The sequence below is a fragment of the Ylistrum balloti genome, unplaced genomic scaffold, assembly GCF_031769215.1.
Source record: "Ylistrum balloti isolate Yb309-2 unplaced genomic scaffold, AGI_CSIRO_Ybal_v1 Utg370058, whole genome shotgun sequence".
NCBI lineage: Eukaryota > Metazoa > Mollusca > Bivalvia > Pectinida > Pectinidae > Ylistrum > Ylistrum balloti.
This window is the reverse complement of record NW_026782107.1, coordinates 1121051-1182569: the sequence shown is the minus strand read 5'-3', so window position 1 is coordinate 1182569 and position 61519 is coordinate 1121051. Positions and strand designations below refer to the sequence as shown.

General features: G+C 34.5%; 1 protein-coding gene across 1 annotated transcript; it reads left to right on the top strand.

The window, feature by feature from the left end:
* The first annotated feature begins 7389 nt into the window (after positions 1 to 7389).
* LOC132549473 (solute carrier family 15 member 1-like) lies at positions 7390 to 37705 on the top strand. The gene is made up of 23 exons (XM_060213412.1): positions 7390 to 7447; positions 13989 to 14053; positions 14908 to 15001; positions 17426 to 17567; positions 17922 to 17999; positions 18466 to 18565; positions 18737 to 18827; positions 20914 to 20991; positions 21843 to 21925; positions 22893 to 22976; positions 23278 to 23367; positions 24551 to 24595; positions 27415 to 27450; positions 27625 to 27713; positions 28460 to 28541; positions 29925 to 30041; positions 32472 to 32633; positions 33150 to 33196; positions 33390 to 33542; positions 34700 to 34829; positions 36247 to 36378; positions 36801 to 36908; positions 37523 to 37705. The coding sequence occupies exons 1-23, from the start codon at positions 7390 to 7392 to the stop codon at positions 37703 to 37705; spliced, it is 2247 nt and encodes a 748-aa protein (XP_060069395.1).
* Positions 37706 to 61519: the final 23814 nt, after the last annotated feature.

The window sequence follows — 61519 nt, the reverse complement described above, 5'->3', positions numbered from 1 at the left end:
AAATTTTTCCTTTTTGATTTTGATATTCAAGTTGACCTCAGTTGTATTGGTTACTGAATAGCTACACTAATTTCAAACTAAACAATTTGACTGAAAGTCACATTATAGCTGTATTGAATCATTCATGCATAATCTGTCATATTTTCTGTTGTTTTTGTTTGTTTTTTAAGGGGTTAATAATATAATTATCAATTATTTTTTTATCTGCATAAATATTATACTTTTAAAAGTACTGTTATTATAACTTGTCTTTAAGACTGCATTGAATTACTGCTGTTACAATATTAAAGTTAAAAGTTTGTTTTGATTTGAACCAGATCAGCATTTCTGAAATCATTGATATAAAATGTGATTCTGTAAATCTAATTTTTGATACAGGAATTTATATAAACAAAAATCACTATTGTCTAATTCAGTATAAAATCTGCTTTTTGTAGTATGCATAATTTTATGAAAGTGATGAAATAACATTAAGACTGAAATCTAATATATTACTGTTTAAAAATATACTAGCACTTTCTTGCTATATTTGTATACCAAAAGTGCTGACAAGCTCAGTAATTAGTGAAAACACGATGGATTTTATTGAAATATAGCATAAAATGAATATAATAACTTATCTCATTATTTCCATGTGGTCTGACACTTGCAAGTAATAGTGCATTCTTTTACGATTTATTTGCAAATATATTGGATTTCTTTTTGCAATGTGCAGATGATGTCCAAATGTTAATTGTAAAATTTTATGTAGTAATTCATTTTGCATGAAAATCAAATTTTATTGGGTCCGATATTTATAAAAGTGCTATACTTGAGTCCAAATTCACATTGTGAAAATATAGGAGTGGCCTTGATTTTGAACTCATACATTGTTATAAAAATAATAATCTATCGTTAATAATTAATATGTTATTAAGGGATTATTAAGAAAGTATTATTTTCTATAAGTATATACTGCGTTATATTAAGTGCCTCAGACTTGAAGTTAACTTGTCAAGGACCATATCGTACATATTTATCCACTTTATTAAGATACATACAATTTTTCTTATCAATCATTTTTTAATGTTATAGAAAACATAAAGCACCAAACCTATGTTACACTTTTTCAGAGTTTATCTATGATGTTTGTTAATGTAGATTTCAGATTAATTTTATGTGATCCAGTCAACATGCATTTTGAGCATATGCAATCTTGCCTGTGATATGGAAGTTCTTGTCTATTGAGAGCTTTATTTAAAACTGCTGTAAAATCATGTGTTTTCATGGGGCTGAAATTTCGTTTTTTCTGTCCGAAATACATTTTTGTTGACATCTAATTATGTGGATAAATGGAACTCACAATAACCAAAACTGTTGAGATAATATTTATTGTTGTTTAATTGAGAAAATAACTTTTCTGTGATTGGTCAGGAGGTCTCCAACGGGTTTCGACAAAATATGTTGTTAACCTGAAACTGGTCAATTCCTGCACGAGAGTTTATCATTGCAAACTCATAACATAGACTAAAAATAGTGACAGGGAATTTCCAGGACACAAATTGTGTCAAGATAAAGTTATAAACTTGTCTTTACTTATAATATCTTAAATACCACACCTTATACCAAAACTGTTATCAAATTTTTAGGATTTGTCAACCTTCGATTGGTGATATTGCCCTCGGCCAATATAACCTTTCAGAGGTTGACAAACCTATGTATTAACCTATAAGAAATGTCAGTAATTGTATGTTATTATCTGTTTATTATTGTTGACATGTGACTTTGTTGGTTAAGAGTATCCATGAAAATGAAACTCTCTGAAAATGAATGATTCTACAGTATATTTTAAGGCTGCCTGAATTTATATTTATATGAACATATCTGGTTAGTTATGTCTGATACCTCCCCTTGCTCACTCTGCTGGAATTCCGTTGTCATCCATCTAATTTATTTAAAATTAATATCCTGCATCTTCAGCTTGTGTACATTTTGTTAAGAACGAGTTGATATTAGCCATCGTTTTAACACAGGTAAAAAAAAATTTTTTTTTTTTTTTTTTTAAAGATGTCCATCATTATTTGAATTTTGAAAGAACATTTGTAAGAATACCAAAAAATAGGTCATGTGACCCTAGAGCATGCTTACATAATGGTTGTATAATTTTTTGGGGGGCTGATCTTTTGCAGTTTTTGAGCTGGTTCACAGGCACAATGCATTTAATTTTGCTTGTGTTTTGACATATCTATATATAAAGACATAACAGACATTTATTTTAGAGATTTTGCTTCACTGTATGTTTGCTGGGTATTTGATTTTGCCCTATCTTTATTAATTGCAAATAGAGCAACATTGAACCTCCCAGGAATATGCAGTAGTGTTTAGTAATGAAACTTATTTTGAACCAATCAGTGAATTTTATAGTCATTTCTTCGCTTATATTGATATAAATTTTGAAGATGTCAGCAGTTTGAGTCTCGCCTTTTATAAATTCCATATCTACGTGTTTGCAATATTGTGGTAAAATATGTATCTAATTCATATCTCCGTGTTTGCAATATTGTGGTAAAAGATGTATCTAATTCATATCTCCGTGTTTGCAACCTTGTGGTAAAACATGGGTCTAATTTCATATCTCCATGTTTGCAACCTTGTGGTAAAACATTTGTCTAATTTCATGTCCCTGTGTTTGCAGCTTTGTGGTAAAACATTTGTCTAATTTCATATCTCCGTGTTTGCAACCTTGTGGTAAAACATGGACCTAATTTCATATCTCCGTGTTTGCAACCTTGTGGTAAAACATGGACCTAATTTCATATCTACGGGTTTGCAACCTTGTGGTAAAACATGGACCTAAATTCATATCCCTGTGTTTGCAACTTTGTGGTAAAACATGGATCTAATTTCATATCTCCGTGTTCACAGCCTTGTGGTAAAATATGTATCTGATTCTTATCTCCGTGTTTGCAATCTTGTGGTAAAACATGGGTCTTATTTCATATCTCCATGTTTCCAGCCTTGTGATAAAACATGAATCTAATTTCATATCTCTGTGTTTGCAGCCTTGTGGTAAATCATGGATCTAATTTCATATTCCCATGTTTGCAACCTTGTGGAAAAATATGTATCTAATTTCATATCTCTGTGTTTGCAGCCTTGTGGTAAATCATGGATCTAATTTCATATCTCCATGTTTGCAACCTTGTGGTAAAACATTTGTCTAATTTCACATTCCTGTGTTTGGCATCATATTGTACACAAACCCTCAATCATACTTCCTTCTTTTTCTGTGATTCTATATCATAAAAGAGTTTTAAATTGACTAAATGCCTTTATTACTCTATCCTCCAAATTTATTAGAAAATTATTTTTGCTTCTAACCTAATCGAAGGTTAAACCCCAGTAAAATGTATGATTGTTCATACTTACAATACCAGTAAGACTTACCATTGGGCGATAGAGAGGCACAATGGTATTGCACTTACCTTCTCAACTAGACATCCAGAATTCAGTATTACTCTTGAAAAGGGATGGGGTTACTTGCTTCAAGACTTACAAGTTTCCCTGGTATTCTCTGGGCTCCTCCCAGAAAGACCTCTGTTGTGCTTTTTGAAATATTTTGTTTCGCAATTATTGTAAAACAAATATGATTTATGTGCAAGTGCAGTAGATATGTCTAGCTCTTCAACCATCTTAAATTACCATAAATTTTACAGGTCCCTGAAACCCGTTTCACCAAGTTCACTTCAGATGGGTAGTTGAGTTTAACTCTGTGTCCGTCCTGTTCAGGTTCTTGGTCATGTTTTAATTACCACCAATATTTGATATTGCTGTTACCTGGGGTATTACTGTAGTGTCTCTAGGAAACATTTTCTGATAGTTTCTTTAAGTTTATGTCCAGTGTTGAGTTCACCTAGTGGTACAATTTGTATTCACCCAATAAATTCAACCAGAATTATAAATGTTGCCCAATGTTAAGGTCGTCCAAAAGTAAATATAAAAAATGATTCTTCCTTATTTGCCATATTGGCAAAAGGGCAAAATTTTACCCCCCCCCTCCCCCCTCTCCCCCCATTCCCCAAATATAAGAATACATTTTTCTTCAGAACTTCTTTCACAGGTAATATTTGTAGAAAGTTCAGAACAGATTTAATATTTCAAAAAACATATATATCATTATATGTATCTTGTTATCTTTTTAAAATAAATAGAGTGAAATTTTGCTGAGAATGCAAAGAACCTTGATTGTAATGGTAAATCATTTGTCAGACACTGTACAGCTGTGATACATGCAATAGATTGCTCATTTGTACTTTACTGCTGTGCCTTCAACTTGATGTTATAATTGTTCGACATATCTAGTTTATCTCTTCCTATTTATCATAGAATGGTAAACATTGCTATTGTTTTATATGTACCGTTTCAAGTTGTTTGTTATACACTAAACATATTTCCAAGTGATTTGTAAAACATCTGATAAATATGTAACCTGTTACTATATTCTTTACAGTTGAATTCTAAAACAACTTATCTTTAAGCATTAACTATTTTCTACATTGTACTTGCATCTAAAATAATGTTTATTTAAGATTTATGAAATTCTTAGACAATTTCAAGCGGGAGTTTCAGAAAATGAATGGCTATCTTTTAAAAAATTCAATTTTAATCTTATGACTGTAATGTTACTAAAAAGTCTTGCACTTTTTCTGACTTGGACACTAGAAATTAGGGTATTTTCTCATTATTTTGATCATAGAACTGTTTATGTTTGTTGGTTTGACAAGTTGTATCAGAGTTGTTTGTTTACAAAATAAGGACAAACCGCAGACTGAGAAGCCAATGTCTGTGGTATATTTTTTCTTTCTGAGGAACATGTACTAACCATTTCAAGGCCTCTAATAGTGTTTGCAGGTCTGCCACAATTTATGACTTAAATGTAACATTTGATGTGCCGATTGAACTGGTTTGTCCGCCAAAATGAGCAGGTTCTATTTGTGCTCTATAAGAAGCTGCAATATTCTAAGGAATATGAGATTATTTGTTTTAGTCACTGTGTTGAGTTATCATTAATTTCAGATAAAATAGTGTTTTTTTTTGTTACACATAAATATTTCAGTATACACCTTAAGTCTTTAAATGTTGTAAGTGTACCCAGTAGCCTGAGTTATCAATGGAAATATCTATCTCGTAAACATGGAGAATGCCTTGAACATTCAAGTAATATGCAAATTTGTGCAATATGTGATATATTATCATAGAGGAAGTGGAGGAAGAATGCATTTATTATGACTAACAGAACAATTTCCATGTCACATTTGTTGATAGTTTTACAGAAAATGTTAGATTCCAGAAACAAAATGTAATTCATGTGTAGTAGTGCCTTGGTGTGGTGGAATAAAAAAAAAAAACTACAACCAAACTCTTGTTTGCAATCTTTTATTCTCTATATATCATTATGAATATAGCAATAACATCAGGTTACAAATCAAAACATTGATGTTATATTTTTTATTCTATATGTTGATCTGTGGAGTAGTTACCTGCTTCAAAATTAAGAATATAAAAATGATTTTCGGCAGTTCAAAATATTTTGGGCCTCTCCTTGAATAAAATTTTGTAAATCTATTCTTACCATGACACAATATAACAAGAATAATAAATAATTTAAATAATATGAAAAATTAGCATCAAACTCGACAGTTATCTATCATATACATCAATGTTGGAGCCTTACTTTCTTCGTACTGATGTTAACACATGTAGAAACATAGGATTATTGTCAAATTTTACTAAGTTCCAGCAGAGACGTATATACGTCTCTGGTTCCAGCTTCAATCGTTTTCTTTCCAACTCGAGCCGCCATCTTGTTTCCGTCCGATCCGGAACCCTCAGTCAAAGCGTGCCAGATTAACCTCTGAAAACGGTCCGGAACGAAAACAAACCGGGTAGTTCGTTTATTGGTTCGAGCGGTTTGTCCGTTACCACTGCCTAGACGAAAGGGCCCCAGTTTCCAAAATCCTTTTATTAGTAAACTCCTTATCCAATTCAATCTCTAAGTCATGCAAATGTTTGAAAGCTAAGGAAAAATTATTGGAGCGTGAAATGAAAGTTAATTTGCCAACACAACTTTCCGTAAGTTGTCATGTAACATACGGTGAATTATAATTTGACACATGTAATGTGAATGTGTCCCATTTGCATACCAACAGAATTTGATGCCATGATTTTAATTTATTTAACTTGAAAAACAGCCGGTGAAACGAGAGAGAGCGAAATTACAGGCTGTTTTTGGGAGGTGTCGGAGTTCTGTTTACATTCTGATTTATCAGTTTTAAACGCGTATTGTTGAAGATGGAGCCTACATATGGATCTGTCGATCCAGCGAATATTAACACATACATAATTGGTGAAGAGGATGGCCAGCCAACAAAGACAACAGTGACAGGTAGGACTATGCTTAGTGTGACATATATTCCACTGTTCAGCACGGACTTCAAGTTAATCTTGATGTACTATATATTTATTATACTTGTCCTACTAACATACGGCGGTTGGGCGACGGGATACACTACGCGTACTATGCATAATTAGATTTGTATACAACATCTGTGTATATGGTTAAGAAGGTCATTTTTCCTTGATATTAAGCCATATGCTTGTTGAAAAGTCCATGTTTTGCCTATCTAGCTGTTACACGAATAAAGTTCCATGTAACACCTGGCAATATTAGCTAGTAATCACTCAACTATTTATGAATATAAAATTGTCAAGATTAAATTAATGTTGACTTGTAAATTTGCTTGTGTGCAGATCTATACAAATATTTTGCTTCAGAAATATTTTAAGTAGGCAAATCTTTCATGTACATATACTTATATGTGATGGTATTTGTGTATCTTGCCATGTTGGGAACTTCCTGGCAATTATCTCACTCTTTTTAAGCTATATAGTGTGTCTATTACATGTATGTAATGGTTTGTTTGCATGAAAAACCGCATATTTAGATAAACGTCTTTGATATGCTACGTTATTTTTTAAAAGACAAATTCTGTTTTTTTGTCATGTAAAAAAAGTGAGAAAGGAAAAAGACATGCTGTATTGCTGACACATATTAACTAAGTTCAGACAAATAGTGTTTCTGCTCTTTCTGGTAAGTAGTGTTTAACAAACATATGTTTAGTGTTTTAGCCAAGTTTTTAAGGAAAAAAAATGCTTTTTAAATGTTAAACTTTTCCAGTGTATTTGTAACAAAATTTGGATTTTGTTCTTCATAGTCTTTGCATTATATGCAAAATGGCTGAAGTAAACAACCAAATACTATGTGTGGGACTTTCTATTTCTTCTATAGGAACATCCTTGGTATATCACTGTGTAGATTAACATCTAGAATTAGTCTGCACTATGAGTCGGATGCTAGTGCCAGAGTCTGAGTCTGAGTCTGAGCTCTATTCTCAGCTCTCTGGGGAAGGTAAGGCTGTCATATTTACATCTGCTTGATAATGGTTGGCTTGTGTTCAGTCCTGTGGTTAGAAACCTTCCTATTTATAGAATGTGATCACTTTGTGTTGTCTGTAGATAGAAAAACAATTAACCTTTGAAAAAACTGTGTTGTCAATGTGACCTCTATACAGAGTTATCAGTTAAGTATGACCACTATGTAGAGTTATCAGTTGAGTTTGACCACTGGACAGTTGAGTTTGACCACTGGACAGAGTTATCAGTTAAGTTTGACCTCTATACAGAGCTATCAGATGAGTTTGACCTCTATGTAGAGTTATCAGTTGAGTTTGACCACTATATAGAGTTATCAGTTAAGTTTGATCACTGGACAGAGTTATCAGTTAAGTTTGACCTCTATACAGAGCTATCAGTTGAGTTTGACCACTGGACAGAGTTATCAGATGAGTTTGACTGCTATACAGAGTTATCAGTTGAGTTTGATCACAAACAGAGTTATCAGTTGAGTTTGACCTCTATACAGAGTTATCAGTTGAGTTTGACTGCTATACAGAGTTATCAGTTAAGTTTGACCACTATATAAAGTTATCAGTTGAGTTTGACCACTATATAGAGTTATCAGTTAAGTTTGACCACTATATAAAGTTATCAGTTGAGTTTGACCTCTATACAGAGCTTTCAGTTGAGTTTGACCACTATACAGAGTTATCAGTTGAGTTTGACCACTATACATAGTTATCAGTTGAGGTCAAAGTTGAGATTGACCACTATACAGAGTTATCAGTTTAGTTTGATCACAAACAGAGTTATCAGTTGAGTTTGACCGCTATACAGAAGTATCAGTTGAGTTTGACCTCAATACAGAGTTATCAGTTGAGTTTGACCTCTATACATAGTTATCAGTTGAATTTGACCACTATATAGAGTTATCAGTTGAGTTTGACTACTATATAGAGTTATCAGTTGAGTTTGACCTCTATACATAGTTATCAGTTGAGTTTGACTGCTATACAGAGTTATCAGTTAAGTTTGACCACTATATAAAGTTATCAGTTGAGTTTGACCTCTATACATAGTTATCAGTTGAGTTTGACCACTATATAGAGTTATCAGTTGAGTTTGACCTCTATACATAGTTATCAGTTGAATTTGACCACTATACAGAGTTATCAGTTGAGTTTGACCACTACACTGTTGGTGTTTGTCTGTAATACTCTTTTAGTATCATAATGTATGTTGTACTCCTGCTTTCCTTCCCTCCCAAAATTATAAAAAAAATATCCTGTTTTCACCCACCATATATATCTCCCTTTTCTAATAATATCATATTCGACACAATCATTAATTCACAGTTTTATTAATCTACAAATTATTTTATGCAACTCTAGTTTGAACTCCATAGTTACTCAAGTTTGGACTTCATATAAAATTAAGCTTAACTTTTAACTTTCAGTTATATTTAACTCAACTTGAATTGACAATGCACATCATCCTTAACTCTTAGTTAAATTTAACTTATTTTAATGCTTTAACTTATTTTAATGCTTTAACTCATTTTAATGCTTTAACTCATTTTAATGCTTTAAATAATTTTAATGCTTTAACTTATAGTGTGATATTTCACTTTAGATTCTGGCACACTCATTTACATTTAATTTCCTTGCAGCTTATAAGTTCTCATGCTTGACGGCTTTCTTTAGATTTTCTGCTTTTGTGTATTAATATGAGGTATTTGTGACCTTGAGTACAAGCAAGGTTATGCTTGGTGAAAATTGTTCATAAATTAAAGTTATCATTGTTTTTATGTTAATAATTTCTTCAGAATATTGAAAAAGCCTGAGGTTATGACACCAAGCCAGTAGTATTTTGGGATCAATTCTTTAGCATGTTCAGACAAAAAATTATCAAGGTAGATGATTTTTATTTTATTTAAAAGAAGTAAAGTAAGATAAATTTCACGGTTATGATAAAGAAAATCTTTAAAATAATAAAATTCGGTAAACTAGACTTATTTTCACCACGTCAATCATATCCTGATTAAAGCTATTACTGAAATGATTGAGATTGAACCAATCAAAGATAAGTAAATTGCGTGTCAAGAGTGATGACAACATGAGCAGCTCCTTTCCAATTCACAATTTATTCGTGCAACAGTTGTTTACATGTTTCGAGTCCAAGCAACCCGTCTTCAGAACAACAGTCCCAGATTGTTACGTCATCATATATTGATAACAACAACATTAGTTGGTTACGTCATAAATAATGGTAGAAATGTGACGTAATGATCTGTTAGATTTGGCGGAAGTCACTGAACTCTCTGGGACGTTGTGCCTCCACCTCCCTGTGTTGAAAGGTAAATAAAGGATACGAATAATTAATGTTATTTTTTGTTTGGTATAAGCTTTCTTGTAATAAAGATGGTCTGAAAGGAATGATAACTTAACTACATTATAGCTTATAAATAAACAAGACGTTGATTACATTGAAGGTCAGAAATAAAATTTGAGTTTTACGACTATTAAGTTTACAATTAGATACAATCTTTATATCACATTCAAGGTAAGAATTAAAAATGACTTTATATAAAAAGTGAATAATAAATGTGCTCATAACCATCCTGAAGGTTACAAATTTAGATATGACTGTCACCATATAGGCCCTTTTTACCTTTTTTGTGAATTCGTGGGTTAAATGTTAAAAGCAGCATCTTTATTTTCATAGAACTTAAATTTTTCATTTTTTTAAAAAAGATATTGTATGGCTGGCATTTGATTTGTGATGAAATAGTACACAGAAAAAGAAAGTTATTTTAACTGATTATCATTGACATGTTGTTATTGGTTTAACATCAAGGAAAACAAATCTCCAGTGAAAGTTAAGGATTTTACGGAACGAGTTTGCTAAATTACAAATAAATTTGTCTCTTTTAAATATTTCTAAACAACACAAGGGAACTATTTTGTAGTAGCTCTGCTTATTAAGCTAACTGTATAGATCTTAATCAGTTGAATTCATTTGTTGTCTTTAGTCATTTCTGACCATGAGTACAAGCAGTCATAATATTGGGAATTATGAAAAATGCTCTCTTAGTTTATTTGTATCAAACATGAGTTTACAGGGAGGTGTAATTCCTTTGTATTAAAAAGAATACATGAGAGTATTTTTATAAGTATGATTGTAAATTGCTATAACCAATATTTTTTTTGTCTTTTCAATAACGTCATCTTAAATCTCTTCAACTGAATTACATTTCACACTGAAGAGATAATTTGTCCTCGATTTCAGATTTACAAGTAGTACAAGACCTCCTTTCCTTTTGTCAATATTCCATAGCCTCCTTATTCAATATCTTAAGAATGAACAGATTTATTCAATTTTGTTATTCAGGGAAATATATATTTTTTTATCAAATAGATGCATGTATAAATTTAATATATTGAAAACTGAATGAAAATTGGTCTACAATATATTTGTAAAGAGTTCACTTAGCAAAACCCTCTTATAAGCCACTTAATTTTGCTACAGATAAAACAATTTTAAGAAGTTACACATGTTGGGTAAAATTAGCATATTGTTAAAAAGATGATAGTTTTTCACTATACATGTACTTTAAAATGCCTTAACATGTATATAGTTTAATGAAAGTGTCACTCCTAGTTTGACAGCATTGTGTATTCAGTGTAAACTGTGCATCAAAGGCCCACACAAAATTCTAAAAAGGGACCCTCAAGTAATTTTTGCCTAAACCATTCTGTGAATTACTTTTCAGGGTTTCAAAGTCTGGTCATGGTCTGTTGATTTCATTATGACTGCATGACAATAAATTGATAAAGTGTGTATCTCGATGTAAATGTTAGTCGGGACCAGTTATACAAATGTTATCGCTTTCCATGCGTACATCTGTATAATGTACATCCATGTATATATATCCATGTTATATTACCAAGATATACTGATAGGATATTGGAACAGCAATATATGTACATACAAATGTACATGTTTAATTTGTTACTGGAATTATTCAAAATGTGAACAGATATGGAACCAAACATTTTAAACCAACAAACTGCTTATGTGAGATCATATAGTGATGAACAGCTGGCTTACTTCATTTTTTACATAATGAATTTTGATCTAATTCCAGTATTTTGATTTGTTACAAAACGTCTCTTCAAGAATTCATGTGGAAATAAAAATATTTTAATGGATTAATAAAATAAATTAACAATTTATACTAAAATATTGAATAGAGAAAAGTTGTACTAAGGCAGGTAATTCAGTCCATGTATATAGTGCTAATCGTCACTAGCCCCTGTACTTCAGAAAACTCTTAGTATTTACACGAGGTCTTAAAAAGAAATGTCACTTCAAAGATTTTGTATGAAAATTAAATATTTTTTTTTGTTATATTTCTTAAATCGATGGAAGTACATTTGTATATCTCTTCTGTCTATCAAGATTCAAGATTTATTGAAAAGTTATAAATGTTTTATCGTGGGGCTCAATTTTCGTAGTTTATTAAAGAATAATTTTTCGTTGACATATGGGGCCCAATTTTCGTAGTTTATCAAAGAACAATTTTTCAATGACATTTGATTTTACGGATAAATGCAGCTCAATACATATACCAATTTATTTAACAGTCTGTGGCCATATGAATTTGTGGAATAAAAGTACACATAAAATTAACAAAAATAAATTACCCACCAAAATGACTGATTTTACAGTACATGAGTTATTTTGACTTACATGTTTATTCTCAGGTATACTTAGTTAGTTTTAGATCCTTAATTATATTTATTCATGCTTCTAATTTTGAGTCTGAATCTTTGAAAGATTTTTTCACAAATTATGGAATATGTGGTCCGAACGTTCCCCTCGTCAGAAATCCATTTTGTGGTCCTGACCATGTGTTATTAGTTAAGAATGAAACAAAATATGGAAAAGCTGCCTTGTGCTCTGATTTGACTTAATTTCATCAAATATCTTTGTAAATAATTCTGTAGTTGCCCTCTCCAAGCGATTGACATTATTGTATGAATTCTTCGGGTTAGTAATTCAGAATCTTAGAAGTCTACTGTAGCCTTAAATATTCACACACATTTTAACTTCTTGTAAAAGCCTGATACAAGCGAAACAGGTAAATGAAGTTTGTTGGGACTTTTGTTAAAGATCGTCAAAAAAATTCATTTTTTTTATATATATATTTTAATCCAAAAAGGAAGTGAGATATCCTTGTCAGACGAGCAACAGAATGTTGATACGATCGCTGAATAGGTGATCTATAAATGAACTACTTATTTTATTAAACAATGGAAATTTTTTTATGTAAATGTCAGTCAAAACATCATGTGATATTTATAAACCAGTTGTCAGTACAGTAAGTTAGACCTTACCTAACAGGAATCAATCTCACTATCATTTCTACTTTCAATTCCTTCTTTTTTTTTTATTTACTTAGATGTAGCGGTAGATTTCTAATGTAGATCTTCAATGAGAATGGATGCAGAACTACACATCAATAATATATATGTACACTGTTCTGCTGTTTTAATTTTCTACCATTTGTAGAAAATATATATATTATGTTGTAAACCCTGGAAGCATGTTTCTAGTCTGATTCTACTACACTAATATCTTTAAATTGTTCTACCTTTCCTGACATGAGGTATAATAGTAAACTTAAAATCTATATCAAGGCCACACAACCTTCCCTTCCTGTCATTTTTCCCTTACCCTAATGATAAGCCATCTACAAAACCTGGTATGTGTGTGAACATTAGCAATCCTATGCTGAGCCGAGCTGAAAAATTTGTGGTAAACTTCATTTGTGCCATAGAGAAAGTGAAAAGTATACAATGAGATAATTCTGAAAAACATCTGTATACATACAGATATTGAAATGACAACTTCTTTCATAAATAAAAGGCAGATATGAAAAAGAAATGGCAATATTTTGATTTAATGCAAGTTTGATCCACCATTAAAATGTGAATCAGCTTACGATTACGGCTGCACAGAGTATGTATTATCATTTCAGGTATGTTTTAATATTTTTCAAATGATGACCTTGTTATTCAGGGAATATACCCTTATAAGATTTCGCATGTTACACATTTATAATATAATCTGTTGTGATGTCAGGTCGTGATAATGACATCATACACTTGTAGATTGCATTTTGACATATATATATATATATTGAGACATTAGCCATCACAACTGATAAATTTTTTATATAAAAATGTTGTTTTTTTCACATAATTTCATTTGATAATTTTGTATCTATTTGCTGAAAAATTCTCCTAATCCTGTTTCAAATAGAAACACATGCAAGGTCCAATATATATCTAATAGATGTTAAAGTACGCATTGCGGGACAGATGTGATTTATGTTGCCTGTTCAGGTCAATAAACCATCAACATTTGTTAAAACTTATCCTAATTTCTGAATTATTCTACCTGACAGATTTTTTGTTTTCTTCCAGATTTCTGCTTGAATGAGTGTTGTTTTCATTTATGATTTTTTTTGTTTCATTCTGGTGAAACAGATGACAGCTTACTGAATGCAAACACAGATCAGAAAATAAGTGGAAAAGCGTGGGGACGAGTGAAGGTAAGGTTGCCGCTTTGTAACAGAATTTTACCAAAAAAACCTGCTGAGTATGTGGATTTAATTCTAGGTTTTTAATAGGTGATATGAACTGCTAGAAATCAAACAAAACCACACATGGAATTTATCACCAATAGCAATGTAACAATTTAACAAATATTATATATAACCTTCAGGAATAAACATCATGGTGATCTTGGTTATCTGCCAAAAATTGAAAATGTTAAAAATAATCATTGTCTGGATTAAAAAATCCACAGACTACTGATAAAATCTCTGTTGATGTTATTTCATAATTTTATCAATTTTGATGATTTTACAGTTATCCTTTAGTTGTGATTGATATTTCAATTTTAGGTCCTCTCAGTTGATTTGTAATTTTCACTGAATGAGGGGCAAAGTTTTAAGCAGAAAGTCCCATGCCAAACGAGTACAATATTTACTATTTTGTGAATTTTTTTAAAAGCTCAGAATAATTTTAAAAAATACATTAGTAGGATAAAAGATTAGTTGTGCATAATTAATTTGCAAATTTTATCAAATGTCTCACTGACAATCATGATAAACTGCCTTCTGTTGTCAGTTATATCAACAAACTTTGGTAAACATAATGTTGCCATATTGTAATAAAAGGTGCAGCTTATATGTGGACCAAATCGTAAAAATCGAATAAAAATTGGCTTTATAGTCTATATACCATTGTGACTTATAACCCAGAAAATATGGTAGGTAACAGACAGCTTGTTGTCGAGGTAAATAGAACATTTGTTGTGTTCGTAATCTGCTGAAAGCATGTGGAGCTGTCTTCTTATAAAACTTGTTACTAATTGTGATATCAATATTTATTATCTTTCCAGAATGTTTTCACGAGAAGACGTAAATATCCCGTCAGTATATTTTTCATCCTTGGAAATGAATTCTGTGAGAGATTTTCCTACTACGGAATGAGAGGTATGGTGTTGTTTTGTGCTGTTTAATATATTTTTTAACTTATCAGGACAACAGTGCAAAGTCTTTTAATTACTTTTTTCTTTAAATAACTTTTTTGAAGAGTCATTTTGAGTAAAGTTATGTGTAACCTGATAAAGTTTGCAAAGAGAAATGACCTTGACCCATATGAAGGTCACAGATGCAAAATTGGTAAAACTCTCCAAAGAATTCTTTTGAATGACCAAAAACTGTGTAATCTTGATATTTTCTCAGCATATTTCTGGGATGAATCCTGGGAACGGTTCAGAAAGCAAACAATGTTGACCAATGTTCAACATCTTTAGGATATAACATCTTAAAGTACTCTACCTACTTCTGATGAACTAAAACACCTAGAATCATGATGTCCTAGAAACGTACTTAATTTGGTGCAAACAAATTTAAACACATGATTAATGTTTTTGCCAATTAGTGCAATGATAAATTTCTGAATATAAACTGCAATTAGTTCACTAATATTTGAGTACAATACTTTCAGTTTGAACAGCTTCTAAAAAAAAGATGACAAAATAGCCGTATTAAAGGGTTCTGAATCATTACAACACCCAAGCAATTTCTTCTGATTAATTGAAAAACCTTGAATCATGTACATTTAGCTGAATTGTTTGGTTGAATCCTAACATTTCTAATTAACTAAAATACCGGAAAAGTTTTTTTAGTTGATCAGCACAGAAGGTAAAATACTTCAAACGTAAGTTTGTTGTATAAAGCAATGACAATCAGGTAAGAGATGCAGGCCCCTTGGACCTCTTGTATTACAGTGTTCAAATTGAGTTGCTAAGATTGGATTTTGTACATGTTCACAAAACTAATTTTTAACAAATTTCAACAAATTATTTGATGGATGTTAATTTTTCTGTGGAGAATATAATCTGCAAGAAGACAGTCATTTAGCTTGTGAAAAGTTTGTGTCTTAAATGTAACTTTCACCATGTGTTTCTATATGGTTATCAATGAAAGCTAAACTGTAGTACATAAGTGACTGGCCTGGAGAGTAAACAAAGACTACATAATCACTGCCTACAGCATAATGATATAATGCTACATTTACACAGTGACACAACAGTAATTACTCGAAATTATACCAAAGTCATATATCAGTTAGTAGAGCTGTGTAGTTGATGTCCTGGCACAGCTTGTCCAGACATCACATATACTGCAAAATCCGTCGTGTCTGACGTTTGTTACTAATATTTATTCTGTTAAAATATAAAAATTAATGAACTATAATTTATGTGTCTCATGAAGAGATAATTTCAGATGGTTTTTAGATGTGCACTTTGTGATATTGATCTGTGTTAAAAGTTAAAGAGAAATGTGCATCATTCATTAACAGAATTCTGCAGGTCTTTGAGGTCTGAAGTACTGATATTTGTATGATATCAAGATGAAGGTCTTTGAACGTTAATTCTGATATATTACTTTAATCTATATTCAGCATCATATCCTCAAAGTTTCTAAAATTTCAAATGACTTCTTTGAAATATTGTATATTTTCTAATACAGTCAATTCTGTCTAGAATTTCCATTTAAGAAAACAGAAGAAAAGTGACCTTTACAGGCAGGTGACCTGTACTGTTTCTTATAATTGTGATTGTGTATAATTTAGAACTAGAACAAGTGGTCTGTATAGATAGGTGACTTTATAAAGAGGTGTAATATCTTAGAATTGTGTTTAATTTGGAACTAGAACAAGTGGCCTGTATAGATAGGTGACCTTTATATGGAGGTTCTGTGTCTTAGAATTGTGTATAATTTGGAACTAGAACAAGTGGCCTGTATAGAAAGGTGACCTTTATATAGAGGTTCAGTATCTTAGAACTGTGTATAATTTGGAACTAGAACAAGTGGCCTGTATAGAAAGGTGACCTTTATATAGAGGTTCAGTACCTTAGAACTGTGTATAATTTGGAACTAGAACAAGTGGCCTGTATAGAAAGGTGACCTTTATATAGAGGTTCAGTACCTTAGAACTGTGTATAATTTGGAACTAGAACAAGTGGCCTGTATAGAAAGGTGACCTTTATATAGAGGTTCAGTATCTTAGAACTGTGTATAATTTGGAACTAGAACAAGTGGCCTGTATAGAAAGGTGACCTTTATATAGAGGTTCAGTACCTTAGAACTGTGTTTAATTTGGAACTAGAACAAGTGGCCTGTATAGAAAGGTGACCTTTATATAGAGGTTCAGTACCTTAGAACTGTGTATAATTTGGAACTAGAACAGGAAAACTATATAGACAGATGGTCTTTATACACTGGGCATACTGTAAAATATATCATATTTTAAGTGGTATTTGACACAAGCCTTTCAAACCTTTTGGTGACACGAATTCTAATGTTAAACAGTGTATGTACAACGTGATTGATCTCTCATGTCTTTAGCCATTCTGGTCCTGTACCTGACACGATGGCTCAAGTTCACAGACGATCATGCTACAGCGACATTCCATACCTTTGTGATGCTCTGCTACTTCAGTCCGCTCTTTGGAGCCATCATTGCTGATGGTTTTCTTGGGAGGCTCAAGTAAGTAAAAAAACCTGAAGTCCAAACTTTTACTTGTAATACCAATGTGTAGGAAGGGCAATATGTTTCTTCCTTATAGAGTAACTCTAGGAAAACAAAATATTTCTGATGAACCTTATATATCAAGCGATTACATGAAGCTGACATATAAATAAATACATCAATATGATAATAATTACCTTACTTAAGGAATGAGTTCAAAAAGTCAAATTCTCCAGCTTCAGTAATTTAGACATGTAGGTGTATCATTGTCTTGGAGTTATGTTCAGGCTGTCACTGGTATATGTCTTAAGTAGTCTGTAATGTATGAACTCGTAATAAAAAATGTCTAAAATTTCTGTTTCCTCTTTTCAGAACCATTTTGTATGTTTCAATAATCTATGCCATTGGAAACCTAGTGATGGCTCTCACTGCGCTTCCTCCACCTGAAATGTAAGTCTTCCTCGACCTGATACAGAATTCTTCCTCGACCTGATACAGAATTCTTCCTTGACCTGATACATCACTTATCCAGTGATATATATCTAATTTACATATTAAGTATCCTTGTCTAGGATTGGTCTGTTTTTGATTTAGATATTTTCTATCCTTGTCTAGGATTGGTCTGTTTTTGATTTAGATATTTTCTATCCTTGTCTAGGATTGGTCTGTTCTTGATTTAGATATTTTCTATCCTTGTCTAGGATTGGTCTGTTCTTGATTAAGATATTTTCTATCCTTGTCTAGGATTGGTCTGTTCATTATTCAGATATTTTCTATCCTTGTCTAGGATTGGTCTATTTTTGAGTTACATATTTTCTATCCTTGTCTAGGATTGGTCTGTTTTTTATTTAAATATTTTCTACCCTTGTCTGGGATTGGTCTGTTTTTGATTTAAATATTTTCTATCCTTGTCTAGTATTGGTCCTATGATAGGGTTGATTCTGATAGGACTTGGTACAGGTGGAATTAAGCCATGTGTGTCAGCATTTGGTGCAGACCAGTTCAGACCTGATCAGGTAAGTTTTGTGTGATCATCAATATATTCACAGGTCAGTATCATTAACATTCCTTATATATGATTTCTTGATTAAGCAGATGACTTTTCTGTTTGCTGCCTCGGAGTCATTCGCAGAGATAGAATTACTGATTCATTTTATTAATTTGAGTTTGTCTTTTCATATCTTCAGGAAAAGGAAAGGAACACCTTTTTCTCTGCTTTCTACTTCATGATTAACCTGGGCAGTATGCTGTCAATCTTCCTTACACCAGTACTACGAGGTGAGATTTCATGGCTCAGTTTGCATATACAACCATACAGTATTGTCAGCAGTTTGCTTCACTACTTCTTCTGAAGAACCATTAAGCCTAAAGCTTCAATATTTGAGTCTGAAGCTTGCTTTAAGAAAGAAAATCTTGTTTTGCATGGTTAGGGATTTAAATGTCTTCAAATTGATACTTTTTGATAATACATTTTTGACACACATTGATTTTGACGGGGTCAAATGTGTTAAGATCTTAACAAAAACACTTCAACAGAACCATCAAGCCTAGAGTCATTTAATTAATCAATAGATTTAGTATATGAATTAGATATGATTGTTTGGGTGTCTGATGAATGTGTGTATTACAAAGATATGCTAATTATACAAATCTGTGCTACATATTCCCTTTATTGTCATTACTTTTGTTACACAATATGTTCATTAACGGCTTTGTATCAATGGTTCTTATAAAACTTAAAGTACAATAGCAGAACATTACAGATTAATCTACCTGTATATAGGTACTATATCACAACATTACAGGTTAATGATCTACCTGTATATAGGTGGTATATCAGAAGTATACAGGTGAATAATCTACCTGTATATAGGTAGTATATGAGAACAGTACAGGTAAATTATCTACCTGTATATAGGTACTATATCAGTACTATATCAGTACTATATCAGAACAGTACAGGTAAATAATCTACCTGTATATAGGTACTATATCAGAACACTACAGGTAAATAATCTACCTGTATATAGGTACTATATCAGAACAGTACAGGTAAATAATCTACCTGTATATAGGTAGTATATCAGAACACTACAGGTAAATAATCTACCTGTATATAGGTACTATATCAGAACAGTACAGGTAAATAATCTACCTGTATGTAGGTAGTATATCAGAACAGTACAGGTAAATAATCTACCTGTATATAGGTACTATATCAGAACAGTACAGGTAAATAATCTACCTGTATATAGGTAGTATATCAGAAGTGTCAGGGTTAATAATTTACCTGTATGTAGGTACTATATCAGAACAGTACAGGTAAATAATCTACCTGTATATAGGTAGTATATGAGAACAGTACAGGTAAATTATCTACCTGTATATAGGTACTATATCAGAACAGTACAGGTAAATAATCTACCTGTATACAGGTACTATATAAGAACAGTACAGGTAAATAATCTACCTGTATATATGTACTATATCAGAACAGTACAGGTAAATAATCTACCTGTATGTAGGTAGTATATCAGAACAGTACAGGTAAATAATCTACCTGTATATAGGTAGTATATCAGAACAGTACAGGTAAATAATCTACCTGTATATAGGTACTATATCAGAACAGTACAGGTAAATAATCTACCTGTATGTAGGTAGTATATCAGAACAGTACAGGTAAATAATCTACCTGTATGTAGGTACTATATCAGAACAGTACAGGTAAATAATCTACCTGTATATAGGTAGTATATGAGAACAGTACAGGTAAATAATCTACCTGTATATAGGTAGTATATCAGAACAGTACAGGTAAATAATCTACCTGTATATAGGTGCTATATCAGAACAGTATAGGTAAATAATCTACCTGTATATAGGTAGTATATCAGAACAGTATAGGTAAATAATCTACCTGTATATAGGTAGTATATCAGAACAGTACAGGTAAATAATCTACCTGTATATAGGTAGTATATCAGAAGTGTCCAGGTGAATAATCTACCTGTATGTAGGTACTATATCAGAACAGTACAATTAAATAATCTACCTGTATATAGGTATTTTATCAGAACAGTACAGGTAAATAATCTACCTGTATATAGGTAGTATATCAGAAGTGTCCAGGTGAATAATCTACCTGTATGTAGGTACTATATCAGAACAGTACAATTAAATAATCTACCTGTACATAGGTATTTTATCAGAACATTACAGGTAAATAATCTACCTGTATATAGGTATTTTATCAGAACAGAGTATAATGACATCTCTGTTGTCTTCTAGTGTTGATAAAACAGACAAACAAAACATTGTGCTAAAAGTGATTGAAATAGATTGCTTATTGACTTGGTTTCAGCTGATGTCCAGTGTTTTGGGGGAGAGTGTTATCCTTTAGCTTTTGGTGTACCAGCAATACTTATGTTTATTGCTACAAGTAAGTAAGAAATTGTTATTGGTGCTTTGTACAAAATGTCTTACGCTGTGGTGAAAATGATTTGAAGATGACGATATTAATCAATAAATCAATTATTCATTTAAACATTTGAAGTCCCTATATATGCATCATTTGGCAAAATTACTTAATTTCTGGAAAAACTTTCACTTGATAAATATGTAAAGATAAAATAAAAAATATGTTGAAATTATTAAGAATCAGAATTGAGAAAAGTGGGTCAATTGAGAATATAAACCAATGTTTTACAAAGTTTCAAAGATCACTACAAGAAAAGTATGTTACTAATGCAGGGGTATTGTCATTTTGCAAAAATTGCAAATAGAGGTCTGTTTACAAAAAGTAAATTTCAACTGCTTTTACATCAACACCAATAGTCAAAATTGTCTTCAGTATTTCTTAGATAAGTTAATTTTTACTGTATCTTTATAACTAAATAAATTCTTCTCTTCAATTTTTTAAAGGAAGTTGGTTCTATTGGAGATCAAATATTAGACCATACTTTACAGTAAATTCTATGTTTTCATCTTCAAGATTCAGTTGCAACTTTTTTGATGAATATATTTCAAAGGCATAATTTTTTATTATGCTTATAATTTATAGAAGAAAAATTATTTGTGAAAAGATCTAAAAACATTGATTTTTTTAATTTGAATATCATATGTATTATGAAAGCCTGTGGGTTCGAGGCTGGCTGACTGGCCACAGGTCGAAGGTTTTCTCCTTGAACTCTGGCTTTTCTCCACCAACCACACCTCACATGCTCTTGAATGACCTTGCTGTTAACAGGATGTTAAGCAAAAATTTATAAAACTTGTTGTTTTTCATTATAGTTATCTTCATTGCTGGGAAAAGTCAGTACAAGATTACACCTCCGGCTGGTAATTTAGTAGGAAGAGTCTACAATTGTATCAAGGTATTACACCGTTCAAATTTTACTATTCAATTTATCAAAACTGTGTTTTTATTTGATTTTTTTTTCAAAATACAAAAATATTGCTTCACTTCACAATTAAGTATACACCTAACTTCAGACATCCACTACCAGTGATATTGTTGTCAGTGATCCTAGGTTTCTCAAACTCAGACTGGTAACTTGTGATGTGCATGTATAGAAGAAACTGGACCATTTTTGTTTATCAAATCGACCACTCGGACCAGGGTAATTGTTTGTGTATCAAATAAGGATGGACCTACTGATGATAGTTTTATCTTTCTGCCATTTTGACAAAATTGGTTTAAAGGTTTTCATGTTTTGAATCAGTATCTGTAGATCTGTCTCGAATTATGCCTGAAAGGTTTTGTAAATGTAAAGGTCTAAGAAGGTATGAAAACAACAAGAAAATACCAACTTGCCAAGATAATCCAAACTCAAATTAAAATAAAAACATGGCAAAATATGAACAAAAGAAAGATTTACAGAGAGACTCCTGAAAAAGTACAACGAGAATAAGGTCAGGTGTTCCGCCATGTAAATGTTGGTCAATCCAAATAAGTAAATAAATGTCATGTTCTCAAAATGAGAACAAGGTATACACAACGGAACCAACAAGAATCAAACATGTCCAGCGTCATATTGCACAAAGAAATAGAATATATATTAATGACATCACTATGACGACCACAAAACTTCCCCATAATTTTCATTAACCTGCGTCTTTTGAAATGCTGTCTTAATAGTTTGTCCATCAAAAACTCATGTGTATAAACAATTATAGCTCAGTCATATATTCAGCAACTAATGTTCTGTCTACATATGTGTGATATTTACTGCCATATATAATCACACTGAATGGCTTGACTTTGGAAAATGGTATTGCTAGCAATATCAGATTGTCATGGTAAGGGAGATCACTCTGTAAATTATCTATTACTTTTTACAGGCAGGAATTGTGGGTAAAGTAAAAAGTAGAAGAACTAAGGTGAAAATGCAACATTGGCTTGACTATGCAGAGGAAAAATTTGAGGTAAGGACAAGTTCAAATTATCTTGGCGATGCTTCACTCTGTCCCTACATGATTTACTATCTGAAATGTCCTAACAAATCCATTTATGCATTAACACTATTTGGCTAGACGACGCAGAGGAGAATTTGGAGGTATGTACACAGACCCTCTCCCCATTATCAAGGGCAAGACAAATAATATGTTAATTCCAAGTGTAGCTTTTAATGCTGGATATTGAGAAAATGCTAAATGTGTATTTAATTTTGAATAATTTTGAAAAAAATACAAGTTGTATAAAGCTGCATACTTTTTTCATTTTCAGCCTGATTTCATTGAAGAGGTGAAGGATCTGCTAAAAGTGCTGACTTTATTTCTACCACTACCTTTGTTCTGGGCTCTGTCAGATCAACAGGTAACACAGAAAATATAAAAATCATTTACTCTTTGTTCTGGACTCTGTCAAATTCGGCCATCTTGAATTTTGACTGTTAAGTTTGTTATGGCTATTTCCTGAGAAGACATCACCTTTTTACTTTATTTGTAGGTTTCCCTTGTAGTTATACGGGTCAAATTTTTAAGACACCTGACTTATCAACTTGGTCAAGTAGTTAAGACACCTGACATATTGCTAGTTTTCCGCCTCTGGGTTGCTGGTTGAAGGCCTATACATAGGTTCTAGCTGCATGTTCATGGTTTTTTCACAGGAAATCCAGCTTTTAATACAACATCTACAACATAACAGAGGATAGAAACAATTGTATGATGCAGTTTAATTAATTGTTTGGCTCCACTGTATCTGACTCTAAATCTGTTTTAATGGTGCTATTCACTTGTGTGTCTTTTGTACAATCTTTAGGATAACAGGTGGTAGACACTGCTGGTGGCATTTAAGTCCCTGAGGTTTACTGCAACCTACATACCACACTTTAATTGATTTGAATAGTGACACTTCTCAGAAAATACATGTACTTGATGCTGTTCTGAAATTGTATGAAATACAAAAATTACAAAATGTATTTAATTATGGGGTTTGTGCACTTCCCTGTCTGGATTTTCAATCACTTTTGATACTTATCAGTCGCCTCTTAGGTTTCAGTATTCAAGCCCTTAGCATGACTTATGTGTCCTAGGAGGACAAAACAGTTGTATGATGTAGCATGATCGATGTGTCCTAGGAGGACAAAACAGGTGTATGGTATAGCATGACCGATGTGTCCTAGGAGGACAAAACAGTTGTATGATGTAGCAAGACTGATGTGTCCAAGGAGGACAAAACAGTTGTATGATGTAGCATGACTGATGTGTCCAAGGAGGACAAAACAGTTGTATGATATAGCAAGACTGATGTGTCCAAGGAGGACAAAACAGTTGTATGATGTAGCATGACTGATGTGTCCAAGGAGGACAAAACAGTTGTATGATGTAGCATGACTGATGTGTCCAAGGAGGACAAAACAGTTGTATGATGCAGTTTAATTCATTGTTTGGTTCTATCATATCTTATCTAAATTTGTATTAAAAGATGTTATTCTATTGTGTGTCTTTTGTATATTTATAGAAGAAAACATGAACGAAAATGTGTAATTTGATTTCAGGGATCAAGATGGACTCTTCAAGCTGCTCAGATGGATGGTGATGTGGTGAGGTTAAACATAATATATTCATGATTAGTATTGATAGAAATAGAACCATTCTATTTCTAGTTTGACTGACCAGTCATAGAGATAGGATCTCCCATAGAGTCCATTTTCATCTAGTTTGACTGAACGATAATTGAAATACAATCATTCATAGTGTCTATTCTGTTTTTAGTTTGACTTACCGATGATAGAAATAGGATCTCCCATAGTGTCTATTCTACTTCTAGTTTGACTGACCGATGATAGAGATAGGATCTCCCATAGTGTCTATTCTACTTCTAGTTTGACTGACCAATGATAGAGATAGGATCTCCCATAGTGTCTATTCTACTTCTAGTTTGACTGACCAATGATAGAGATAGGATCTCCCATAGAGTCCATTCTATTTCTAGTTTGACTGACCAATGATAGAGATAGGATCTCCCATAGTGTCTATTCTACTTCTAGTTTGACTGACCGATGATAGAGATAGGATCTCCCATAGTGTCTATTCTACTTCTAGTTTGACTGACCAATGATAGAGATAGGATCTCCAATAGTGTCTATTCTATTTCTAGTTTGACTGACCAATGATAGAAATAGGATCTCCCATAGTGTCTATTCTATTTCTAGTTTGACTGACCAATGATAGAGATAGGATCTCCCATAGTGTCTATTCTATTTCTAGTTTGACTGACCGATGATAGAGATAGGATCTCCCATAATGTCTATTCTATTTCTAGTTTGACTGACCAATGATAGAGATAGGATCTCCCATAGTGTCTATTCTATTTCTAGTTTGACTGACCAATGATAGAGATAGGATCTCCCATAGTGTCCATTCTACTTCTAGTTTGACTGACCGATGATAGAGATAGGATCTCCGATAGAGTCTATTCTACTTCTAGTTTGACTGACCGATGATAGAGATAGGATCTCCCATAGTGTCCATTCTATTTCTAGTTTGACTGACCGATGATAGAGATAGGATCTCCCATAGTGTCTATTCTACTTCTAGTTTGACTGACCGATGATAGAGATAGGATCTCCCATAGTGTCCATTCTACTTCTAATTTGAAGTATGGTGGAATCATTTAATGATATTTTTGTGGATTATTACACTCTTTAAAAATATTCTGTGCAATTTCTGGGGATAAATTGTTGGGGATGAAAAATTAATTCTTTTACAGTTCAATCAATATTGTATTGTCCAAGACAAATACAATTCAATTTTATCCTCATGCAAGATATCTTCTTCAACAGCATAATCCTTTTTAATTTTTCTTCCTCCTAATTCACTCAGATTATTATGATATGAGAGAGTAAGAGGAATCCTATCAATATTTCAGAGTGTTTTAATTTCAATGTGTTGGGAACTATATAAAAAGACACAAAATTTAGACATAGTAATGAGAAATAGAATCTCTTATCTGGTAGTGTGGCAGGGATACCTCAGTTGATCTAAACATAAGCCTATGTGACCTTAGGTGAAGATCAAAGGTGTTTGGTATGATGCTTCCTACCAATGGCAGTTTGTGTTTCCTAGGAAACTAAGTTATTGACCAGTCTGTTTAGTTATAGTTGTGTCCTTGGGTTAGACACTTTACACAAATTGCTGTAGACAAAATGTAACGGACCTCCCATATTTTGTTCAGTGAGGTTGTCACCAATGATGTAGGGAGACCCCACTTCAAAATGAATCTGGATGATCACAGGATAATAAACCCAGCAAGTAAATGAACTGGTTGTATAAAATATACATCTTGTCAGATGAGACAACTGGTTGTATAAAATGTACATCTTGTCAGATGAGACAACTGGTTGTATAAAATGTACATCTTGTCAGATGGGACAACTGCTTGTATAAAATGTACATCCTGTCAGATGAGACAACTGGCTGTATAAAATGTACATCTTGTCAGATGAGACAACTGGTTGTATAAAATGTACATCTTGTCAGATGAGACAACTGGTTGTATAAAATGTACATCTTGTCAGATGAGACAACTGGCTGTATAAAATGTACATCTTGTCAGATGAGACAACTGGTTGTATAAAATGTACATCTTGTCAGATGGGACAACTGCTTGTATAAAATGTACATCCTGTCAGATGAGACAACTGGCTGTATAAAATGTACATCTTGTCAGATGAGACAACTGGTTGTATAAAATGTACATCTTGTCAGATGAGACAACTGGTTGTATAAAATGTACATCTTGTCAGATGAGACAACTGGCTGTATAAAATGTACATCTTGTCAGATGAGACAACTGGTTGTACAAAGCGTACATCCTGTCAGATGAGACAACTGGTTGTATAAAATGTACATCCTGTCAGATGAGACAACTGGCTGTATAAAATGTACATCTTGTCAGATGAGACAACTGGTTGTATAAAATGTACATCTTGTCAGATGAGACAACTGGCTGTATAAAATGTACATCTTGTCAGATGAGACAACTGGTTGTATAAAATGTACATCCTGTCAGATGAGACAACTGGTTGTATAAAATGTACATCCTGTCAGATGAGACAACTGGTTGTATAAAATGTACATCCTGTCAGATGAGACAACTGGTTGTATAAAATGTAGATCCTGTCAGATGAGACAACTGGTTGTATAAAATGTAGATCCTGTCAGATGAGACAACTGGCTGTATAAAATGTACATCCTGTCAGATGAGACAACTGGTGGTATAAAATGTAGATCCTGTCAGATGAGACAACTGGCTGTATAAAATGTACATCTTGTCAGATGAGACAACTGGTTGTACAAAACGTACATCCTGTCAGATGAGACGACTGGTTGGTTAATGGGTACACATTTCTTGTTTTAGGGCGTACTTGGTAGAGTGAAACCAGACCAGGTGATGGTGAGTACTAATCTTCGTTCAAAACATTAACAAGAAGCTATGAATCATTTTTGAAAGAAATTTTTATAAAAATTCGAGAAGCAAATGTGAACAGATAATTTTGATGAAAATAGAAACAAATAATTATAGATAATTGTTTTTCATTGAGTAAATGAAGTGTCTATTATTTTTCAGGCTTTAAACCCCCTTCTTATCATCATCTTGATTCCTCTGTTTGAACAAGTGGTATATCCACTGTGTGACAAATGCAAAATTCTGCGAAGGTAAGCAAGACATTGGCTGTGGTGTACCTGTTTCAGATGTTGAGCTCTGAACTCAATGTTTGATTTTAAGTCTTGAATATTTCTCTGAAGCGTCATTGTCTTTTTGCGGAATCCTACAGAATTTGACAAATGTATTCATTGTTGGGTGAGATCATTTCCGATAACATTGAGTAATATTTGCACCTGTATTACATCGTCTGTAGATAAACAATTTGTTTATCAATGTTTATACATAGTGATCAGACTTATACACAGAGATGATACAGTCTAGTCATTACTTATGTCTATTTCAAATTTCTGGATGAAAGCAGACATTGCTAAATTTTATATTAACAAGATTTCGATGTCATAATATACATGAGATGTGTATATTTGTAAAATATTAATAAAAGCATCATTTGATCTTGGAATTTTTATGTGGGTTGCATTGTCACTGATACTAAAGTGGCACCCCCTAAGGCTTCCTGTATAAGACTTGTTTAATTGAACTGGTTACAGTTCTAAGTATGTGTGTAAGTTATTGAGTTTTTGTAAAATATTTTATAAAAATGTTTGGTTTTCAAATGAAGATTTAAAGATCAATATCTATTATTGTATGTGCATCATAGGGTAGTGCACTAAGTAATATAATGTGTTGTTACTCCATTGTAATTATACTTCAGGCACATAAAGTAGAAAAAAATTATCACTATGCAAAAACATTGATTAAATAATCCAGAATATTTTTGGTATTTTGTATGTTTCAGTCCCCTGCAAAGGATGGTGTCCGGAATGTTCCTAACAGGTGTGGCTTTCGTGGTAGCTGCACTTGTGCAAATGAAGCTCGACGTAAGATTTTTTTTTATTATTAATCTTTTGATATAAAACCATATTTTCTTATCCCTTTCCTAAATGTCTTCTGTCCATATGTAAACTAAACTTTTTTTCCAAAGATGATGTTTTAGGTTGTTGAGGATGATGAGTTAAAAGCTGCATCTAATTTTCAAATTTTATGAAAGTAGGTTATGTCTTCATACATATTACAGTAACTCCTTCGATTCTAACGTAGTTATTTTGGGGTTTGGATATCTCAGAGACACAGGGAAATCCTATCCATGACCCTGATTTCCTTGTTGTTTGATCTTTCTTGTTCCTTTATGTGACTTTCCATGGTAGGTGATCTTATTATTAAAATAACATCAATTGTTCTCCCAAAGTGTTCTCCTCCCCGAGTATTCTCCTCCCCTCCTTCCCGAGTATTCTCCTCCCCTCCTCCCTGAGCATTCTCCTCCCCGAGTATTCTCCTCCCCTCCTCCCTGAGCATTCTCCTCCCCAAGTGTTCTCCTCCCCTCCTCCCTGAGTATTCTCCTCCCCAAGTGTTCTCCTCCCCTCCTCCCTGAGCATTCTCCTCCCCAAGTATTCTCCTCCCCTCCTCCCTGAGCATTCTCCTCCCCGAGTATTCTCCTCCCCTCCTCCCTGAGTATTCTCCTCCCCAAGTGTTCTCCTCCCCGAGTATTCTCCTCTCCGAGTATTCTCCTCCCCTCCTCCCCGAGTATTCTCCTCCCCTCCTCCCCGAGTATTCTCCTCCCCTCCTCCCGGAGTATTCTCCTCCCCTCCTCCACGAGTTTTCTCCTCCCCTAGTATTCTCCTCCCCGAGTGTTCTCCTCCCCTAGTATTCTCCTCCCCGAGTATTCTCCTCCCCGAGTATTCTCCTCCCCTCCTCCCCGAGTATTCTCCTCCCCGAGTATTCTCCTCCCCTCCTCCCTGAGTATTCTCCTCCCCTCCTTCCCTAGTATTCTCCTCCCCGAGTGTTCTCGAAAAGGGAGATAATTCCAAATAAGCAGAAGCAAAGCACTTAGAAATGATTAATTCAGTTTATAATGCAATTTCAATGCAATAAGGTATGAGAAACAGTTACAGGTATACATATTTGAAATGGATTTTGTCTCAGTCTCTGGCTCATTTTCTGGAATGGCCTCACTCGGGATAAAACAGAATGTTGTCCTTAATTGAGGTTTTGTTACAAACAGTTAGACCATGATTGAGATGAATTGATCTCCGACATAAAGAAATAAAAGATTCTATTAATCGTGTAATTTTGTGTTACATCAAATTAAATTACCTACACCTGTAGAGTCGAATTACTGTATATTTATAAGAAGTAAACAACAATAATTTAACCAGTAGGTACAAGTATGCCTAGATATATAGTGATGGATTTCTACTTTATAGGTGCAGAAAGAAGTTCCACTCTCCTTATCAGAGAGCGGTGTGACATTCATCAACACTTATCCTTGTCCAGTATCATTGTCCTCATCTATCTACTCAGGGCATCTATCATTTACACAGGTAAGTGTGATGTCACCTTCCATCTATCCCAGGGACCTATCATTTACACAGGTAAGTGTGAGGTCACCTTACCATTTACTCAGGGCATCTATCATTTACACAGGTAAGTGTGAGGTCACCTTCCATCTACCCCAGGACCTATCATTTACACAGGTAAGTGTGAGGTCACCTTCCATCTACTCTAGGGATCTATCATTTACACAGGTAAGTGTGAGGTCACCTTCCATCTACCCCAGGGACCTATCATTTACACAGGTAAGTGTGAGGTCACCTTCCATCTACCCCAGGGACCTATCATTTACACAGGTAAGTGTGAGATCATCTTACCATCTACTCAGGGCATCTATCATTTACACAGGTAAGTGTGAGGTCACCTTCCATCTACTCTAGGGATCTATCATTTACACAGTAAGTGTGAGGGCACCTTCCATCTACCCCAGGGACCTGTAATTTACACAGGTAAGTGTGATGTCACCTTCCATCTATCCCAGGGACCTATCATTTACACAGGTAAGTGTGAGGTCACCTTCCATCTACTCCAGGGACCTGTAATTTACACAGGTAAGTGTGAGGTCACCTTCCATCTACTCTAGGGACCTATCATTTACACAGGTAAGTGTGAGGTCACCTTCCATCTACCCCAGGGACCTATCATTTACACAGGTAAGTGTGAGGTCACCTTCCATCTACTCTAGGGACCTATCATTTACACAGGTAAGTGTGAGGTCACCTTCCATCTATCCCAGGGACCTGTAATTTACACAGGTAAGTGTGAGGTCACCTTCCATCAACCCCAGGAACCTGTCATTTACACAGGTAAGTGTGAGGTCACCTTCCATCTACCCCATGGACCTATCATTTACACAGGTAAGTGTGAGGTCACCTTCCATCTACTCTAGGGACCTATCATTTACACAGGTAAGTGTGAGGTCACCTTCCATCTACCCCAGGGACCTGTCATTTACACAGGTAAGTGTGAGGTCACCTTCCATCTACCCCATGGACCTATCATTTACACAGGTAAGTGTGAGGTCACCTTCCATCTACCCCAGGGACCTGTAATTTACACAGGTAAGTGTGATGTCACCTTCCATCTATCCCAGGGACCTATCATTTACACAGGTAAGTGTGAGGTCACCTTCCATCTATCCCAGGGACCTATCATTTACACAGGTAAGTGTGAGGTCACCTTCCATCTACCCCACGGACCTATCATTTACACAGGTAAGTGTGAGGTCACCTTCCATATACCCCAGGGACCTATCATTTACACAGGTAAGTGTGAGGTCACCTTCCATCTACCCCAGGGACCTATCATTTACACAGGTAAGTGTGAGGTCACCTTCCATCTACCCCAGGGACCTATCATTTACACAGGTAAGTGTGAGGTCACCTTACCATCTACTCAGGGCATCTATCATTTACACAGGTAAGTGTGAGGTCACCTTCCATCTACTCTAGGGATCTATCATTTACACAGTAAGTGTGAGGGCACCTTCCATCTACCCCAGGGACCTGTAATTTACACAGGTAAGTGTGATGTCACCTTCCATCTATCCCAGGGACCTATCATTTACACAGGTAAGTGTGAGGTCACCTTCCATCTACTCTAGGGACCTATCATTTACACAGATAAGTGTGAGGTCACCTTCCATCTATCCCAGGGACCTGTAATTTACACAGGTAAGTGTGAGGTCACCTTCCATCAACCCCAGGAACCTGTCATTTACACAGGTAAGTGTGAGGTCACCTTCCATCTACCCCATGGACCTATCATTTACACAGGTAAGTGTGAGGTCACCTTCCATCTACTCTAGGGACCTATCATTTACACAGGTAAGTGTGAGGTCACCTTCCATCTACCCCAGGGACCTGTCATTTACACAGGTAAGTGTGAGGTCACCTTCCATCTACCCCAGGGACCTATCATTTACACAGGTAAGTGTGAGGTCACCTTCCATCTACCCCAGGGACCTGTAATTTACACAGGTAAGTGTGATGTCACCTTCCATCTATCCCAGGGACCTATCATTTACACAGGTAAGTGTGAGGTCACCTTACCATCTACTCTAGGGACCTATCATTTACACAGGTAAGTGTGATGTCACCTTCCATCTACCCCATGAACCTATCATTTACACAGGTAAGTGTGAGGTCACCTTACCATCTACTCTAGGAAATATCATTTACACAGGTAAGTGTGAGGTCACCTTTCATCTAACCCAGGGACCTATCATTTACACAGGTAAGTGTGAGGTCACCTTCCATCTACCCCAGGGACCTATCATTTACACAGGTAAGTGTGAGGTCACCTTCCATCTACTCCAGGGAATATCATTTAGATTTAATATCAGTATTCTTTTTTTTCTGAAAGAATTAAACCTGTTTTAATTAGGACCCCAAGAAAATAACTGTTTTTCTGTATTTCAGGAATCTGACTATTTGAGAGTACCAACAGGGTCCAATGCCATCTCTGTTACTGCCAACTGTACTGGAGAGACGATAAAAAAAGATGTTCAACTTGATACAAGTTCTGCTTATAGAATTTTCATCTTAAAATCTGCAGACAAAAGAAATTTAGATATAAACAGGGTAATTTTTTTAGCGTATTTACTCAGAATTCAACAAAGGTGAATGCAAGATCTTTGTATATTACTAGATGTTCTGTATAGCTTTGTTGGAAATTCATAGAAAGAACAGCTACCCACTTTCACCTACAGTTTTCATATATTTCCCGTAAACAACAAGCTTTGCAGCTCAATTTAAGCTTTTGTGATATCAATCAATTGAAAAATTTGTTTTGTATTGTGAAAGCTTGCATGTGAAATTTCCCGACATCAAATTTCTGCTGAGGATAAATATTTTGAAAAAATTTAAATTTGAATATTCTCGTTCACTTACCTTGTACATTTATGTATCCTGACTTCCAACAGGACAAATATATTCATGTTATGTACCACTGCTTTGGTTTTTTTTAATTTGCAAATATCAAGAAAGCTAGAAATAAAATGGTTCACAAAAGAAAATTAGAAATAAACAAAAGGATGAAATTGTAATTAAATTTTATTTGTTGTTTTAAGAATGATCTGTTGTTGTGTATTTTTGTAGGCAGAAGACCAGAGGAGCAAACCAAGGGAAGGTAACTCTCTTATCAGGTATGATTTTAATTAATGTTTTACAATACATCAGTATTTGAACATGATAACAAATTTACGATATTTTTTTTTTTAAATCTTGAAATGTTTAAATTTAGGATATTTGCGATGTTTTTGTTCAATTTGCTTTGCTTTTTATTTGTTTGTAAGTTCAGGATCTTGTGAATCTTCAGACTAAAATTGTGTTTTGTAGTTTTATAATGTCAATGGACACACGAACAGAGATGACGGTTAAGCTTGTGCAGCATTCCCACTTCAAGGACAATCTTAATCCTGGGTCTCCAGGGATCATTTTTCCTGTCTCCAGCTCTGAACCATCAGTCTATAAGGAGGTGTACCCTGGATTGTAAGTATTACTCTTGCTAACAATTAAATCATTGACAGAAACATCACAAACTATCAAATTTGTTTTCTTCTTTTCAAATTTTAAAATTCTCACAGTTGTACAAAATGTTGGATCAAGAAGGGATGTTTATTTTGTGTGAGTCAGGAAATGGACCATCATTTCTAATTATTGATATCATATTGAAGTATCGATTTTTCACAGATTTATATTCTCCTATAAAATGGTGATAAATCGATCCCTTTCTGTAATGTAATGTTATTTTCAAATTGTTTTGGTTTTATTTCTCAAGAAACCCCACCATATTCAAATCATCCTACGTCCATCCTTCGTCCGTAAACAGTTTTTGTCATCGCTATTTCTTGAGAAGCACTGGATGGTCTTTCTCAAATTACGACGTAGGTTTCCCTTGGTCCCTAGTTGTGCCCATGTGATTTTGGTCTGATTAGAAAAAAAAATGGCCTAAAGGTGGCCATCTTGGATTTTGACTTTGAAAGTTTATTATTGCTCTTTCTTGGGATCTACTGCAAAAATCTTTTTCAGATTCCATGTGTAGGTTCTTCAGGGTTTCTTGTTATGTTTTATACTGATCAGAAAATAGCCTACACGTCTTTGTATTTTTGGTAAAACTGCAGATATTGAAATATCATAAACTACTTTTTTTCAGTTCCTTGCAACAAATACTTACCTAGTAATGAACCCACTCATGTCTGTTGCTGCTATTCAGTAAAATTATAAATGACCTAGAGACTATTTCCATTGACTTGGTGTCAAGGGGTTGTCTACACCCTGTGGGCTTATTTCAGAATAAGTGCTGTTAATTGTCTTGTGTAATTTGATAAATATAAAATGACTTCACACAATTTGTCTAGATTATTAAAAGGTTATTTACCGAGTTGATCACTCCATTAACAGCCAGAGTGGCAGGGTCTCCTTTAAGTAGCTGGTGGCTAACTCATTGATCAACATATGGAAGGCCCATTGCATGCCATCCAAAGCAATTAATGGGAACATGTCTTTCCCAAGGATGCAACTATATCAGTTGATTTCTTAGTTTTCCGAGAAACAAAAATCACCAATAATCAACATGTTAAAATCTTCTTCAGATCATTTACAATAATACTGAAGCTTACCTGGAGAGATTGATGTAAATTTTACAGATACGATATATGGCAGCAGATCCAAGCAGATGTAAACTCCAGTGATTCCTGGCAGCTAACTAATGCTAGTATGAATGTAGGCACAGGAGCCTCATACACAGTTCTATTGTATACCAACAATACTGACACGGTAAGTCTCCTCCCCAGCGACCTGTATACCATACAAGCCCTCATCCCCAGCGACCTGTATACCATACAAGCCCTCGTACACAGTTCTATTGTATACCAACAATACTGACATGGTAAGTCTCCTCCCCAGCGGCCTGTATACCATACAAGCCCTCATCCCCAGCGACCTGTATACCATACAAGCCCTCGTACACAGTTCTATTGTATACCAACATTACTGACATTGTATACCAACAATACTGACATGTCTCCTCCCCAGCGGCCTGTATACCAAGCCCTCGTACACAGTTCTATTGTATACCAACAATACTCATCCCCAGCGGCCTGTATACCATACAAGCCCTCAAGCCCTACACAGTTCTATTGTATACCAACAATACTGACATGGTAAGTCTCTTCCCCAGCGACCTGTATACCATACAAGCCCTCGTACACAGTTCTATTGTATACCAACATTACTGACACGGTAAGTCTCATCCCCAGCGGCCTGTATACCATACAAGCCCTGTATACCTTCGTACACAGTTCTATTGTATACCAACAATACTGACATGGTAAGTCTCCTCCCCAGCGACCTGTATACCATACAAGCCCTCGTACACAGTTCTATTGTATACCAACAATACTGACATGGTAAGTCTCCTCCCCAGCGGCCTGTATACCATACAAGCCCTCGTACACAGTTCTATTGTATACCAACAATACTGACATGGTAAGTCTCCTCCCCAGCGACCTGTATACCATACAAGCCCTCGTACACAGTTCTATTGTATACCAACAATACTGACATGGTAAGTCTCCTCCCCAGTGGCCTGTATACCATACAAGCCCTCGTACACAGTTCTATTATATACCAACAATACTGACATGGTAAGTCTCCTCCCCAGTGGCCTGTATACCATACAAGCCCTCGTACACAGTTCTATTGTATACCAACAATACTGACATGGTAAGTCTCCTCCCCAGCGGCCTGTATACCATACAAACCCTCATCCCCTTAAAACATTGTAACAGACCCAGGTGATTACATGAATTTGTATCATGTACACAGCATATTGATAATGCACTAAGTGTTTGAGGTTCGATTCCCTGAATGGACATGAAGAGGTATACAGACATGGGTTTTCCTAGGGTATTCTGGTTTCCTACCTCAGTTAATTCATTCAGATATTTCTATCCAGGCTCTCAAAAGTAATTGTTATAAATTGGAATAACTTGTTTTGCAATTGTTGTAAAATAAAGTTAAATTTAACAGAAACACAATATTTTATCCACTTCAGCCCAAAGTATTTTCTCAATGCAGTTAATTTGTGATGTGTGATATAGCGATGCTGATGTCTTTTCTTCATGAGCAAATTCTTACTGTGGTATTTTATACTAAACCCAGTTTATAAAGTTGTGTTTTTCTACTTGACCAGATCCACACTGTGGTATATAGCAGTGTTACAGCCAATACAGTGTCTCTCTTGTGGATGGTTCCCCAGTACGTGATTATCACCGTTGGAGAAATCCTTTTTTCTGTTTCTGGACTTGCCTTTGCATACTCAGAGGTAAGATTTCACATTTTAATAAGACTTTAAGGCAAACTTAATATAACCTTCATGATCTGTCACTATGTGTTCACAGGAAAACTCAGTTTGCGATTACAGAGATATCTCGACCAGATTGTAAGAGTTTCGGTGATCAAGACAAAGCTTGAAATATCCCGGTACATGAAACAGATCCACATTTGGTTAATTCTCTCACATACTTTAAACTACTGTAACAAACTGAAAGCTATTTTGAATCCATGCTATTCATTGTGCCATCAATAATGTCCCATGAAATCCCGTCAAAATTTGTGGTGTAATCAATTTCCAACATGGTTACCAACACAAAAATGATGATGATGCAGCGTACCATGCCAGCTGTCTTTCCCTTTGGTTCAGATTTCCAAAACAGTAGAATTATCCCCTAATTGTAAACATTTCAGGCTCCGAAATCCATGAAGTCTGTTGTACAGGCAGCCTGGCTACTTACGACAGCAGTTGGTGATCTCATTGTAGTAATAGTGGCCGAGGCACAGCTCCTACCTAGCCAGGTAAGTATAGAGACAAACAAAATGTATTCTATCTTATATCTACTGCAAATATTGAAAGTCCATAATACACATTTTCGCTAATTTAATTTCTTTTTTGTAAATATCAGATTCACTGATGATTGTTCTTTTGGATAAATTAAGTTTTTCACTGCATTTATACTTTTTTCTTCAAATTCATCAAAGACAACGTTCAGCTTATCCAGGCATATTGTGTTATATTTTTCTCTGCCATCAAGTGGATGGGAAAAAAAATGTACTTTTAAAATTTCTAGGAATTTAACACAAATTTAATATTTAGTGTTTTGATAGACAATGTTTTATTCAGTCTATAAAAAAAATTCCACAATGTGTATATAATTATGGTTTTTAGGGCTTAACATCCATATTCCAATTACAAATAAGACACTTCAGACTATTCATTGTCTTCTGTGTTTCTGTTGATATGATGGAAACTTTCATTTATTGGTTTGACAGGTAGACCTGTATTCTGCTGATTGTGCTGAAAATATCCCATATATTGTTGCGTTGAACAAATTATCTTTCCTGATAGAATTTTTATCGATTTCATAGTAATGAGTTAATAATTTCTAATATGAAGACTGTTTTTGTTTCAGACTGCTGAATTCTTCTTTTTTGCTGCATTAATGACATTTGTGTCCCTCATATTCATGCTTATGTCGTATTTCTACAAATACAGTAATATTGCATCAAATGAAAGTGATAATGATACTGCAGGGCTCATCACCAAGGGAGATCACTCACCAGATATACCCATGGAACATGTACACTCAAGCTAATACTTAAAAGTTCATTGAAAGTTTTTTTTTTTCACTTTTCGTATTCAATGATTTGTTCAAATTTTGAATATTTGAATTCACTTTTGAATATTTATTTCTCGTTCTGTAATACAAAACTTTAAATAACGCAAACCGTACACATTAAATTATTGAATATTGTTTTATTGATTTAGATCCTAAGATGAATTGATCTGTTTTTTGAGCAACCTATTTCGAAGGGAAATTGTTTAGAACACTTCTTTTTTTATCTCATTCTATATCCAAACTTACATATTATAAGAAATATTTTTGCAAGTGTGTAATTTTCTCTATTTTTAATTGAAATCTAATTTTAGCACTTTTTGGAATTTCTGCATTCTCAACATAGAATTGCTGGACAAATAATGAACTGGTAAATTTACAATGAAAAATAGTCTGTTCCTGCTCTTCATTGCCAAAAGGCTAGAAATACATATTTTTTCTTTTGACAAGAATGCAAAAAATTGGTCTAAGTGAAAAAAACAACTATAAGGTAAGTCGATTTTGCAAAGCAAGATCTGAAATATTTTTGAGACGCACAATTTTGGTAATGAAACACATTTTCAAAACTGAAAATTATGTATCTTTTGTATTGGGAAGATAATACAGTTTGACTTTGAAACAGAGATGTAAATATCAGCCATGTGGTTTAGTAAATACTTAATTGGAAACATATTTATAAGTTTAGCAAGCAACTATTTAACAGGATTTGATTAAGTAAACTAATCATTTTGTTTAAATAAATTAGCAGGGATATACCTTAGGGGCAAGTGTATAATACCATTTCATGTTCGGAGCATATAATACATCCTAGGCTGTCATTCTGTCATTATTTCGGCTAATTGGATGTAAGACTGTTAATTGGAGTGTGGCTGTATAATGATAAAAATAGCAGAAAGGGTGCAGAGACAACGCCGTATTGCTAGTAAAGTTCGAGTAGGTTCCGTGGTCCCTTGCTTAGATTCCTCCAGGTATGCAGGGCGATTGTAGAGTAGTAAGGAACTAAGGGGTAAGAGGCAATCGCAACAAGCTCTGGATTCTGAAATTGTTATTTATTATTCTTCGTCTACCGGTTTCGCCTGTAACGTTTGGGTTTCTTCAGGTCCTGATGAAGAATAATAAATAACAATTTCAGAATTCTGAGCTTGTTGCGATTGCCTGTTACCCCTATGATAAAAATAGATTATGTTCTGATTTGCTTGTGGTCAGTTAATTTATTCAGAGTTATGGCCATGGAAGATTTAGAGTTTAATAAAAAAAAAAAATCTCAAAAATGATACTAAAATTGAAGAGCCTTGCCGCATTCCAGTGTTTATCTTAAAACACTAAAATTTTTAAAAATGCATACATCTTGGTTTCCAGTAGTGGGCGTTAACGTGGCTTGGATACATCATATGTACATGTACGTACTTGTTTAGGGGGCTTGGATTACATTGTTGAAAAACGGTTACTTGTTTCTTGTGGTGTTGTTATATGGTCTCGCTGTAAGAACACTTACCGAGCCACAATATTGATGTAAATGCCAACATTAAGTGGTTTATTGGGAACATTTTAATTTGTTAACATTGTTTAATATCCACACAATCTTGCTGTGATGACTTTTATCAGGCTTATCGATATACTTTATATACAAAAAAATTAGCAGAAATCTTATTTAAGTATTTTTTGTTCTTAAACTATTTAGTACTAAAATATGATAATGTAGTGCTATTTGCAATTTATGTACATGTATATTGATTTTATAGCAGTTTTTATATATTTAACACATTCAGGATTTTGCTTTGTTGCCAAATAGTGATAATGTGCTAAAGTTTTTTTTTAATTTTTCGAAATTTAATAATTTTACAGTGTGTGTATAACAGGTGTTGGAAAATGAACATGTCAAATTTCAATTTTTTCATTTTTTTTTTTTTTTTTTTGACTTCACTTTTGCCAAACTCAATACATTTTAATATTTAATACAAACAAACAAACGAACATCAGCCTTCATAACTATATGTACTATAAAATATTTCCTAACTTAGTTAATGATTGTCTTTAAGTCCTGTATGTTTCACTACACTTTCTGAATGGCTGTGTTATAAGGTCCTTTAGGAAGCATGGTGTTTTGAGATTGATGAGTTTTAAAGACATTGGTCCTCCTGATAGAAAATTTTTTTGCACACTTTTGTATCAGGTTAGGTGCAATATTTTTGAGATTTTCTATATGTTCTTTTAAGTGGATTTGTAATGTTGTAAAACCATATAGTTCGCAGGGCTCAATTTTCATGTTTATTTCTTGTTTTACTTTTTGCGAAAACTCGATTTCATGGAGGAAACAGCCCCTGGTAGTAATTTTAACAGTTTGTTGACTTATGAACTTGTGAATTGAAAGTATCCAATGAAAATAACCCCCACTAAAATTACTGATTTTACCAGTATTTGGTACATGTATTGCAATTTTACTATTGATATTATGTCCAAACTCAACTTTATTAATTTGTGTGATTTTTTTTTCTCTTCAGCAAAATTAGAATGAAAAGATTATCATTATGGGCATCAGTTATTCTAATAAAGTGACATCAATGATGCACTAAATGATGGTGGATATGATTAAGAAAGAAGGAGAAAAAAAAAGAAAGAAAAACTGATGGTAATTTTCAGTGTTGTACCTTATTTATTTCAAGAAGAATGTAAGAGATGTTGTATAAGCTTCTTTTGGTTAAGGTTTCATGCTAAACAACTGCTTTTGCATAAGCTATGTGTTAATTTGACATTTTCATGTAATGTTTTTTTTCTATTGTGTTCTGTTTACATTTTCTCTGAAATATTGATAGTTATCATACTAATGATTGTTTGAATATAAGAAATCATCTGTAGTAACTCTGAATACAATTTTTTTAACAAGTAGATGTGATTTTGATTACTTTTTTTATTAAAAGTATTTTTTTAGGTAAACCATGTTGGACTTTCAATAGTTTGGTAAGAATTACATTTTGTATTTTCTTCATTATAATATTCTACCTTCATACCAACATTTTGTTGTGAAGACAAATCAAGATGTTGAAATCCACTGATAATGGTTTTTAGGTCATCTGACCGAAGGGTCTGATGACCTATTGCGATCGCCTTTTGTCCGGCATCGTCCGACGTACGTCATCTGTCGTAAACATTTTCAACTTCTTCTCAAGTTCTACATATCTGATTGAGCTGAAACTTACTAGAAATGATTGTGACATGATCCTGACCAAAGTTTGTAAATTTCGGGTTGGTCCGAAATCCAACATGGCCGCCATCTTGAAAACACATTTTCGACTTCTTCTCAAGTTCAAAATTTGAAATCTTGTATTTTATGTCAGATGACCGTTAAGGCCCATGGGCCTCTTGTTTCAGTTTTTATGTTAAAGATCATATCAGAAAGTTTTAAGTACGGAGGATACAGCCATCTCTGTAGCAGTTGTTGTGATGGATAAATTTATCCTTGGCTCTGCGCCCGGACAACTGAATATAGGGCATTGATAAACAACAGCTGATTCAGGCACGGAATAAAAAAAAACGGTTTGTGGCCTGTTATCTACATTCTATATGCATGTTGACTGGTTTCGCCCTGTGTCATGTCATACAAATAGTTAAAGTACTGTTGAAGGGAAGAATTGGGTTTTTGTTTGGTGAAATCTAGATGAGATTTTTTTGTGTTTATTTGAATTTTTAATACAGATTCTTTTAACTCTACCTCATTCTTTATTTGAAGTCATTATGAAATGGTTCACAAGTAATGTTTTAAGGAAATATTGGTCCAGTTTTTGCACAAAGATACCAAGTACTAGTGAACCTTGTGTTTTCCAGACATTTTGTCCATTTACACTGTGAACTTTTGTGTTACAATCTCGATTCAGTTTTTTACCAACCAGGACTAAAGTCTTGTACACTACTGTAGGAAATAAATATGGTATTTTGAAAACAGAGAAGAATATGTCCACATGTCAACAGAATTTTAATTTCAAACTCAAATTTAATAAAACTAGGCAAAATATGGAAATAAAAATAACATAGAGACCCCTGAAAATTACAAAAAAATAAGATAAGGTGTTATGGAATGGTAAGCACCTTCTGCTTCATTGACAACCCCAGCCAAGCATGTAAAACTTGGTTAGAAATACCATGTTCCCAAAAAGAGAACAATGTAACTAACAAGGAAAGTATCTTGTATTAATTGTATTTACTATCAGTAATATAACTGTTATGTTTACTTATATCTATAATTTTTGGAAAGATGAAAGTTTAGTAGCTTTATCTAATTACAATTGTTATGCTCTTTGTTCTTTGTCCCATCAAAATATATAACAATTTATTGTATAACCTTATATGTGTTTATAAGACTTTTTTACTGCCAAACTTGTTAAACATGTCTCCAGTCTTGTGATATGTATAAATATGTCCATATAATGGATATTTGGTTGTGGGTATAAACTTTTATGAGGAACAATTTTATTCATATATCAACTACTCAAATATTGTTCAAATCCATGCTGGTTGGTTAATATGCTTGTGTGACAGTTGTTTTATGTATGCGTTCTGACTCAGGTCAATCGTAAATATTGTCAAAGGTCAATCGTAAATATTGTCAAATCTTGCTTTTTGACATTATTTTATGCATTATTGTCATAGAAAAAAATGGGAAATTACATTGTATAAGTTATCTAACAAGTGATATCACAGAGTTTGATACAGGAATGCATATAGAAAACAATTTGAAGTTAGAATCTTTAACATTTCTAGTATAGATATGAAGTGTAAGTGTGCACGAAAATTAAAAATCTATTGCAACATTATAAATGCATGCACTTTATTTATTGTTTATGAATAATTTAGACTTTAAATTAAGTCATATTGCCAGTAAACGTTTTTTTTAAATTTTGTGAAATTTGTTAAAATATCAAAGACCGAACTACAAACCCTATATTGATAGCATTTGTGTATTCTCCCATGTAATCTTGTGACATGACTGCACTGTCGAGACCTTTTGGAATTGGTAGTTTCATATTGTTGACTATGCAATTTTCAGAATTTCGAAAGTTTTCGCATGTTTAATTCAAATTGAATTTTCTGTGTTAATAAATGAAATGAACCCAATATCCATTTTCTTGATTTACAGATATATTACCTACTGATATATAAATGTCTTGATTATCATCCAGGGGCTGTGATAGCCCAGTCGGTAAGAGTATTGGCCCACGTAACCTTAGTTGCTTCGGTTTGAGGAGAGTTGCTTGATGCTCACCTCATGTGTTGGGTTTTGTTTCCCAGGAAGCTGGGATGTAGAGTCAAAGCCTTGTTGCTTTTTATGAGTTAATTCTTCAACTATTACAAACCCTTGGTGAGAGGTAAAGAACTACAGATTAACATAAACAACGTTCGTTACACAATTTGCCTATCAAACAGTAAACAAATCATAGGGCCTAACCAGGATGACATGGATAAATACTACACTAGTATCATATTGAAGTCTATAATGCTAGGCTAGACCTAGATATATTGACCTAGTTACTAATTAAACTGATGATACAAAGTTATGTAACATGTCCTTAACCTGATTGTGTTTACATATTACATGTATAGTGTAACCAGAGGGAACTGCCTAAGTGACCAACTAATATGATCAGATCACAGGGGTGTTTGTTTTAATACAAAGTCTTGATATAACCACAGGAGGAAATAGCTAGACCAAGAAAAATACGATTCCTAATACACTAATTGGACGGGCTGGTTCAGACTAGTTATACTGTATTACACATGTCCTTATAATATAATGATACCGACACAAATGACTAGTAACAGCTTATAATTCTGACTACAAAGATAACTAGAGACAGCTAATAATACTGAATACGGATGCCTAGCAACAGCTTATAACTGACTACAAAAATATAAGTAGGAACATCTAATAAAAGTGACTACGAATGACTAGCAATCATGCAAGGATTTCAATCTCTCATGTACTGGACCACGTGTATATAGTCACAACAAAGTGATGTTTTACGCATAAGGTAGAGTTACCAGCGATACCTACAAGTCTTTATGATTCATTCATACAGCTAAACTACATAATATAAAATGTTTTGTTCATATTTCGGACGGGAAATACACCGGGTTAACCTAGCCTAATTGTTTTGTGCTGCAACATTCCGCGCCATTTTACTCTGTAAACACTAAACTGGAGATTCCCCCTCAAGGGAGATAACTCTAACGACACTACCTGTGCGCGTACGCCTAAGCTGGACTACAAGTACACTATGGATAGTAATCCGAAAACACGATATGGGAAATGAACCAGTCAGTGCTGGCATGGTTCTTCGGCTAATTACTCTGGATGACATGATGGGCCTCCCGTATATTGTTCAGTGCAGTAGTTACACCTGAAATGACCCTGGCTGTTTAAGGGGTCATAAATCCAACAATCATAGCAACAATCCGTCACAAATAATGTGTGTAAGGGTTTTCCTTTTCAGTCCGGGTCCTTTTGGCTATCAGTTGCTTTCGAGAGCGCCCCCTGCCGAGTTGGCGTAGCCGCAAATTATTCACAAACAACAGTTGTCGACAAATACAGGTTTTATTTGACACAGTTCACAAAGGACATTTCTACAAATAATACTCTCACAGTAGACATTAAGTAGACAGTATTTGCGTTGATATTGGGAGTACGCCTCTAGGTGTGAAATTATGCGTAAGTTAAGTAATGCGCCGGCAAATTTGGTGTTACTGGCCTAAACAGACTTGGCAGGTGCAATGACGGCGTTACGCCCGCTTTACGCCGGCGTCAGTAACAGCGTGTCTTTAAAAGTACATTGGCAACGCAGTGTGAGGCACCCACATCGCCGTTGACTATCCCTCTTTCGCCCGTCCCGTGATATTCTTAACCGGCGTCCTTGGCAACCTGTCGCCAATCTCCCGGCGCCCGCGTTGCCCCTTACGCCAAACCCTGACGTCTTCGCCAAACTCTATACCTCAGCGATATACCCGGATTTACTGGCGATGTCAGTTTTTCCTCACTGCGTTACCATGTGCACCGTATTCATGCCCTGGTTGCTCACCAAATATCCTTGTGTCCTTTATCAGCTCCAGCGAATGAGAGAGCCTGTGACACTGAAATTCCGGCCTTATATACCCGTAGGTTAACCTCAACAATGAGGACGTACTCCCTTATCGTTACTAAAGGCGTATGCTATATGAATTCAATTCAATTACAAAAGCTTGTGCATGGACAAAAGGTATTACGCTTATATACAGAGCAAGGCTACAATACGTTACGCTCAAATGATTCACAGGTAAATCGATATACAAAAACAAATAAATATTAGCGTGCACTGAAATAACAAATGTTTTTACAATTAACATCAAAATTACGAGGACCATGACATAGTGCAAATTTATATAAAGCACAAAACATTACATGTGGTTAGAATGTATGCGAGTTATAATTCTTTAAATTCCCACAACTACTAAGAAATGTCAGTATTGAAAAAAAACTGTTGGCAAAATACAACAAAAAGTATAGATTAACATCGAGAATCTTATGAAGAACAATCTCAACATTCAAATTAATGACTGACATACGATTTTGTGATTTTTTTTTTCGCATCAGATTTGTCACCCAAAAGTACGTGAGCTCGTGCATAAAACCTATATTTCATGAATATGAACCCAGGCGTTGCAAAAGAGTGTTATCTTTAGGGAGAACACACACCTTATAGATCATGGCCAGTTTACTCGATTATCACGAAACCACTCTGTATACTCAGTGAAATGGACCCTCGTAGTCTATCCATGCAGCATGCTGAAGTTTCGTCTGGGCGACTCGTCTTGTAAATACCCGAGACAACCAAGGGCAAGTCGCGGCCACTGGTACTTGCGCGTGATCCATTGTTAGTCACAACACTGTTTAGCTCGTCATTGTATACAAGGGGCTTTACAGCTCTGATCACTCTGACCATTCAGCGTAACGGAATAATTCAGAACGAGGCCAAAATAAAACGATGACTTCCCATTAGTTATCGAATCCACCGTTAGAGGGAAACACCGTCGCCTGGGAAACTAGTCAGCTACAACAACCAAGAAAAAGAAACGCTTAATACAAAGCGTATGGTAATCTGTTACTATTGGAAATAAAGTTCGACATTAGCGATTCATTCAAGCTCTTGACGGATGTTCATCGCCTGTACAATTAAAACGACATTATATTCGTTTAAAATCTTCAACATTTTAGTCAGTCGAGGAGCACAGTTTCTATGAGTATGCCATTGATATGTGGAAGATCTTGCCACCACTTCCAACCTAAAAAAATTCATATATAATTTGTGCAGACGAAGAACACACTTTTGGATATGTGTTTGAGCGTGTATTGAATTAAGACTTTGACAAAGTCCACTTGCTCTTCGAAAACTAACTCATTGTCGCTGATAGGTTGATTGTCGTTTGAAGCAAAGATTTCATGTACAAACTTTACATTGTCGTCTGAGTCCGTCCCTTCTATTTTCGTTAAACAACCTCTTCAATCTGACTATCCTGCTGTAAAACAAATGGACACAGGTCTCATCAAGTCTGATATATACACCATACTTACTGTAAGCGTCGTTTTCATGCATATAACAGTTTGGTCATATTGATGCAAAACATCTTCACTCTACAGATGCAAAGTTTAAAACTCTTAATTGATTAAAACACTTTAGAACCACTTCGCAATTACCAAAATACCCAAGGTAATGTAATATGCTTGGATAAAGGGCCTTGATTTTTTATCTTTAAGCTTTAATCTTCATCCACTTTTAATGCCACATGGTTTCAAACCATTATATCCAAATGTCATAATGTTCGAATTCATAATTTTCTATTGGGTTCGCCTGTATGACGAGCTTTCAAGAATATTAAACCAACTTTCAGGTCAGAGTATTTTAATGTGTTCAACTCTTTAAGCAACATTTTCTCTATAAGATCGGCATAATTTCGAGGTCGTAAGTATGAAAACATTTCAAAAGACTCGCGTTAAATAAACGCCTCACTGAACTTCATATTTGGTCAATGTCATGCTTGGATAAATGTCTTTAAACACCGACTTTTTCTAAAATCAATGTCGCAGAGCGTAAATTCATTACAAAATAAACTTCTCGACTTGACGGCTCATGGTCATTATACTTTACAAGAACCAGGTTTTAATAAAAAGGCTTTAAGATTTGTTGAAACGGAATACTTTGACCTATTATCAAGGCCTCAAGGGTTCAAAGGTGAAAAAATCTTCTCAATACCCATTAAATGAGTTTTCAAGGTTACTTGAATAAACGGTAGAACTCTAAATGACCAAAATACCAAGTCATCAAGTTTGTTCAAATGAGTAACCTTGACTACGACCCAAGGTTACCGGTGATAAAACCCGTTAACAACTTCTAATCAGTATCCAATGTCATATGATATAAGGCCAAAATTATGTAAAAGGGCTATGCTGTTTGCTAAAATTGATGCTTCCGACTTTAAATTCTTAAGTTGAAGAGAAGGTGAGCACACGTATTGTTAACTTTAGAAAAAAAAATAATAAAAAAAAAAACAGCTGATAACTAAATATATTTCAGGATTTTTTTATATCATTCTCACTTATTTACAAGCAATATATGTAATGTGACAATACCTCATTAAGTTTTATGGATTGCAAACTACATTACGCTTTTGAAAACATCCACACTTTCTCCTTGATTCAAGTTTTTAAAAAAATACGTCTTGTCAAGTTGATGTCAAGCATTTTTTAGGCTGCCTTTCTTTGGTAGTCAATAGTAGGAAAAGGTCAATTGAAATATACAGCTTAGCTATAAAAAATATTTTCCATTTTAAATTATAACTTTGTTTGAACAATCTATATCCGAATCAAAAAATGTATTTACATTTTAGCAATCCAGAATCTACTATGACCCTATAAGAGTGATTGAATACCTAACGTGATATGTAGTCATTCGACTCCATCATACCTACCGTTTTAGTCTTTTCAGATGTATTAAGCTTTTCTCTTTCATCCTCCAACAGTTGACAAAGGCAGCGGTGTGAGTTTACTGCGGTATGCCTTGGATTATCTGTATTTGGGACTTTCCAGTAACATTCACCGTAATGGTGCATGATAGCTTCCTTGAATAGTCCCTCACACTTGTCCTAGCAAAGAAAATAAGTTAATAGTCATTTCATAAAAGAAAATCTCCTTCTTTGAGAACCTGATATTATAAACTAACGCCCAGCATCATATCTCACATAGAAAAGATTATTTCTCAATGAAGTCACTAGGACGAAAATTAAAACTAATAATTTTCATCAACATGCATCGTTTTAAATCCCTTGTAACGGTTTTGTCCGTTAGTTGACAACTTCTTGGATGAACATCCAACTAACGGACAAAGCCGTGATAATTGGAACAGGCCTTTGAATATCGAATTATTTAAGGTTGGGGATGCATGAATATTGCTACCAGGAAAGGAAAAATTCACAATAGGGAAATAGAAACCATTAAGTTTATCATATAGCTTGGTGGAAAGCTGTCCATGCTGGTTTCATTGTAGGAAAAGATCGAGTATTGAGTCTGTCGTATCATTGATTTTAAATCTAGAAATTGAGGGCAAATTATCAACGAAAGGCAGAGTTACATAGGGATCCATTGTAACCTATAAAGTGAAAAAAGAAAACAAACTTATCTGGCCCCTCGACGCCAACATTTGACACGTAAATCGAGGTCAACCGAAGTATTTGTTACTTTCTCAAACGTGAACGAGTTTATTACATCGACACAGCCAGGCATATCACCGATGTTCTTACATCGTATCAACATTGAAAACAAGCCTTTTGATCTAAATTTATCTCTAGGGATATTGGAATCGTTATACATATGATGCAGGTTTGTGGAAAGTTGTCGGTGTTTCATGGTAGGACAAGATCCAAAAAAGTAACTGTGTTACAAATATGTGTATCTACAGATTAATAACGGTACATAGATGCATTCTTGTTAAATTGGTACTACAAGTATTTCTTTAACTGAACTCTAAAATTATAACCGAATACTACATAAAAATATGAAATCCGAAACGAGGCCTATCGAAAAAAACAATAAAAGCAGTAAGGGTGTGAGATTCTGAGATGTGAAATGATGGACTAGGAAGCAAGTATTTTCTTGTTACCTTTTGAGGTGGAACTCTTACGCCGACTCAAACACGGCCGCTGGGTTAACAATATTAATTGAGGGATTTTCGTAACTAGTGATTTCTTTTGAAAAGAACTTTCCTTGTGATTAATAATTGCTGACATTTTTAAACATCGATATAGAACGTCCGTAAAAGAGCCATAATAGACCAAGTGTTATTTACTTACATTGATATATTCTTCAGAAGTATCCGACCACTCCACGTGTTCTTTAAAGAATTCCTTCACAAGAAAGTATAAGATTACAGTAAGTAAGGTTCTACCACAATACGCTGTGTTATTCAACTGTCGGACCTTTAGGATAAACATATGATACATGCGACTAATAGTATATTACATACCAGTTTTGACTGGTCGAGAATTTTTTGACCGAGAGAGCGCGTCGCTAACTCGAGGAAATTAATTATCGCAATAAGTGGTTCAGGATTATTGTGATAATTTTATTATTATATATATTTCCATCAATTTATTGCTCTGAATATGACAAACCCACTTATTGTTGTACATGATTTTTATTTTCCACGTATTTCTGAAATTGTCAATTTGTATATTAATTTCACTATAGGGCATATTATGTAAGTATAATATAGATATATTACACCTCGAAATATCTTGTTGTGGTATAAACAGGTTACAAAAGCATGTGGTTGTTATATATGGTATTGTGGTAAAATCAGGTCAAAAACCCGGGTAGGTTATATATGGTATTGTGGTAAGATCAGGTCAAAAACCCTTGTATGTTATATATAGTATTGTGGTAAAACAGGTCACAAACAAGTGTGTTTTATATATGGTATTGTGGTAAGATCAGGTCACAAACCCGTGGGTGTAATATATGGTATTGTGGTAAGATCAGGTCACAAACCCGTAGGTGTGATATATGGTATTGTGGTAAGATCAGGTCACAAACCCGTAGGTGTGATATATGGTATTGTGGTAAGATCAGGTCACAAACCCGTAGGTGTGATATATGGTATTGTGGTAAGATCAGGTCACAAACCCGTAGGTGTTATATAACATTCCTCTGTAACTAAGTACAAGAAAAAACATATATCAGCAAAAACTGGTTGTGTATCATCACTTCATCGCATTGTAACTAATCATTGCCTAAAACGCAATGTTGTCTTACAACGATCACATACTTTAGCTGTGGCAACATATACACTTACAATTTACTTATAGTACAGAGTAAACGTTTCCCATATAATAACGAACAAAATACGTGAAATAACAATAAGACAAGTGGAAGTCAAAATGACATTTCAAAAAAAAAAAAAAAAAAAAAAATTGGTTAAGCTAGAAAGACATACTCCTTTATAGATGAAATAATTCCGATGACTTTTAAATATCAAATTGTCAAAACCTTCACGGGTTGTTAAGGAACTTCATATATAACATTTATCAATGTAGTATTATATGTACTACCTTAATCTTTGATACAATTCCTTTAATGTTAAAAGTAACAGAAAAATGCTTGTACAAGACACATGTAGAATTAGATAAGTAGATAATAAATCAAACTTAATCAGTACTACTGTGGGACTAGTAATACATGATATCATGGTTGTATGATACAACAGAACACGGTTATAACGAATTACATGGACCAAAACAATTATTCGCATTGAAGTTATCACGAATTATTCACTAAAATATTTGAAAATTCGTAATAAGCAAGATAAAATTAATATTACATAAACATGTGTTTTATAAATTAAAAACTGGAGTTGGTAATGAAGAATGAAGTTTTCAGATTGTCAATAATTATTTGATAAAGTCGCTGAATAATAAAGACTTGACCTCATTCTAAGCGTAAATTCGCTCTATCCTGTGTTCGTTGTACTTGTGTTTTCTTGTAGTTAAAACAGAATAAGAAATCCTTTACCTAAATCATTGTAACCATTAGATAACAACTTTAGACATGGGAATAATTAGATGACGTTGACTTTATGCTACTAATAATTAATAATTTATTCTGGTATGCTTACAAACTAGAGGCGAGAGACTTACCAAACATGCGGCGATATCGTAGTATATGAACGCAAGCTGGTCAATGTGTCAAGGGTCACAGATATGTAAATATATGGAATAGTACATGATATTGTAAGATTCTTTTGAGCAAAATCAAGCATTCTCTTCTTTTAAGAAGAATATCATTCAAACATTTTGTTAAGTCTTGCAAATATGTAATTATCATAGAAAAATGCAACACAAAACAGGGCACACATATACGATAACCATCTCATATATGATTTATATATATATACGAATGTATCATTGTAACACAATTAATATAAATATAATATTACAACGGTGAAAAAACGCAATTTCTGTGAACAATTGTTAATATTAAGTTATTGTCATTAGTGTGATATCCTTATTTGGACAATGACGTTATGTCATGAATTAAAAATGACACACCAAATTGGCTGTCTGCATTTGTGTTCTACAATCCACCTAGTTTTGAATTTGAAACCTATCAAAATTTAATATTTTTGAGTTAAGTGATAAAAAAAGTATATTGACCTTGTTTTCATTTCTTAAGATATATTTTTTAAAATTCCTCTCGAAGATAGATTATTTAGTCGCTAAGACTTGCGAAGATAAAAATGTATAATTTCATAAAACGTCATATGCAAATGAGAAATCGGTTAAGATCATATGTGCTTCTTTCCAGTGTAATTAGTTGAAATGCCTCATTAGACACTACAATTAGGATACATAAAGTCCTGCAGGACCCCGGATGCCATCTTTTATCCTACATAAAATGATGCACTTGCTGCCTTTCAAGTTCATTCTAGTGAAAAGAATTGGCCTCAGACCCGCACGGACCTAAAGGAAGATAAGAACAACAAGAATACAACACAAGTTATCAGTGATTGTAGACAAGTGATATAGTTATTGACCAATACGAAAGTTGTAAGACATTTCTGTCATATTAAACGATAATGTTTGATGAATTAGACCAAGGAATTATACGAGAACTTTGATATAAGCAGAACTCACCGCACGAAATATTGTTGCTTCCCAATTTACAATGATTCCGTATGAAACACAAATCCATAAAAATATTGCTGCCAATGAGCCAAATATCCAGTAATGGCGACTGTTAGGATATCCAAACCCCCAATACATGAAGGCCAGAATGGAAAAAATAAACGTTAGACATCCCACAATTATTCCACATTTTACTGAGATTCCTTTTCTCGTTTTGGGTTCAACCACCAAAGCATAATTGTTGAAAAGCCGGGTCTTGTCGATTTCTTTCTGGATGACTTTGTAGCAGGTTGCTGAATCCTGAATAAAACAAGGCGCTCTTCATTTAAGTGTACAGCTCGTACTATATTCCCGGCGGATTTCATCTGCTATATTCGCGATCAATAAAGATAGCATGAGATTAAAAACCAAGCGGACATTTCTACAGTGAATAAAAATCCCCGAAAAAAGTTATTCCTATATACATTGGCATCAGTTCATAGACAAAATTTAACACTCGTGAACTACCCCTAACCGGTGCGACCGCGAAATATAAGTCCCGTGAAATTAAACATCTACATAGTTAATCATTAGATGACAAAGGTATTAATAAGAACGATTGGTATATGGCATATAATAGTGTCAAACAGAATTCAATTGAGTAAGATTTACAAGGGGTCAGAGATGTTATTATCTTATTTTTGTTAAAACATTTCATGATTTCCCTCTCATTCTATACTAAGATGTCAGCGAAACTACAACATCGACGTATGCTGTGATATTAGGGACAAAATGTTGCTTACAAATAATTGGCAGCAATAACTGTTTGCCTAACAGTTACCTTTAATATCCCAATCTATAAAATTGAATCACTAATATGTACAATTTATTCTTACTGGCATTAATTAGAAAGAACGCGTGCGTCCGACCTGACGCATGAGCACTAATTATATGAACGTACAGTTAAAAAAATTGATACCCTGTGCGTTATATTCCGCACTTCTTTGTATACCCTTCTATAACCATTCTTCCAGTTCCCTTTTCAGAAAGACTCATGGATCATTTTATATTTGCGCATACGCCTTGTATTAGTATTTTATTATTACCAAAATCAGCCAGCTTTATGTAGGTTGTCTGGTGTCTGCTCATGCGCCACTCGCCAAAACGTGAACATATCGAAAAGAGCGCCGCACGAGCCAAGGCAATACAAAAACGTAGTGTAAACTTGATAAACTATCTTGAATGTCTGTCCCGTTCAAATGCGTCTATCGTAACTCAATGCCATACGTCGTACGTCAGGTACTGCAATCCTTACAGGGAATCCTGTACTCTGTCTTGTATCCACTGTTAGGTCTGTACGTTGCCTAAAATCAGCCAAGACCCTCTACTACTCCGTGCGTTTACAGTTGACTTGTATAAGCTCATATGCCACTCGCCAAACATTGCGTAATGAGCCACGCACAGGCAAAGACATCATAAACCGGTCTGATTTTATCATGACCAGTGCTTCATAGTGCTTGAAACAGTAGTGTAGAATAAACGCTTTCATTCCAGCTCGAAATCTACAGTGACAACTCGGAAATAAATCTCTTTAGGCACAAGTGTACAGACGAACTGCCGAACTATTTACAGGCAAGACTGTTTGCCTTAATAATAAAACAATATCTTATTCCACTACATTAGCCAGGCCTCCGATGCAAATCGACTCGAGTTTGACAATATAAATTAACAGCAAAGTGAATTTTATAAAAATGATTTGATGTACCCTGAATGGTATTTGACTGTGGAGTGTGTTTGTCTAAATAATCCTGTAAAGTGATATCAGTGTCAGAACTCGACTAGTCACTGAACTCGACATAGTGATCCTTGATACTTCCAGGAGAATTTCGCACCCTTGCCAGTCTAACTTTACCTTTTTGCCGCATCCTTTCACCGTACATCTAGCATTTCCTGATCAAAGATTGCTTCGTTTTCTGGTATCTCTTCTTCATTTGCTTCTCCGCCAACAGCTTGGTTTCTCTCCGTGTGCTGACCAAGTTGAGCTCCTCACCCTGCAATATCTGTCGTTCATCGGGGCGCATGCGCATCCTGGTGTTTTTCTTCGGACTCCGCATTCAACTTCATACAGTGCTTCCGTGAGCTTTCGTAGCACCTTGCAGGACACTTTCCAAACTGAAGTGAACTTTTTGCACAAACACCTCATCAACAGCTTTTAAAATTTCTCTATGATCATGGTTTGTCGCTGCATTTCCCTATCAATATGTTGCCTCTTTATGTTATGCTTCTTGAAGTTCCAAAGTGGCGCTAGTCTGCTTTTTTAGGGGATTTGGGAACTCATACACGATATCTAGCGATGTTTTGTTTCCCTTTCCAGCATCATCAAATTGTGAGAACAGCCTGTCGTTTCGTTAATTGAGGCACGATATGCCATCATCACGTATGGTAAGAGTTGGTATTTGGACATTATGGACAGCCGGCGATGTACAATTAAAAGTATATTTGAAGACCTGACCAAAGTATCTCTGTCGTACTTTTGCTATCTTCTTGCTAACGACCATATGCGCAACAGAACGATGGCCATGTAGACCGTTTAGACCACTTCAAAGTTCTATATATTGTATAAGTTATGTCGAATGTTACCACACACACATAAGTTCTTAGTCATCGAGGAAACACTGTCACCTTCAGCTCTGACTTCAATAGTATTGCATAGGCGGTACAACGACAATATGATGATACAAAGGCCGGTATGCGAAGTTCCGTGTGGCTAACTGGGACGAGTATTGGTGTAGCGCAGATCGGACTGAAGAAAGTCATGGTCCTCTGTCATATGTGCTTATCTACACACCATCCCATGTTGTTCCACATCAATGTACCATATCTACATCTCTACTGGAAGCCTAGCCAATGACTGACGGTGCACATTTTTCGCTACAAAATCCTCTCAACACGCAGCCTTCTATCTAATAGTCGCTACCTGCGTTCTAGGTGCAGCTAACTGTACGACACGTGAGATGCCTTGTCTGATATATTTATGGCGAGAAAAAGTGCAAGGTAAATTCAAACACTAATAAGTACCTATACATCATCATAGAAAAATTACCCTTACTGTCATATAAAAAATATGAAATGAGGACAGTATTATGACATCAGCATAAAGCATATCGATATTTACCTCTAAATTAGAAAGTCGCAGCTGTTCCATATCGGATTCAGATAAGTCTGGAAAGACATATTTCATTCCTCCGAAGAGATTTGGGGACAGTTCCACAGGAAATTTGTTAAGTACTGTTTTTCCATTTTTGTAATTCTCAACGGCAGCAACTATATCTAAAAATTAACATTATATGTCAACTCCAAAGTAATCACCTCAGTATGGATTGGCATAAATATGATTCAAAATTTATTATTTTTCTTCCAATGAAAACACTGGTAAGTGACGACTGTTGTCTTACTAGCATTTGAATTGTAGTATGCTTATTTTTTGTCTGCAAAAAACACATGCGAGTGAATAACTTTTTAAAATACAAATTGAGATTGAGATACAGTAAAGCCAAACAACTAAACTATTGAAAGAAAACATGCCACAGATCTCGGTGACCACAATCACAGTAATTTCAAAAGTTATTTTTTACAAAAGACACGCTAATAAATAGCACCTTTCACTGCATAATTCGACTGACATTATCTGATGTACGAAGTTTAGTTTAAGGCTAGTGCAGCTTGTCCCCTCCCCCTTCCCATCTTGAATGTTTTTTCTATTACTTTGAACTTTGCGCAATTGCCTCCCGGGCTTCAAATCAAGGCCCATAGTATCATTGATGAGTCTAAGATGGACGAAACAACTGTATGATGCAGTTAGATTATACATCATAAATATAGACATGTTGTTAGTTACTTGAGGACAGAAGCGAAATATCAGTTAATTGAAAGATAACGTTGGTAAAGTGCGTTTCCAATGCTTACAATTGATTTCTGCATCTTGTTATATAATCAAGATGGTTGAATAAATTATCTCAGGACAAAACATCAGTAAAAATGTACTATAGAACTGTATTATAACAGTGAGACAATTCGTATGGAAATGCTAATTTGATGACATTGAGGGACCAAACATCATATTGTCCACAACATATAGAATCTGACCTTGAATATCATCATTTCTGTTGTAGTTTCTTGAAAATTTTCATTTAGTAAATAGTCGGTCAAAAGGCAAACAATTTTTAGACATTATGATAAAGGAAGCGCATGATGACACACGAAACACGCCGACTGCGTCATGAACAGTTAAAGACATTTGTTTTATTTCAAAATCAATCATCTTACCTGGACTGCTAAATGCTTCTTTGAACTTGTTACCGATTGCGTTGATGTTTCGGTCAGTACCATCGATGTATGAATATATTAGCTGTTTTCTGGCTAATTGGATGTCGTCTATTTTGAGAAAAATAGTGAAGTTCCTCAGATTTTTCTCCATTGCATATGAAAATGCGATATTCATCTCTGTGTCACAGAATCCGCTCTCCATGAAATTTTTTGAAACGACAAACAAAGCCTTTTCACAGATATCGAACGATCCAGCCATATTTTCTATGACGTGCTTTCCTGGTGTGAAGTCTTTTTTGTCAAACATGCATCTGATAAATGAAACCAAACAAAATCAGTACAACGGAAATTCAATTCTGTTTGAAATGATACAGTTGGTGAACAAATATTTTTCCTCGTTTAAATCTCTACGCCAACATTATGTCTTGTGAGATCTATTCAATACAGCTACATAGCCGCAAGAAAGAGAAAACTATGAATACCAAATTTCATCGCTGATTAGATGTTTTTGAAAAAATATATAGTAGTAAGTAGATTGACTGCAGACACAATGCTGTTATCCGTGTGACGTTTTGTTGTTTCCTTTGATGAAGTAAAAGTTCTCAGAGAAAATTTATGCGTCAAGAAGTAATGATGGAATTATCCAGTGTCCAGCCAGTACACTAAAGGGGGATACCGTGCAGGATTACATCATGGATAGAGCTATCGTGAACATGCATTTCTACCAAGGGGTAGAGTACTTTGAGAAACTGCAATAGAAAAATTCAATCATATCCTTGATTTATGAATATAATGACAGAATGTTTTAGTATGGTCTTTGTATTCCTTCAATGAGTTTGTTTGCCCACCACACCCAATAACATACAGATGAGGAAAGTACTGAAATATACCTTTTCCATTACAATATTCACTCCAGACGCTCGGTATGAATCGATTGTTTTTGTGGGAGTAAAAGTGAAAACAGAAAACGAACGTAAAGTTACTTCAGTTCAACACAAACGATGTAGTATAATATCATTGTTCACTATTGTCTAGTACGTTATTAGTAACAGTAAATACCAGAACATGTTTCAAAAGATAAATTTAAAGATTCACAATATCTCACACAAAGATATACGTTTTTACAGCCGTTACCCTTGAATCTCGACCAAAAAGCAGCCCTGTCTTTAAATAATGATGAATGGAAATAATATTTTATACTAAAAATTCTATTTAGTTCACCTTGTTTTGTTACTGCTAAAAACAAATTAACTACAAATGAAATGATTATTATTCATTTAGGTCACATTGTGTAGTTTTCTAAATTGCTATCTTCATTTGGAAGCAAAACAAATTCGCAATGCTAGTTTCATTTAGAAGCAAAACAAATTCGCAAGATTACTATAATTTGTCAATGCCCAAACAGCGCAGAAAGAAATTAGCTTGTTCGAAATCTTACTTGAAATTCAATTCGACTTCAAGATGATTTCTCAATTCATCGACGAATTCTTCATCTTTTGAGCTGTATGGTATAAACACATGAAACGTTTTGTTAGCTGCCAGGGGTCTGAAATAAGGTCCAGTGTTTGAATCAGCTGTCTCAGTGGACATGGAATCATTCAAAAGAATTGTCACCGAATCTTCAGCCATCATTCTGCAAGAAGATTATAAGACAAGGATAACCATGTCATATCTATGCATATCTGTGTACTATATCTAGGAGCGTTTTTCATTGGTTGCGATTGTGATAACATAACATGGAAAATGAAGGTACGTCACGGTTGAAAATGTTGCAAAAATGGCTGCCTCTGTTTGATTTTGTCATCCACATTTTCTCTTTAAACCCTATCAAATGTCATCCTTTTTATAATATGACAACAGTTAATAGTTTTCTTAAATTCTGAAACTCGTCTCAATGTTTAAATTGCTGCTCGGCAAGGTCCTTAAAGCTAAAAAGAAGTAACTAATAAGAACTAACAAAACTCTCTACAAAAACACCTATATAACTATAGACAACATATGTCCTCAACGTCAGTTTCACTATGTAACATTACAAATGAACCATGTTAGTCCTCTTAATCACAAATCAATATTGCACGTAGAATTATAGCCTATGTATAGCAACACAAGTTGCGACTTATTTATCCAGTAATGTTGGTCAAGTACTGGATATAAATAATATGTTTAATTTACCCAATAATGGTAAGGAATCGACCGAATTTTTCGGCTGTGTATTACTGTAGTACGCTTCATACTGGTCATTTGTCTGACGAAGATGTAGTCATTGCAACGCTACACATTGATCTTCTGGTGGTTGTATATTAAGAAGTTCTATTATATGACAATCCCATACAGTATTCCGCATGCGTATTTAAATAAGCTCTCGAAACTCTGATTTCTTATTACCTCCCTTGGAAAGTATTAATAGAGTACCTACAAACCCGCTGGCTCGTTAAAGTACATGTACTTCGTTTTGTTTCTACGTAAGCAAAAGTGTCTTCATTCATGTCCGATCGGAAAAAGCAAGAACTAGTTGAACACAGAGAAACGTTTTTATGAACACTGTCATAACAATTGTGACGAACAACAAACACCATGGATACACGTCACCTCCACCTGTTTATTGCAATGGCAGTATTAATACCTACACGGGTAAGTCTTAATAGCAACTTTGGTCAATATAAAATCGGTGATATCGTATTATTCTATACATATATTCGTGATATTACTCATGATTTGTGAGGTTCTCGATCGAAATACATCTTTTTGATAATCATGAATATTAAGTATACATATATTTTCTTACCTGTGTTATGGAATGTCTTCACAAACGAGTGCACCCTATTCAATTACATGCACAGCCTTGCAGTGTGCCAAAGTGGGTATGTGTACCACTTACCTGTATTATATGACAACCATGCCCATTGACGCGGTACAATGTTAAAGGCCTTTAATCAAATCTCACATACATATTCAATTGTAAAATATGCGTTTATGTATGGTTATATGTAGTGCATACTCGTATTTGCTATTGATCAAGTATCGATCTATTTCTTGTTCCTATTATTTGACATCAGAACTTGACCCACATTCAAGGTCAAATGTATCAAATATGTCAAATGTTTTAAAGACTTCTTCTCAATAACCAACAGATCCAGGGTGCAGATTTGGCCAGTAGTATGCTGGGATGAACGTATATTAGGTTTGTTCAAATGAATTATTTGAACTTTATTCAAGGTCGCATTGGTCAAATATGCTAGACTACAACAACAGAGAATGCTAAGTATGCATATATCAGTTCTGTTCTGCCCAAATACTGGGGCATATGGACAGGTTCTAAAAGTGTCCAAAGAAGACCCAGGTGACCGTTCAGGCCAAATGGCCTCCTGTTTCCATTCGTGTCATAAGTTTGGTATTGTGGATGGTTTTCATTTAATTTAATTTCATTGATAATTACTGTTACAATCTTTATTTTTGTTTGTGTGTGATGATTTTGCATCATAATTGTATTTCATTAATTTATTTAATTAAGGAGAAACAAAGTTAAACTAAACAAAAAAGCAAACTGACATCATATATTTCATTTTTGCAGCAACATTCAACGGAATTGAGAGGCCATATGCTCTTCCATTATAACAATCAAACACTAGCAGAATGTCCGAAGAACACGTATCAAGTTGAGTTTTCATCCAATTGCACAACGGCGTGCCCAGGATTTACACCATATCTATTTCAATCTGTTTGTCTGTCATTTTGTCCGATTGGCTATGTTGCAAAAGATGGACACTGTATTTTGCAATTTCAAAAAACTCCTGTCCGATTGGACACAAAATTAAATTTTGTGTGCCAAACCGGATTTTGTCCTGAGGAAAGGCCATTTTGCTTTGAATACAAATGTCGTACTACATGTCCAGAAGGCATGTTCAGTGAAGATTTTTCTTGTGTTTACACGTGCTCGAAATTGAGACCATTCATCTCCAACAACAGCTGTGTTAGTAGTTGCCCTAAAACCTTCCCTTACTCAGAAGATTACCACTGTGTTGTCAACTGCTCTTTAGAACGTGTTATTTCAGAAAGCACGTGTGTTAAAGTGTGCCCTCAAGGCAAGCATAGAACGGTTTCGAATTGTGTTAATTCCTGTCTGCCAGAAAATAGATATGAAATGAAAATATGGAACACCAGTCTCTGTTTGACACAATGCCCATCGTTTACCAATGTAAATGACAATGAATGTCATGTTCAGTGCCCTCATGGATTGGATTTTCTTTGGAATATGTCTTGTGTTCAAAAATGCCCTGATTCTATGCCGTATGTGTATGTGTTGTCGAGGCGATTACCTCCGTATAAAACGGCTGTATGTCTACCTTACTGCCCTGACAAATTTTACATTGACGATCGAACATGTGTTGACGAATGTTCCACGGAAATGAAGATTCTTGATCAGAAGTGCGTAAAAGAGTGTCCCAAACACGAAAATTTGTTCACCAACAGACTTGTGTATCTACTTGCCCTAAAGATTTCGTCATGTATAACGACACTTGCATTTTCCGCTGTCCTTTAAAATCCAGATATGTTTTAAATAACACATGCCTGGAAACTTGTCCATCCAATTATAAAGTCTTGGATGATAAATGTGTAAGCAAATGTCCTCCCACACATTCTCTATTCAAGGGAAGGTGTTCTCCTACGTGTCCTAGTCCGTTACGGGCTTATAACGGTTCCTGTGTTCGGGAGTGCCCAACATCACACCCATACAACGGCGTTAAACACTTTGCAATCGACACAACACGTTATGCAGCGCCCGCCTGCGTCAAATCATGTGATGGTCGTTATCTTTCTAACATGACGTGCCTTTATCAATGTCCATCCAATCTATTTATATTTACCAACTCTTGTGTTGAAAAATGCCCCAATGTCAGTAGGTTTTATCTTAATCGGAGATGTCTTGCAGCCTGCCCCGATAATTACGTTAGTTTAAACGGTTCTTGCATACCCACTTGTCCATATCACTTAACATACTTGTTCGATAACGAATGCCTCGACCAGTGTCCACCGACACATGCTTTTCGGTTCAGATCGCTGGGTCTAACATATTGCTACGACAGCTGCAAGAATAACACATATGGTTTCGAGATTGGCGACTACATTGAATGTATTCCTAGTTGCAATGAGACGAGTTTGTTCACTTTAAATGATAAATGTGTTTTCGAATGTCCGGCATTATTAGACAACTTTACCTGTGTTAACCGTTGTCCGATATCTAAACAATATGTGTACCATACTGAAACTAGAGGACGTTTGGTACGCCAGTGC

Bases quoted from the DNA above. Each gene is read 5' to 3' on its own strand.
- LOC132549473 (XM_060213412.1), top strand. From the start codon at position 7,390: ATGCTAGTGCCAGAGTCTGAGTCTGAGTCTGAGCTCTATTCTCAGCTC. The intron at 7,448-13,988 runs GTAAGGCTGTCA...CTGGTGAAACAG, and splicing joins TTCTCAGCTCTCTGGGGAAG to ATGACAGCTTACTGAATGCA. The intron at 36,379-36,800 runs GTAAGATTTCAC...TAAACATTTCAG, and splicing joins TTGCCTTTGCATACTCAGAG to GCTCCGAAATCCATGAAGTC.